This window comes from Hordeum vulgare, chromosome 7H (assembly GCF_904849725.1).
Source record: "Hordeum vulgare subsp. vulgare chromosome 7H, MorexV3_pseudomolecules_assembly, whole genome shotgun sequence".
Classification (NCBI taxonomy): Eukaryota; Viridiplantae; Streptophyta; class Magnoliopsida; order Poales; family Poaceae; genus Hordeum; species Hordeum vulgare.
This window is the reverse complement of record NC_058524.1, coordinates 44,054,521-44,125,324: the sequence shown is the minus strand read 5'-3', so window position 1 is coordinate 44,125,324 and position 70,804 is coordinate 44,054,521. Positions and strand designations below refer to the sequence as shown.

At 46.6% G+C, this 70,804-nt stretch overlaps 5 protein-coding genes across 5 annotated transcripts; 4 read left to right on the top strand and 1 right to left on the bottom strand.

Moving 5' to 3' along the window:
* Positions 1 to 7,103: 7,103 nt before the first annotated feature.
* Positions 7,104 to 8,764, top strand: LOC123413326 (premnaspirodiene oxygenase-like). The gene is made up of 2 exons (XM_045106268.1): positions 7,104 to 8,009; positions 8,098 to 8,764. Exons 1-2 carry the CDS (start codon positions 7,104 to 7,106, stop codon positions 8,719 to 8,721), a joined length of 1,530 nt encoding a protein of 509 aa, XP_044962203.1. The 3' UTR covers positions 8,722 to 8,764.
* Positions 8,765 to 26,390: 17,626 nt separating this feature from the next.
* LOC123407700 (probable pectinesterase 29) lies at positions 26,391 to 28,351 on the top strand. Its single transcript, XM_045100889.1, has 5 exons — positions 26,391 to 26,626; positions 26,773 to 26,944; positions 27,028 to 27,222; positions 27,317 to 27,555; positions 28,192 to 28,351. The coding sequence occupies exons 1-5, from the start codon at positions 26,391 to 26,393 to the stop codon at positions 28,349 to 28,351; spliced, it is 1,002 nt and encodes a 333-aa protein (XP_044956824.1).
* Positions 28,352 to 36,647: 8,296 nt separating this feature from the next.
* On the bottom strand, positions 36,648 to 53,175 carry LOC123408210 (receptor-like protein kinase At3g21340). The gene is made up of 12 exons (XM_045101376.1): positions 53,061 to 53,175; positions 42,247 to 42,352; positions 40,956 to 41,452; positions 40,398 to 40,536; positions 40,195 to 40,266; positions 40,021 to 40,092; positions 39,857 to 39,937; positions 39,619 to 39,773; positions 37,968 to 38,236; positions 37,755 to 37,881; positions 37,603 to 37,671; positions 36,648 to 37,515 (listed from the first exon to the last, which is right to left on the bottom strand). Exons 1-12 carry the CDS (start codon positions 53,173 to 53,175, stop codon positions 36,815 to 36,817), a joined length of 2,403 nt encoding a protein of 800 aa, XP_044957311.1. The 3' UTR covers positions 36,648 to 36,814.
* Positions 53,176 to 57,556: 4,381 nt separating this feature from the next.
* LOC123406939 (starch synthase 1, chloroplastic/amyloplastic) lies at positions 57,557 to 64,928 on the top strand. The gene is made up of 15 exons (XM_045099954.1): positions 57,557 to 58,265; positions 59,314 to 59,669; positions 60,569 to 60,646; positions 60,733 to 60,857; positions 61,878 to 61,959; positions 62,051 to 62,224; positions 62,319 to 62,400; positions 62,502 to 62,593; positions 62,713 to 62,775; positions 62,860 to 62,949; positions 63,438 to 63,562; positions 63,640 to 63,748; positions 63,825 to 63,877; positions 64,007 to 64,046; positions 64,349 to 64,928. Exons 1-15 carry the CDS (start codon positions 57,962 to 57,964, stop codon positions 64,505 to 64,507), a joined length of 1,932 nt encoding a protein of 643 aa, XP_044955889.1. The 5' UTR covers positions 57,557 to 57,961; the 3' UTR covers positions 64,508 to 64,928.
* A 426-nt stretch (positions 64,929 to 65,354) lies between these two features.
* LOC123411218 lies at positions 65,355 to 67,048 on the top strand. The gene is made up of 2 exons (XM_045104158.1): positions 65,355 to 65,755; positions 65,845 to 67,048. Exons 1-2 carry the CDS (start codon positions 65,440 to 65,442, stop codon positions 66,921 to 66,923), a joined length of 1,395 nt encoding a protein of 464 aa, XP_044960093.1. The 5' UTR covers positions 65,355 to 65,439; the 3' UTR covers positions 66,924 to 67,048.
* Positions 67,049 to 70,804: the final 3,756 nt, after the last annotated feature.

The following is a 70,804-nucleotide window of genomic DNA, read 5'->3' as shown; positions in this document are numbered from 1 at the left end:
TCAAGGTGTTAACCGAGAATGTTCCCCCTCCGGTGCAGGGGCAAGCTTTTGAAATAGCAAAGAATTGGGCGGCTGAATGTGGTGTCTCGGTTGAAGATTTTCTGGCTTCCCAAGACGACAGGTTACCCAAGGCTGTGGTAGCCCCTAAGCCACAGTTTGTCATGGGAGAGCCTTTGGTCAGTAAAGATGATCTCCCAACAAATATGCGTTACTTGCATCAATGGTACTTAAGTGAATCAAAGAATGGGAGAACGATGATCGTGCTGAGTGTCCCACGGGAGTACTACGACCGCCCCGAAGATATCCATATCGACTTTGATGAACTATTCCAGATGTACAATGGCGACGCCCTCGACAAATCGCTTATGAGTTGCTATTGTCTGTAAGTTTTTCAATTCGTTGTCTACATATAACTTGTTTAGTTATTTCAATTCATTGTCTATATATAACTTGTACTCTATTATGCAGAAAGAAGATTCTGGATTGTAAAAGTAAGAACATCCTAAATATTGGGTTTATTGACCCAGATAAAATACATAGTGACGCTAACTGATAAACCCAAGGAGACGGAGGAAAACCTTCTAAGGTTTCTAACAGATCAAAATTTCTGTGACCACATACTGTTTCCATACGACTTCAGGTGAGGGTCTTTACTCTGTTGTGTCCATTCACTTATAAGTGTAATTAATAAGTTACTGACACACACACACACACACACACACACACACACACACACACACACACACACATATATATATATATATATATATATATATGTGTGTGTGTGTGTGTGTGTGTGTGTGTGTGTGCAGATTCCATTGGATTCTGTTGGACATTCAAATTGATAAAGGAAGAGTTGATGCCTTCGACCCATTATCGAGACCCTTGGAACAGTTCCAAAGCCTGCGGGACATGCTCCAAGGGTAATTTCAATCATTCTTGCACTCTAGCGGTCTCTTTCGATGATTTTTTGATATATCAATTAATAAAAAACTTAGCAAATCATTATCCTTGTCGGGCAGGGTTTGGAAGCGGTTCAAGTGCGTGACTCCCGGTAACTTTCCTGAGAAGCTGACCTTTAGAGCGGCTCAGGTAAGTAGTAGTATGATATACTTCTATTTTCAATACATTTATGATGCTAGATTATTATTTTGATTATATATATTCTATTCTCGTAAAGTGCGACCAGCAGCCACGGGGAACGCATCTATGCGGATACTATGTTTGCAAGACCATTCGCACGTTTTACCTCTGAGCACAAGGATCACAGATTCGACGTAAGCAATGAACATTCACACCTCTATTTTTACCCGTCATTGTTTGTTATCATGATTGATATTCATATTCATCTCCTCTTCTTATATAGTACACGGCCATGACGACGAAGGTCCTACCAGAGCAACGCGCGATTGCTGTTGCAGAGGAGCTTGCGACCTTTCTGAGGACGGAAGCTATAGATGACAAAGGACGATTTAGAGTAGCTAGGGGCCATTACTGATGTTCGTCCATGTAATCGAATAGACGGGCTCTAGTCCCGATAATTCAGATCTCGATATAATTGTATATATATGCTCGCTTGTAAGATAAGTTAATCTTATATATATATGCATAATTATTTATATTTAAATTATATGAAAACTAATTCCCGAACACCAAACGAGGCATCACGTTAATCTCCCGAACACCTAAACCCTAAAACCCGAAAACCCAAAAATAATTTCATTCAAAAAAACCCAAAAATAAGCAAAATCTGAAACTCTTTAGTCCCGGTCCGTGTAACGAACCGGGACTAAAGTTCCTGCCCCTGGGGCGCTACGAGGCGCCCACGTGGAGCACCTTTAGTCCCGGCCGGCTTGTAACAGGGCCGGGACTAAAGGTTAGGCCTTTAGTCCCGCCCCTTTAGTCCCGGTTGGTGAACCGGGACTAAAGCCCCTTACGGGTCGGGGCTAAAGGCCCCATCCCCACTAGTGAGTACTATCTAACAAAGTTGGTCTTTGTCCCGCAAAGGTGTCGTCCATAACACACTCGTGGGCTCGCCAGTGACATTCGTACTTGCGACCGGTGTCACGCTGGTCTCCTTGCACAAAAGGGGTAAACCTCGGGACTAATCTTTGGGAGGGACAGTTGCTCGATGCCCTTTTACCACAATGGGGGAAAGAACATGGGAAGGGAAGAAAACGAAAGACGAAAAAGAATTGAACCTGTTGCGGATATTATCCCGCCATCAGACCCGCCCTAGGGGGCCGGGTCAAGATGATGGTGGCTCAAGATTCATACTCAAGACGGGCCCTAACCTATGAAGCAGAAGGCACACGGTGTTTTCCAACAAGATCCGGTTCCGGCCCAAGACACGAAGAGGGCGACTCATGGCCCATGCAGGAGAAGGGTCGCCAGGAGTTTCCTTACTTACAGGGCAAGGCGAGTTAGAGATATACCAGGTCACGAATCATAACGTGACCCGGACACTTGTAAACCTAGAGCCTCCACCTGTATATAAAGGCGAGTCTCTAGGGCTGGTAGATTTAAGTTAACATCAATCGAGAGCTAGGTCAGGCGAATCCGCACCCTTCTAATCGATTTCCAGAGCAATATACACATAGGAGGACGTAGGATTTTACCTCAACCTGAGGGGGCGAACCTGGGTAAAATCGTCTCTTTCTCCCTTTTAACCCCTTTGAGTCGTCACATGGTTACGATGCCCCCATCTCAAAGTCCTCTCAGGACGACATCTGACGTGACAAAACTGCGACAGAACCCGTCTGAACTAGCGAATGAATCAAGCGGCTAGACACGACATTAGGGCGGTGGCGCGACAATGAGAGCCAAGAATGAACAGAGCGGGCAAAAAACTATCGGCGTGCGAGCGCATGCTCGTGGTGTCATGAATATCCCAAGATTCATTACGCCAAACTTGCAGATTATGCTCAAATCGAGAAAGGGGAGGAGGGAAAGGGAAGTAAGGAGCATACGTGACTCCTTTATGGTGGCATCGTACTCCACGGCGGTGCGCTGGCGCTGCAACAACTGCTCGTGGCCTCCTTCCATCCAACCGGCTCGGGGAAGGAGGAACATAGCGAGGAGCAGCCATGCTTGCGGTCTTTGGTGCCAGCGCCTGAGGGAGGAAGATGAGGGACAAGAAGTGGATATCCCAAGGCGCTGCACGGTGGAATGCATGTGCGAGGCTGTAGAACCCATAGTAGACTTAGCAGGTGCAACAACTGATTTGGATATCAAAGCATAAACCTATCACGAGTTCAATTCAGATTCAATTTAGCTAAAACACATCTAGACGGGAGATAAGTATAGTACATCTAAGTCCTATACCATTGATCTTGCGTGGAAATTCATGTGGGTACTTTCTTTTCTTTTTTATTTTTCTTTTTATACTTGATTTAGTCATTTAGATGTGTAATAACTATGTCACATCTAGATGTGTCCTAGACACACCTTTTCGGATGAACATATTTTACATTTGCAGCACAAGTCATGTTCTTCCATCATCCTAATGTGCATATTAAAAAACATGATAAGAAGCACCTCAAGATCACGTCATCAGTTGAATAAGAAATCTCGAGCATCAACTACCAATATCAGCTTCATAGAAGAAAACAAAACAATAGTTCATAATTATGCTTGATAAATGCAGAAACAAAATAATAGAAGAAATGACTAAAAAAGTACATGATATTAAATGCAACATCATTACATAGCATATAAACTACAACTGTGACCTTGCAAATACATCTTTCCGGCTGGGAGTGCCTTTGGTGCCAGCAACTTCGGACATGGTAACTATTGTCGAGCTGTGTCACAAATTTTCAGTCAGAATTGCGGGGACGGAATATATTTTCAATACAAATGAGAAACTCATATACTATGTTACAAAATCATTAACTAAGTCTTTGAAAAGATACAGTGAAATGGAACGAGAAGATTAGCACGGATTCTGCACGATGAACTAAGATATTTCGATGTTCTTGGTCATGGGAGAGGAGTATGGTAGGAGTCGTTCGCCGCGACCCCGCCTTGTGGTCGTCCGCATCTAACGATGCCTAGCGGCATTATCAAGAGAATGACTGCCCTGGGACGATGGCGCATCTAGAAGAAGAATGGTAGGAGGGAATGTGTGAATAGGGATGGACGGTTGTGCCCCTCTCGTTGTGGCATTGGGTCCTTTTGTGTGAACCACGCAGAATTGGCAGGAGGGACGAACAAACGAAAAACAATAGAGTTCGGAGAGGGGACGAGAGGATTGGAGAAGAAAAGGAAAGTTACGATTCTGCTCATAAGTATTGATTGAATTATATTTGGAGAAGGAACGTTTAGATACATAGATATCGATTAGTTAATCAAATTTTTCCTTAAGCTATGTTATTTATTTCGTAAAACAAATTGCATTGATAGGAGATCAATGTTAGGAAGGTGTTGGTTTACAAGGAAAGAGTGGGCGTGTGCTTAAAATACTTTATTTGTTTCGTAAAACAAATTGCAGTGATTGGAGATCTTTTATATGCATTTTAGGAAAGTATTGGTTTTAGGAAACGTGCATGAAATTGGATTTTATTATTTGGTAACCCGCTCATCAGTCATAAGCTACCAGCGCCAACCTATGCATCTAATTTTCACATGTTCTAATTTTATTTTTGGCAATGTCGTTTATGTAAGTTCTGCAGCAACGCACGAAGTGTTATGTAGTTATTCTAAAAGAACACGTTTGGGTCTCATTAGTTCTAGAAGCTCCTATGCTATTAATGGGACAGGTCAATCTTTATTAACAGAAACTGAGTATGGTAGGAAACTAGAATCGCATAGTACATTCGTACCTATGAAAGTGAGAAATATTGAACTGAGAAACACCCTCGAAATTTCTTTGGTCCTAGAAGCCCTTTCGTTCTAGAACTAGAAGCTATTGCACCATTATTGGGATTGATCAATCTTGGGTACGTACTAAAATTAATCGCATAGTACATATCGCCCGTATGGAAATGAGAAAGGCACTCAAAATTTCTTTGTTTGTACATGCTATTGCACCAGACTCTGTCACGGCAATACTTTTTCTCTCGAATAACAGGATAGATGTATAGCACTCCCGCCTCTCCATTGGTTGACGGACACAACCATACCATACCATTAGAGCAACTCCAATGGAACGGCTCATTTCATCCGCTGTCGTCCGTGTGAGGTCGCACGGATAAAATGGATGGCCTAACGTGGCGATTCATTTTTAAAATGCGTCCGCTCCGCGTTCATCTCGATCCATTTTCGGCTCAAATTTAGAACTAAAATGCATCGGCATAAACGCAAAGCAGACGCGCGCGCCCTCTCGTTGTCCGCCCCAACCACCGCGGTCGACATAATTTATGACAGCCGCCCTCCTCGGGCCCATGCGTCAGCGATTGCGGTCGGCCTTTTTTAACCCAAACGTGCGGTGGATTCCGTCTCATCTGCTTCCAGAACCCACCCGTCGCCATCTCGCCACCTCGTCGGCGACCAAACCCTAGCACCATGGCCGGCTCCTTCCCAAACAAGGGCAAGACGAACGTCTTACCGCCGACCTCGTCAGCATGTGAACGTCCCGGTGCACCAAGCGTGGTGGCACTGCGAACACCGCGTGCCGCTACCTTACCCCGACGTCACCCTCCCGCACCACTAGCATCTGGATCCGGAGAGGATCCCGGTTCCGGCCTTGTTGCGGTCGACGCGGTTGCACGCGGAGGAGGTGAGCCGTTGTCGGCGTCTACTGACGTTGGAGCAGCGGCAAAACCCTGTATACGCGGCCGACACCCCCCACTGGGAGGTCTGGTTCGCGGTCAAGCACGAGGAGCAGCGCCGGCGTGGTGTGCGCAAGTGCAGCCAGGAGGCCCTCCGGCGCCCCCGCCTATCGTCAGCGACGAGGACCAGGACGCTGAGGTCGCCTACCAGGCGGCGCTGCCAGCTGTGCTCTATGAGAGCGAGGAGGAAGAGCGGCGCAAGGCCGACAAGGAGGCGTCGTACCACCAACAGATCGTGGAGGCCATCACGCTGTCGGTCGCCGGCGACTGCGTCGTGCCACCTCCGTCGAAGTCCGAGCCCACGGAGCCGCGGGAGGTCTACTAATGGACCAGCTGCGTCCGCGAGTTTGTCAATGCGCCGTCCATCTGGCTGGGCGCGACACCGCAACAAGAGCAAGCCTACCTCGAGCACTGGAAGACGGAGCACCTGCGAGCCCAACGCATCGAAGGCCCTCGGCTGATGGAGCTGGAGAAGAAGGCGGAGGAACGATGGGTGATGGACGAGGAGGAGCGCGCCTGTGCTGCTGCGCTGACACCACCACCAGCACAGCCCGCGCCGACGGAACAGACGATGGAGGCGCAGGCAGCTATGCTTTGGAACACGGCGTTTTCCTGGAACGGTCCTGTGCCTACGCTAGTCGACCTCACCCCCACCCCCCCCCCCCCCCCCCCGCCGCCGCCGCCTAGGGCTGTCTCGTAGTTTTAGTTTTTCTATGTTTAATTAATGTAATGCGAACACGTGGACTCTCGTCGGTCTTCGTGGCTGGCTTTTAATGTTAAATTATGTCTGTTTATTATTTTCGTAAATACTTTATATTTTATTCGCACGTCGGTAAAAATGAATCGGGCCAGCGTTTGATGCATGCGCCGACCCAAACGCCGAAGCGAACATTGATGTCCGTTAGGCCGACCCAAACTGACAAAAAACGGACAAAATGACCGTCCGTTTGGGTGGACCGGTTCGAGTTGCTCTTACTACTACGTGTGTGATCAAAGTCTATGAATAGCAATTGAGATGATGATTGGAAACTAGAATCACATACTATAGTACATATGGACCGCCCGTGTGATAGCCACTGATCATAGTACATATCGTTCATACGATTGAGATGATATATGATTGGAAACTAGAATTAATAATTACATAGTACAAAGTACAAGCGTACTGCCCGTACGTATGGGAGTGAGAATCACGCTCGAAATCCTAGACTAACAAGAGCAGCAACCCGGCCTATATATATTCTCCAGACTCTTGCACCTATTGTATAAGCACTTAACGTCCCACACAAAATTAAGTGGAAATCCCATCAGACAACACAGAGTACGTAGCAGATGATGGACAAGGATGCATGCTACTATCTGTTAGCTCTTCTTCCCCTTGTATACTTGATGATGAGGATCTGTAGAGGTTCCCTTACCTCGCGCAATGGCGGTCTTCGGCTCCCTCCCGGCCCCTGGCAGCTTCCTGTCATCGGCAGCCTCCACCATCTCATCGGCGCCCTGCCACACCGTGCCTTGCGGGACCTCTCTCGACGCCATGGGCCTCTCATGCTCCTCAGGTTCGGCGAGGTCCCGGTGATCGTCGCCTCCACGGCCGAAGCTTCCAAGGAGATCACCAAGACGCACGACCACATCTTCTGCACTAGGCCGCTGAGCGCGTCTGCCAAGGTCCTCAGCGAGCGCGGCGCGGGGATCGCGTTCGCCCCCTACGGCGGAGAGTGGCGGCAGCTCCGCAAGATCTGCATCCTGGAGCTGCTCGGCGCCCGGAACATCGCCTCTTTCCGGGCCATCCGCGAGGAGGAGGTGGCCCGGCTCACCCGGTCCATCGTCGACGACTCGTCGGAGTCGTCATCGGAGGTGGTGAATCTGAGTAAGATGCTGGCCACGTACGTGACGCACGCGACGGTGCACTGCATCATGGGCGGCCGGTTCAAGGAGCACGACACGTTGCTACGCTATGTCGATGAGGCGGTGGAGGTCGTCGGCGGCTTCACCTTGCCTGACCTGTTCCCCTCGTCGGGGCTGGTGCGCGCCCTCAGCGGCACGCTGCGCAGGGCCGAGGTGTTTCGAGACTCCGTGCTAGCCTTCATTGGGCGCGTCATCGATGAGCATCTCGACAGGAGATCCGCCGAGGAAGCACACCAGGAACAAGACATCATTGATGTCCTCTTGAGGATCCAGAGAGATGGCAACCTTCAGTTCCCCCTCACCATGGACAACATCAAAGTGGTGATTTTCGTAAGTGATTTTGCTCGCATGCCCCACGTGGTACATCTTCTTTGTCTATCGCAGCAATCCACGTTTCGCCAACAGCCAAAAAACACAGGATCTTTTTGCAGCGGGGAGCGAGGCGCCGGCCACAATTCTACAGTGGGCCATGGCGGAGCTGATGCGAAAGCCGAGCACCATGGCTAAGGCACAAGCTGAGGTCAGGGGAGCCTTCATGGGGCAAGAGAAGGTAACCGAGGAGGGTCTCGGCGAGCTGAGCTACTTGCACTGTATCATCAAGGAGACCTTGCGTCTGCACCCACCCGGGCCATTCTTGCTGCCCAAGGAGTGCCAGGAACGGTGCAAAATACTCGGCTACGACGTGCCCAAAGGCACCACTGTTCTGCTGAATGCTTGGGCTATCGCTAGGGATCCGGAATACTGGGACGAGCCGGATGCGTTCGTCCCGGATAGGTTCGTGGCTAGCGCGACGGACTACAAAGGCAACTGCTTCGAATTCATACCGTTCGGCGCCGGGCGGCGGATCTGCCCCGGGATGCTGTTCGGGGTCGCCATTGCGGAGCTTGCCCTCGCAAGCCTTCTGTTTCATTTCGAGTGGACTCTCCCAGATGGCATCTCTCCTGGTGACCTTGACATGACAGAAACCATGGGAATCACTGCTAGGAAGAAGAAGGATCTGCGGTTGCGTGCAACTCCCCACGTTCAGAATGTGGAAACTTAGTTCCCTTGTTCGCATTCTTGCGTTCTATACATTCTGTTTGTTGACGAAACCATCTACCTGGTTTTGTTAGTACGTACGTATATCCTCTTCTCATATTATTACAGAAACTTTGTGTCATGCATGTATCTTTGAATTCCAATTGTGTTTCCTTTTCTAAACAAAATAAATTATGCTACTTGTCGCCACGCCCAGGTATTTACTATAGGAGCGGTCTACAAATGCATGCCCCAATTTGGTAGACCTTATTAATTACGCCTTGCATGCGAAATGACACACTCTGCAGCCAGCGCTGAGGACCCTCGTTTTACATGCAAAAAATTCCAAAATATTGTTAGCCTAATCAAAAGTAAATACTCCTTCTGTTCGATAATGCAGTTGGTATATTTTACTTTAAATAAAACTTCGTAAATTTTGATCAAGTTAAGAGAGAAAATTATTTGATCTATAATACCAAATATAAAAATATGAAACCACATCTTATGATGAATCTAATGATATATCTCTGGCATTATATATGTATAAATGTTTTTCTCCACAAACTTGGTCAAAGTTTGCGTGGTTTGACTTTTCAACAAATCTATATGTGGACTTCATTATGGAAAGGGGGGTTATGAACTGGGAGAATTTTAAATTGAGAAAATATATACTCCCTTTGGTTGGGTAAATAAGTCCGGCGGAGATTTTTATATCTTAAATTTAATTAATAAAAATGTGTGATATGCCTAAAAATTGATGTTAGAAACTACATTCTATGACGAATCTATTTTTTGGTGATAAATAATGCACATTTCATTAGTCAAATTAAAGATCTAAAAATCCTTGTTCAAGTTATAAACCCAACTGAAGGGAATACTTCAAAGCAACGGGCGGAGCCAACTCAAGTTTAAAGCCTGGGCAAGATCTAAGTGGTGCCAAGTTATTTGGATTTTGCCCAAACAAATTCTTCATTAAACCAATATTCTTTACTAGAGCGATAGGGACATGTATCACCGTGGCTAATTGCTTTCTTTGACTTGTGCCAGGGTGTTTTGTCTAATGTCACTTTGCAAAGATAGGCTTTTGTCGAGTTCTTTCAAAAATACACTTGGCAAAACTATAACACTAGGTATAGGCCCGGTTCCTTTTAGCTTTTGATTCTCCAGAATCAACTTTTGGGAAACTTCCCCCAGAATCAGCTTCCCCCTGAATTAGCCACCAAGTTATTTTTTAAAGATTCTGGTTTGAGATGATGGGACAAGCTGTATTCTTACATGTATGTAATGCTCTTGAATAGAAAGTGGGTCTTGGATTGCCGACACTTTGATGTTTCGAATAATTTACCATCAAATATGAACATGACTACGATTTATGAATATCTTAGATTGATAAATATTACTCCCTCTGTACCTAAGTAATTGTAGTTGGAAAGAACTAGTCTAGTTCTTCGCAACAACAATTATTTATGTATAGAGGAAGTACAATAAAGAAGGTTTCCACGTTTCCTTTACTACAAAAGAAGTTTCACTACAAATAGATAGACTAATCTCATGATACAAGACTGAAAGCAATAGCCTCACGTGTTACGGACATGGTACCATCATCGTCTTCTGGCAGCCATGTTAGTGCCCTTGACCCGCCCCCCTTACATATGTACTCTCAGGATATATAGCCAAAAAGCCGAGTTTTATGGTTTGCTCCAATGTTTATTAAATGCAGTGATGCAGATCCATAAGCTTAGTGTCGTGGGTATAAGCCTGACAGTAGATGTGTAGGGTACGAAGGGGATGGGCAGAGTCCTAGCTACGGCGAGGTTGTATGAGTTCAGGCCCCTCTGCGGTGGAGGTAACAGCCCTACGTCTCAGTGCTCTTGGAGCTTGTTGTCGAGTGTAATATGGTATACAATGATTTTTCTAACCCCTTTATCAGTGGAGGAGGGTGGCTTATATAGAGTGCGCTGCCCTCCACAACGGTTCTGATTCAGGGGCAGAGTAGTGGCGATTGAATGCGTACGTTACAGTAACGTATGCTCTAAATGCTAATAAATGCACCCGGAAACGCACGGGAGTTTCCCTCCAGAGGGGTTACGACGTACCGAGTGTATCCAGTCGGTTAGCCTGGTATCCTCCGAATGCTAGTCTCCGACTGAATGATTCAGGACTTGTTACCGGCTGGATGATGGGGACTCCTTAATTCAGTCGGGGCAGACTTAGGATCTTGTCCTTTGTGTGGGGTAGTCCTTGGGTAGGACCGGGTATAGCAGGCCTATGACCCTACCCTAGGACTATGACCCCATCATTAGTCCCCGAATGGATTGGGGTTGAAACGACGAAGCGGTGCTTGAGGTTCAGATCCGACTGGACTAGATTCGGCTTGGGCGTTGCTTGCCTCTATCCATTTTATCTTTCCTAACCAACGATCCGAGTGGAAGTGCCTGCGAAACAGACTGTCGGGAACCGAGTGTTTTCGCGGCATCTTTTGACGCGACCGGTCAACTGATAGCGGCGGATTTTCCGGGATCTCAAATTTCGGGTTCCGCGTGCTCAGCGGGGATGACGCCAGCGCACTCGAGTAGCGCCTGACGCCTCGATTCTCGCGCCTTCAACTCCTCCACTGATATCGCCGCGGCCGGTCGGGCGGATAAGGCTTCGGGCCCATTCGCCAGTGACCCAGTCGGCACTCTATTTAAATCTGGGCGGCGAGGTTCCTCCGTTACGCTCGCCGGATCTTTCGCTCTCGCCTACTCCGTCTTCCTCGCCACCCTCTGCGCTCTTACGCTCCTTCCTTCTCCTCCCTCTCGAGGGTTCGCCGTCGCCTCCATGACCAAGGGTCAGACCAGCAAGATGGAGGCGAGGAAGAAGAAGAACAAGGCGGCGGCGCCTGCTCAGCGGCGGCAGCGGCCGCTGCCGGCGGGGTGGATCCAAGGAGACTTCCTCCCCTCCACGGTGACGGAGGGCGACCTGCTGGAGCTGGTGGAGCACGGAATGCTTGTGCATAAGTCCTGGAGACTGCCGGCGGACGACGAGGTCGAGCCAGCGCCTCGGGAGGGGGAGCGCGTCCCGCTCCTTAGCCATGTCCACAGAGGTTTTTCTTTGCCCCCGCATCCCTTCTTTAAAGGCATCATGAATCACTTCGGGGCCCAACTTCACCACTTTCCTCCGAATGCCATCGCCCATCTTTATGCCTTTGTTGTTTTGTGCGAGTGTTTCATCGGTTGTCCTCCTCATTGGGGTTTGTTCAAACACATCTTCTCCGCCCGATCCCAAACTATCAAACGTCTTAGTCAGTCGAATGATAAGACGCACCTCCTCCAGCTCTCCGAGGTTTAGGATTCCAGAAGAAGAGTCGGAGTAGCTATCCTGCTCTCCAGTTAAGTGAGTCGGTTAGGAACTGGCAATCGACGTGGTTCTACTGCCAGGATGTCACCTGTCCGAACGCGTCGACTGGGCTGCCTCCTTTTAGTTTAGATCGGCCCGCCCCGCCTAAGCAGCTTGCGCTCTCGAAGGCCGAGAAGAACGACATCCAGCCCTTGGTTGAGGCCCTCGTGGATGTCGTCAGGAGGGGGGTCACCGGTATAGACCTGATGGAAGTCTTCCTTGGTCGGCGGATCCAGCCTCTTCAGGCTCGTGACCACGCCATGTGGCATTACACGGGGCCCGAAGACTCCACTCGGACCAACGTGGTGGGCGTGACCGAGGAGGAGGTGACCTCGTGGGTGCTCCAAATCACAGGTCCCTGTGAGAACCCCAAGGGAGCTCGTCGAGTGAGGCCTTACAGCGCGGACCATCCTCCACCGAATCAGGTGAGTGGCACTTGTCGAGTGCACTGAACTGTCTTAATTCCAGTCGTTTGTCTATATCTCCATGTGATGTCTAATGCTTCCGACTGGACTTTATGCAGGCGTGGACCAACTGGTTCTCCCCCGTATCGAATGGGAATCCGGAGGAGGGAGAGGAGGAAGGCAGCCAGGAAGGCAGCGTGGAGAGCGCCGAATACGTCTCCGACAGCGGGGAGTCGGAGGGGGAGGACACCGAGGAAGAGGAAGGAGATGAGGAGCAAGACTCGCCACCTCCACGACCAGAGCATCGGACCAAGCGTCGACACGAGCTCGCCGTCCCTTCGGCTCCTCCTGCGTCGTCGAGTGCTCCACCTACTGCTCCGGTGGCCCCGAGTGTTCGAGGCACCAAGAGGGTTAGGGACGCCGCCGCTGAGCCTGCGGGCCAGTCTTCTAGGGTGCCCAAGCCGAGTGGGCCTAAGCCTCGAAAGGCTCTGCCGCGAATGAGGGTTGCTATCCCTGTCACCTCCACGTAAGTGAATCTAGCTTTCGGTTCTTTCTGTTATCCGAGTGAACTTCTGTTTACAGGCTGAATGGCTTTCACTCGACAGGGTCGCTACCTCAGCCACCTCTCTGGCCCGCCAAGGGGACGACCCCATGGACACGGACAACGTCGTTTTGTCCCAACCAGGTGCGTTGTAGGAGAGTCGGGTGTTTTATCCCATCGCGTCTCCAATTCTATCATAGGGCTTGTTTCTTTCTTTTTCTGAGATGTCATGTCGTTCGGCCTGTCAGGGAAGATTTGCCTGGGCGAGGACGACCAGGGGAGAGCCGACCCCGCCGTGGAGCCTGTTCTTGAGGCTGCCGCTCCCGCCGCCGACGTCTTGCCGACTGAGGCGCCGCCACCGACTAAACCAGTGCTGGTGGAGGAGGAGCCGACTGGGGCGGACCTTGGGATGCCCCAGGAACCTCCGACGATTCCAAGTTCGTCGAATGCTGGATTCAGCATCCGACGTCTTCCGGAGGAGCAGGTGGGAGCGGCCAAGGGGGCTATGGTGCAGGCGGAGCTGATGGCTGGAGAAGCCAAGAGGGCTTATGACTCCGTTGCGGCCTTGTACCAGCGGAGCTTGGAGCTGCGCGATGATATCCGAGTAAGTGGTCTAGTAAGTATTTACTTTTCCCCTGTAACCCACTGGGTGTTCTTGAATAGCAGCTTTTGTTTGCAATGGGTTCACTCTGAGTGAACCCAGTGGGTGTAGTCCCCGAGACTTCTGTCGAGTGCTTGCACTGACAGTTGTCTTTATACATTTTGTCTTGAGTTTGGTTGTGTGTGTAGATAGGATTACCGAGTGCGAGTATTTGTTGCAGTCGGAGTGCACTTACGGTAAGAGTCCCCGAGAGTAAGTTGTACTCAGTTCGGGTAGTATTTCCCCCGGAGGCGTGGGTGATAACATGCATCTCAATAGGGCAGGCCTGCTTGAGGTGCATGCCAGTGGGGTCACTCTGAGTGAACCCACTGGGTGTAGTCCCCGAGACCGCGGTCGACTGCTTGCGTCGGCAGGGGTCTGAAGAACTTAGACTGTTAATTGTTGAACTTGCTGATTGTCCCTTGTTTCTTGGTGGCAGAAAACTTGTGAAATGGGTACTGCCTATGAGGCTCTAAGAGCGGAGAGGAACCAGTTCGCTGGTGAACTTGATGCTGCTATGCTCGCCATGGCCGGCATGAAGGATGCTCTGGAGGGACGAGAGAAGGCCCTAGAGGAGGCTCGGGAGGCGAACAAGGTGTTGAGGAAGGAGGTGGAAAAAATGGGGAAACAGAGGACTATTCTCATGAATCAGATGGCTGTTCAGAACAGACGATGCATAGCTCAGGAGAAGTATGTCAACGACTGGGCTGGGCAGATGATGACTCGTCTGGCTGGTAAGTCTTATGTTTTGCCGAGTGCTTGTACCGTGTGCGTTACACTCGGTTTTTATTGTATACTTGCCCTTTTGTTGCAGACTTTTGCGTTGATGCTGAAGCTGAAGCAGCGGCTGTGGAGCGGTCCATTCAGGACAACGTACCACTCGGTGAGGACGCCAATCGGGATCTGCTCCGGGTGCATATCCGCGTAAGCAAAGTGGGTCCTTTCATCGGTCGACTGAGAGAGGTCGTTGGCCGAATTGACAAGGAACTTTGGCCAGAAGACGAGTCGCGGCAGGAGATGGAGTCCCTGATGGCGTGACTCGAGGAGATTCCGAGCCGGGTGCAATCGTGGAAGAAATCGGCAGCGCGTTGCGGTGCTGACGTTGCCTTATCCTTGGTCCGAGTCCATTGCAAGGAGGTGCGGGAAGAGAAGCTGAAGACACTGAAGGTCGCCAACACGAAGAAACTTCGATTCGAAGACTTCATGGAGATGTTCCTTGAGACTGCTACCCGCATCGCCGACGGAATCGACTTGGACACTTTTGTGGAACCCTCCAGTCCTGGCGCCGGCCCAGCTGACGCGTAATAAAACTTTATCCTCGGTATGCCGAGTGTTTATCTGTAAGGTACTTTGGCCACTTCTGTTGGCTGTCATACTTTTAAATCGGTGCGAGTAAGCTTGATCCGTACCGAGTTAACTATGTTTTCAAGGATTTTGGAATCCGAATGAAAGCGTTTACTCTTGTGTTTGAATGTTGTTTGGAGTGCAACGTTTAGTGCATACTCGGAGAAGGTTAATACTTAGGTGATTCTTGATCACAGCTAAGTCTCCGAGTGCGACGTTTAGTGCACTCCTGGAGGAAGGTAGAACTTAGGTGATTCTTGATCACAACTAAGTCCCCGAGTGCGACGTGTAGTGCACACTCGGAGGAAGGTAAAACTTTGGTGATTCTTGATCACAACTAAGTCCCCGAGTGCAACGTGTAGTGCACACTCGGAGGAAGTTATTACTTATGTGATTCTTGATCACAGCTAAGTCCCCGAGTGCGACGTTTAGTACACACTCGGAGGAAGGTAGAACTTAGGTGATTCTTGATCACAGCTAAGTCCCCGAGTGCGACGTGTAGTGCACACTCGGAGGAAGTTATTACTTAGGTGATTCTTGATCACAGCTAAGTCCCCGAGTGCGACGTTTAGTGCACACTCGGAGGAAGGTAGAACTTAGGTGATTCTTGATCACAGCTAAGTCCCCGAGTGCGACGTGTAGTGCACACTCGGAGGAAGTTATTACTTAGGTGATTCTTGATCATAGCTAAGTCCCCGAGTGCGACGTGTAGCGCACACTCGGAGGAAGTTGGTACTTAGGCGATTCAGGATCGCAGCTAAGTCTCCGAGTGTGATATTTAGTGCACACTCGGGGGAAGTTAGAACTTAGGCGATTCATGATCGCAGCTAAGTCTCCGAGTGCGACGTGTAGCGCACACTCGGAGGAAGTTGGTACTTAGGCGATTCAGGATCGCAGCTAAGTCTCCGAGTGTGACGTTTAGTGCACACTCGGAGGAAGTTAGAACTTAGGCGATTCATGATTGCAACTAAGTTTTTTTTATGTCCGGAGTCTGTGACCGTGGAAAAAAACTCTGAATCTGCAAAAAACCGAGTCTGCTGTATATTATTTCATCGAAACTTGTTCGTTACACTGCTTCAGTCGACGATCACGTATAAAATCGCTTGAGGTCTCCGTTCCATGCGCGCGGCTCGTCTGTCTCCCTTTGAATGTTGTAGAGTCTGTATGCTCCGTTGTGCAGCACCTTGGAGATGATGAAAGGCCCTTCCCAGGCCGGAGCCAACTTGTGGGGTCTTTGCTGATCCACTCGGAGCACTAAATCGCCTGCTTGGAATGTGCGACTCCTGACATGACGCGCATGAAAGCATCGCAGATCTTGCTGGTAAATTGTTGAGCGAGTGAGTGCCATCTCGCGTTCCTCCCCGAGAAGATCGGCTCCATCTTGCCTTGCTTGTTCTGCTTCAGCTTCGGAGAAGAGTTCGACTCGTGGGGCATTGTGAAGCAGGTCACTCGGAAGGACCGCTTCTGCTCCATAAACGAGGAAGAACGGTGATCGCCCCGTTGATCTGTTCGGAGTGGTGCGAAGGCCCCAAAGCACTGAAGGTAACTCGGTGACCCATGCGCCAGCAACATGTCCCACCTCTCGCAGGAGTCGGGGCTTCAAACCTTGAAGGATAAGCCCATTCGCCCGTTCAGCTTGTCCGTTGGATTGAGGATGTGCCACAGAAGCAAAATCCACTCGGATACCCTGACTCACACAGAAACCTTTGAATCTGTCCGAGTCGAAGTTTGTCCCGTTGTCCGTGATTATGCTGTGAGGTACCCCGAATCTGGAAATGATGTCCCTGACAAATTTGACAGCTGTTGAGGCGTCGAGTTTCTTGATGGGCTTGGCTTCTATCCATTTTGTAAACTTGTCGACTGCTACCAACAGATGTGTGTAGCCTCCTTGGCCTGTCTTGAATGGTCCGACTGTATCTAATCCCCACACTGCAAATGGCCACACAAGAGGGATTGTCTTCAATGCAGATGTTGGCTTGTGGGACTTGTTGGAGTAGAACTGACAGCCTTCACATCGGTCGACCATATCTTTGGCCATCTCGTTTGCCTGCAGCCAAAAGAAACCGGCTCTGAATGCCTTGGCGATGATTGCTCTCGAAGAAGCGTGATGACCGCAGGTTCCCGAGTGAATATCCTCTAGGATCAACTGCCCTTCCTCCGGGGAAATGCATCGTTGAAGAACGCCTGAAACACTCTCCTTGTACAATTGACCATCAATGACAGTGAATGCATTCGATCTGCGAACTATTTGCCTGGCTTGGACTTCATCTTCTGGAAGTTCTTGCCTCAGGATATATGCAATGATCGGCACAGTCCAATCGGGAATGACAGCCAGAATCTCCATGACGAGATCAACCACAGCAGGTACATCGACTTCAGTCGGATCTGTTGCGCTCTTGGGTTGTACCGGCTCTTCTGTGAAGGGATCTTCTTTGACTGAGGGAAGATGGAGGTGCTCGAGGCAGACATCACTCGGGACTGGTCTCCGAGTGGACCCGAGTTTTGCCAACTCATCAGCTGCTTGGCTCTTCAGTCTCGGAACATGGTGGAGCTCTAGACCTTCAAACTTCTTCTCCAGCTTCCTCACTGCATTGCAGTATGTTGTCATGGTGGGGTTCCTTACATCCCACTCTTTCATCACTTGATTGACCACCAAATCCGAATCGCCGTAGACCATCAAGCGACGAACGCCGAGTGAGATGGCCATGCACAGTCCGTAGAGGAGAGCTTCATACTCTGCCTCGTTGTTGGAGGAATCAAAGTGTATCTCCAGCACGTACTTGAGCTTGTCGCCCTTTGGTGATATGATCACCACACCAGCGCCGGAGCCATTCAACATCTTAGACCCATCGAAGAACATTGTCCAATGAGCCGAGTAGATGTGGGTCGGTTGCTGTTGTTCTACCCATTCTGCTATAAAGTCAGCCAGGTCTTGAGACTTAATAGCTTTCTTGGCCTCGAACTTGATGGCACAGTACAGCATCTCCATTGCCCACTTCGCCACTCGGCCTGACGCGTCTCGATTGTGGAGAATTTCCGACAACGGAGCATCAGAAACGACAGATACCGAGTGGTCTTGGAAATAATGAGCCACCTTCTTCGCAGTCATATAGATCCCATAGATAAGTTTTTGATAATGGGGATACCTCTGCTTGGAAGGGGTCAGGACTTCGGAGACGTAGTACACTGGCCGCTGAACTTTGTATGCTTTGCCTTCTTCTTCTCGCTCGACTATAAGAACAGTACTGACGACTTGGTTTGTAGCCGCGATATATAGAAGAAGGGGCTCTTTACTGAACGGAGCGGTAAGAACCGGCTGGGTGGAAAGTAGGACTTTGAGGTCGTCGAATGCGACTTGGGCTTCGTCTGTCCACTCGAAGGTATCTGATTTCTTCATGAGTCGGTACACAGGAAGTGCTTTCTCGCCGAGTCGACTGATGAACCTGCTCAAAGCCGCTAGGCAACCTGTGAGCCGTTGAACATCGTGTATTCTGACCGGCCTCTCCATTCGGACGATGGTCCCGATCTCTTCGGGGTTAACGTCGATCCCTCGTTCGGAAACGAAGAAACCGAGTAACTTTCCGTTGGGAACACCGAATGAACATTTGGCTGGGTTGACCTTGATATCGTACCTCCGAAGGTTGGCGAATGTTTCTGCCAAGTCAGTCAGCAGGTCGGAACCTTTGCGTGACTTGACTACGATATCATCCATATATGCCTCCACATTGCGACCGATCTGGTCGAGGAGACATTTTTGGATCATGCGCATAAAGGTAGCTCCTGCATTCTTTAGACCGAAAGGCATAGTGATGTAGCAGAAGCACCCGAATGGGGTGATGAAGGCTCTTTTTAACTCATCGGGACCATACAGATGGATCTGATGATAGCCTGAGTAGGCATCAAGAAACAACAAGCGCTCGCATCCCGTAGTCGAATCGACAATTTGATCTATGCGGGGGAGCGGAAAATGCTCTTTCGGGCAGACCTTATTGAGATGCTTGAAGTCGATGCACATTCGGAGCGACTTGTCCTTCTTGGGCACCATGACAACATTTGCGAGCCACTCGGAGTGGTGAACCTCGCGAATGAAGTTGGCGGCCAACAGCTTGGCCACCTCTTCTTCGATCGCCTTCCTCTTGTGCGCGGCGGACCGGCACAGGCGCTCTCGGACGGGCCGAGCGACGGGATCGACGTGCAGTCGGTGCTCAGCCAACTCCCTGGGCACACCTGGCATGTCAGAGGGTTTCCATGCGAAGATGTCCCAGTTCTCACGGAGGAATTTGGTGAGCTCGGCTTCCTATTTAGGATCGAGGGTGGTGGAGATGTTCGTTGGGGCGGCAGAGTCGTCCGTCGGGTGGATGCTGACCTTCTTCGTCTCCCCCGCTGACTGGAACGCGGACTCAGAAGCTGGTTTCTTTGAGCGCATCAGGTCGGCAGGGTCGACTGTCTTCTTGTACTCGTCGAGCTCGAGTACGGCCATCTGCTGGTCGGCGATTCTTGATCCCTGTTGCAGACACTCTTCGGCTCGCTGACGGTTGCCCGTGATGGTGATCACACCTTTCGGGCCTGGCATCTTCAACTTCAAGTATATATAACATGGACGTGCCATGAAGCTCACATATGCTGGGCGGCCCAGAATTGCGTGGTAAGCGCTCTGGAAATCTACCACCTCAAATGTGAGCTTCTCCTTGCGAAAGTTCTTGTCGGAGCCAAAAACGACGTCCAACGCGATCTGGCCGAGTGACTTGGCCTTCCGTCCAGGGACGACTTCGTGGAACTGCATACTGCTCTCACTGAGCCGGGACATCGGAATTCCCATTCCCTTTAGAGTGTCGGCGTACATGATGTTCAGCCCGCTACCGCCGTCCATGAGGACTTTGCGCAGTCAAACTCCTTCCACCACCGGGTCGACGACCAGAGCCTGTCTTCCAGGGGTGGGAATATGCGCTGGATGATCCGACTGGTCAAAGGTGATCGCAGTCTGAGACCATTTGAGGAATTTGGGGTTGGTCGGAACGGCCATGTTGACCTCCCTGTTCACCAGCTTCAGTCGACTCTTGCTTTCGATGTCAGCAAAAATCATGAGGGTTGCATGGACTTGGGGGAACGGATCCTCCTTATCCTCCTCATCTTGTTCAGGATCCTTCTCACTTGGTTGTCCCTCGCTGAACCCCTGGATCAAGAGACGACACTGTCGAGTGGTGTGCTTCGCGTATATGGGGTTGCCTTCTTCGTCCATCTTCGTGTGAACCGGACAAGGCTGGTCCAGGATGGGATTGTTGAATGGCTTCTTCTTGGGGGTAAACTGCGCCTTCCCTTTGCCCTTGAACTTGGCACTGGTCACAGCTGCAGCTTCTGCTTGCGGTGTGGGCGGAACCTTCTGTTTCTGCTTCCGAGTGTTACCTCCGTCGGCATCGCCGACTGTCTTGTGTTTGCCGCTCCGGATGCGGTCCTCTTCCTCGCCATTGGCATAGCGAGCCGCTATCTCCATCATCTTGCTCATGGAGATGTCGCCTGTTCGACCGAACTTTAGGTACAGCTCTCTGTACCGTACGCCTGCCTTGAACGCGCAGACTGCTTGATGCTCGGTGACGTTCTCCACCGTATGGTAGAGAGTTGTCCATCGCTGGATGAAGTCGCGCAAGGGCTCGTTCGGCTTTTGAACACAGTGCTGAAGCTCCACAAGGCCTGCAGGGCGTTTGCACGTTCCTTCGAAGGTCCTGATGAACACTCGGGCCAGATCTACCCAACTATAGATGCTGGAGGGGGCCAACTGGTTCAGCCAAGCTCGCGCCGAGCCGTCGAGCATCAGAGGGAGGTGCTTCATAGCGACATGGTCGTCTCCTCCTCCGATCTGGACTGCCACTCGGTAGTCGTCTAGCCATGTTTCAGGCTTGGATTCCCCCGTAAATTTACCGATTCCCGCTGCCAATCGGAAGTTGGGTGGGATGTTAGCCGAGCGGATGGCTCGACTAAAACACTCGGGGCCGGACACGATGGTCCTGCTTCCACCTGGACGGTCCACATCGTGACCATCGCGGTGGGCTCGACCCCTGTCGACCCTTCGCTGGGCGATTCGCCCTCTTGCGTCGGGTCTTGGGTCGTAAGTGTCGCCGACTGAACGCCGATCATCATGATGCCGGGACCCATAAGGCCCACCCCGCGGAGGGGAGCGTGAGCGGCGGCGATCTTCACGGATCATGGAACGGCTGCCTCCCCTGTGGTGCTGATGGGAACCAGGGCTGTGAACCGACCGATGCGTGTTTGCATGGACGGAACTATTATAGATCCGATTGTGCGACTGGGAGACTGCCGAATTCTGCTGCTGCGCCGTGTGTAACAGAGCTCGGATCTGCTCGATTCCCCTTCCTGCCTTTGAATCAGTCGGCTGGAGGGAATCGGCAATCTTGGCAGCCGCAGCCAAGTTGAGGAGGGGTGTGTGGAATAACTCCACGTTGCTCCGCCGAGTGTGCCGACTGGCAGAACGGCGAGGAGGACGGCGTGCACCGGATGCTTCACCGATCTCGCGCTCGCTCTGGCCGGCTTGACGGGGATCTTCATGGGAGTTGGCCATGTGTACTTCTGCTGCAGGCCCGCGACCCGCGTACCTGGAAGGGAACTCAGTCGGAACTGAGCCCGAGCGCTGGGAACGCGGGGCAACCACAACAGACTCCAGAACTGCCACTTGAGAAGACGCGATCTGACGCGCTCGGGCATGCTGCACCCAACGTTGGAGACGCGGACGGCGGGACGCTTGTTGCGGCGAACAACGGAAGTGCAGGTCGACAACGGAGTCGATTGTTGGAGAAGAAGAATGCCGCGGGCGCCGGCACGGAAGTGCGTGGCCCCGCGACGGGGAAGCGCCTTGACGTCGAGAGGCGCCTCCCGAAGCCACGCCGAATCATCGACGGTGAAGGAGAGAGCGCCGAAGAAGATCTGGTGACCCATGCTCGAATCTCCACCGGTCGACATGACGAAAGGAAGTAGTCGCAAACTCGCTGGAAGTCGCTTAGACGCCTGCCCCACGGTGGGCGCCAACTGTCGTGGGTATAAGCCTGACAGTAGATGTGTAGGGTACGAAGGGGATGGGCAGAGTCCTAGCTACGACGAGGTTGTATGAGTTCAGGCCCCTCTGCGGTGGAGGTAACAGCCCTACGTCTCAGTGCTCTTGGAGCTTGTTGTCGAGTGTAATATGGTATACAATGATTTTTCTAACCCCTTTATCAGTGGAGGAGGGTGGCTTATATAGAGTGCGCTGCCCTCCACAACGGTTCTGATTCAGGGGCAGAGTAGTGGCGATTGAATGCGTACGTTACAGTAACGTATGCTCTAAATGCTAATAAATGCACCCGGAAACGCACGGGAGTTTCCCTCCAGAGGGGTTACGACGTACCGAGTGTATCCAGTCGGTTAGCCTGGTATCCTCCGAATGCTAGTCTCCGACTGAATGATTCAGGACTTGTTACCGGCTGGATGATGGGGACTCCTTAATTCAGTCGGGGCAGACTTAGGATCTTGTCCTTTGTGTGGGGTAGTCCTTGGGTAGGACCGGGTATAGCAGGCCTATGACCCTACCCTAGGACTATGACCCCATCACTTAGTAATTGTTCATATAATATGATCATATGGTGGTACAAGCCATAATGCTGCTCTGGGAGTACATAACCTTGTTGAAGTCCAAAGCAAGATAGCACAAAACTAGTCTATCATATACTTCTAAATAATCAATAATCACGATACTCAACATTCTTGTCGATACAATTTTCTGAGGGGAAAGCCACATGATGCACTTTATTAACTCAGATCAAAATTACATTCTCCACAATGTGTGATAGTAAAAAACTACGAGATCACCATCCCAAACAAAAGTAGAGTTCAAAGCAAAACTATGTAGTCTAGCTAGATTATGCGCCAATCTACTCCCTCCCAAACAAAAGTAGAGTTCAAAGCAAAACTATGTAGTCTAGCTAGATTATGCGCCAATCTACTCCCTCCCAAACAAAAGTAGAGTTCAAAGCAAAACTATGTAGTCTAGCTAGATTATGCGCCAATCTACTCCCTCCGTTCCTAAATATAAGTCTTTTAAGCGATTTTACTAAAGGACAACATACGAAGGAAAATGAATGAATCTACACTCTAAAGTATGTCTATATACATCCGTATGTAGTCCTCTAGTAAAATCTCTAAAAAGATTTATATTATGGAACGGACGGACTACATACGGAGTATTAGCTTCCTTCGGACCATGCATGAAAGAAACATCACCTATGTCGCCGTGCAACGCTTTATAGCCGCGTCAAGCTTTCTGGTTACTAGTATTACACGGGGAGCCTTTCGAAATAAATCCCACGGCCGGCGACGTTTGTAGCATTCCCCCCCATAGCTGCCATAACCTTTCGAGTTTTTGAGAGGTTTTATTCAAAAGAATGTGTTTCTCTTTGCACCACCCCTCCATCCAGATCGTCTCCGGCGAGTCGTCGCCCCATGTCGACATGCACAAGGCCCTATACCTCTGCTTCCAGAGCTCGCTGTCGTGGTCGGCCACGAGGCGTCTCAGCTCCGTGCAAGTGCTCGCGGCCCGCAAGAGGTCCATGTCATCGGTGAGCCACGCCAGGATTGCCAGCATGACATCGTCGGGGAGCGACACAAAGGAATTCTCACGACGGCAAAGGTCGACGAGGACACCTCGGCACAGCTTTGCGCTGAACTCCCTCCAGATGGCAGCTAGATAGCAGGCGCCAACGTCCGTCAGAGCACGCACAGTGTCATCCAGGCCGCAGGATTTCTACAAGCTGTGCCAGCGCCTGTGCGCGTGGGATCTAGCCAAGTAACGGCGCGCTGGATGGATGGAACTTCGAGCGGCGGTTAGCTTGGTTAGCTAGGGCAAAAGCAGAAATGCACAACCAAGACGAACGGCCTGGTGTGTCTTTCTTTCGGGGGCAAACAAACGGGAGCCTCCACGTCGCCAATTCTTGGTTGATGTGGCCCAAGTAAAACTAACCGCATCCTGGTCATTATCTCGTGCTTGTGTATACTGTTTTTTCCCATTTAGAAAGGAGGTTAAACCTCCTATACGGCCTCTGCATCAATTAATACATGCAGCCATCTTTATTAACTATTTTACAAAGGTCTTACAGGAACATATATCAATCCACCCAAAGTCATCACTCACACCTACAAACTCGATAATATGCAGTGCTCTCATTCGTCATATCTAAAACCGGTGTTGTCGTCAACCCAACCACATAACGTATCGGAACCAATAATTGATGCAGCAGAACTAAAGCATACACCACATGCACACGTTTTAAAAGACACCATCATCATCGGACCACTGAGCCGTCTTGAGGAGAGACATCTGCATCATCCTTGTTGGTCTGGACATCCGTCAACGCCACCACGACACACACAACGGCGCCACCGCCCCACGCTCTTCCGTCCAGACGCGAAGACTCTGAAAGATCTGTCGTGCGTAGCACCTGCCAACCAGCCATGACTCAGCATAGCACCTGTCAGCCAAACATGACTTCACAGCTCCACCGGAGCTCTGTACAAGACGAAACCGCTCCACCTCCTGCGTCTGTCTTCTGGCGTTGCTCCACAAATGATGCTCCCAATAGAGAAACAACACTGTGGTGTCGTCATCGTCCGATCTGGAAGACCAGATCCTAGGGTTTCCCCTGAAGCAGCACGAGTGGATCAACAATAGTTACATACGATGATGCCTTCAACAAGGTAACGACGCAAAACGCCGCCATTGCCCGCCAACGGCTCGATTTTCACCGGCAACTATGTCTCCCCGACTCGCAACCAGAACTAGATGACGGATCTTGAGATCCGACCACCCAGCCCCAGGCCGACCACCTCCGACGAAGGAGGTGGCCACCATCGCTACGCCCAAGGCCAGAGCCCCTGACTTTCTCGTGTTGCAGGTCGAGCCTAGTGGCAGCAAGCCGTTGACGGAACAGGGATGGTACACGACAACAACTTGTGCGTCCCGCAAAAGCCCATCTAGGATCAGATCGGGCAACCAAGCCGTCGTCACAGGACACATTGTTGTAGTCCGTCGCGTGCATGTCGAAGCTGGTCGCCACCACTCCTCATCACGGCCGTATGTCCGGCCGGCGAGGACTGCTGCCCCTGACCGGATCTGGCCGAGAAGAAGCGTCGCCGCCATCACTGCAGCGCAAAGGCTTTGCCCTGCGAGCCCCCGGCAGCGGCGACGGTAGGGGAGATGACGTTGGAGATGACCAGAGGAAGGGCGCACGGGCACTCCGGTGCGGTGGGCGATGTCGCACGGGAGCAGGAGCGGGGGTATGATGTCTACTACGCAACTTTATTTTTATAGACGTTGTTGGGCCTTCAAATGCAGAGTTTTGTAGGACAGCGAAAAATTACCCTTAAATGAATGACCTAAGGTTTATTAGTCCATGACATGTGTAGGATAAAGCCCTGCAATTATAAATATAAAAAATCTCTTGTATCCACAACATCCATAGCACAGGCTGAATTGTAATGGTTTTTTAAATACTCTCCATAGCGCACAGGCTGATAAGCCGCCCAACATTACTTGCATGCTCTCTGCATGGTTCGAGCGCACGTACAAGACTTGAAATGGAAAGATATCACCGTTGACCACGCATGGAAAGATGTGATTCGCATATCAGTCACTTACCATGCCCGGAGCAGCCATTAGTGATTGCTGATTTCCAAACCGGGCTTGTTTCTTTCCCAGTCGATTCGAATTGTCGAGCTTCTCAATGTGAGCTTCATTACAAATCACCATCATCTCTTTCTTTTTCATTTCTTTAGACTAGACTAATAGGTACAAGACAAAGAGCCATGAAGAAACTCACACTACCGCAACGGCTAGCCACGGGGCCATTAGTGTTGGAGCTGTGCTAGGCTACTGCCATGCCTGGCGACGGCCGCAAAAGGTTCAGATGCGAAAATTGTTTGAAATGCAGTTAAATCCGGCTAAACTTTGTTAGAAAGGTCGAAGCACAAAATTTTGCTGCCAGACGACCATCTAAATAGTTTTTACCACACACATTTGTACACACAACTCATGCACCATGCATCCCATCACATAGCACAAGCCGAGGGGAGAAGCCGCCCAATATTACTTGCATGGTTCGCGCGCACGTACAAGAATTGAAATGGAAACGTATCACCGTACGTTCATCACGCATGGAAAGAAATGTGATTCGCAATCAGTCGCTTACCATAACTCGGGGCACCCATCAGCGATTGCTCATTTCCAAACGGGGCTTATTTCTTTCCCAGTTGGTTCGAATTTTTGTGGAGCTTCATTATATGTCGGTATCATCAGCTCTTTCATTTTTCATCTGGCCAGACTAGACTAATAGGGTACAAGACGAAGAACCATGAAGAAGCTCACACGACGGCGACTGCTGTCCGTAGCCATTACTGTTGTGGCACTCTTGATAGCCTCTACACCGGAGACATCTCACCGCTGCGACGCTGCACAGGCGGTGGCTAAAAGCATCTTCGTCGACCACACGGGCCGTGGTGACTTCAAGTCCATCCAAGCAGCCATCGACGCCGTCCCTTTCGGCAACAACCAATGGATCCGAGTCCACGTCGCCGCCGGCACTTACACGTGATTCGTACATCCTTCATTTGCTTCACATACTCTAAAAAAAAGATCTTTCATACATACACCATGTGCGTAGTCGATTGGTATGATAACGAAGCAGATTTTGACTATGTTCTTTTTTGTATTCTGGTAATGGATACACGATGAAGTGAGAAGGTGGTTGTGCCATTTAACAAGAGTTTCGTCCTGCTGGAAGGCGAGGGGAGGCTGCAGACGTCCATCGAGTGGGCCGACCACGCCGGCGGGTCGTCCACCACCGCCGACACCCCAACCTTCGCCTCTCATGCCGACGATTTTGTCGCCCGCCACATCACGTTCAAGGTTTAGTATGTCACCCAATGGGTTCTCTCACCATCGATGTGATCTCAAGAAGATTTCAGCCTTGACGTGAGTTACCATTGTAGAACACATACGACGGCGTCAGCCAGGCGCAAGCGGTGGCTGCCCTGGTCGACGGGGACCGATCGTCATTCTATGGGTGCGGCTTCTTCAGTGTTCAGGACACGTTGTGTGATATGTCTGGGAGGCACTACTATGAGAATTGTGTCATCGGCGGCGCCGTGGACTTCATCTTCGGCAACGCCCGGTCCATCTTCCAGGTGCAAATTATTTGAATCAGACGTGTCTATCAGCTGGTCTCTCAACATGTGTGTTGTCGATGACGGAAATGTTTGTGTACGTGCGTGCATGTAGGGATGCTATTTGTGGACGGGGAAGTTGACGAAGACGCTGGGATCCATCACGGCGCACGGGCGAGACAGTGACAAAGATGACACCGCATTTGTGTTCAAGGAGTGCAAGGTGGGCGGGTTGATGCCGATATACCTGGGACGCCCATGGCGAGACTATGCTAGGGTCATCTTCTACCAGACCTACATGTCTATCGTTGTGGACCGCCAAGGTTGGGACATCTGGAACTCCAAGGGAAAAGAGTGAGTTTAAAACTAGCTAATCATCCAGAATGGATTAATTTCGTGCATCCTAGCTAGTGTTCTTGCACATTTTACTTTCAAAAAATCAAAATAGTTCCCTAATTCTAAAAAAGTGATAGTGTATATGCATGGTGGTATATTATGCCCTTCCTATTTTTTCGAGAAAAATGGCAATTTTTATACTTTAAACACCTGAAAATGGATGCATAGAGTAGTACTCCATCTGATCCATAATAAGTATCGTGGTTCAATTCAAATTTGAACTAAAACCATGACACTCATGATTCATCCGAGGGGACATTTTTTTTAATCATAGATAGAAGAGTACAATTTTGTATACTCGCATTACTTCTTCCAAGCGGCATACAGAACATGATTTTTTTTTCATCAAGTTAAATATCTACATGTACTTTCTCTATACATAAACTAATTCCCCTTAACTACAAGTATTTAGGTACAGAGGGAGTAGTAGTTAGTCACGTGTATGCATGATTGTTCTCAAAAAAAGAAAGAGAGGAAAATGTTTTCCTTAGCCAGGATTGTGTGCTTCTGTGCTCGCATAATAGTTTCCCGCCGATCGCCTAGTTAAACTATTGCGCACATATATGATTTTCTTGGTGTTGGGTTTACTTGCAGGGCATCGCTAACGATGGTGGAATCAGAGTGCAAAGGGGCGGGGTCCAACACGACGGAGCGAGTACCGTGGGCCAAGCAGCTGAGCGGCAAAGAAATCGCTAGGTTCGTCAACTTGTCCTACATCTCTCCCGATGGCTGGCTCGACGCGCAGCCACGCTAGCAAATCCTGCAGGCTAGTTACCACTGCACCGCATAGGAAGTTTACCACGACCATCAGATCATGTGCCCGCATGCACTAGGCCCATCAAAACTGATGCACTCTCTGCGTGTATGGAGCTGTTTAATAAAAGGTTAAGGGGATGTTTAATTATCTTATGCAATGGATCGATTACCTTTCTCCCGCCACTAGCTAGCTAGAGATCCTCATCTTCCATGCCAGGAAGAATGTCAAGGAACAACCTGAAAATGGTACTGATAGAACAATTCGTCCGGTGATTGAAAGAGAAGGCGAGAGTGGAATAAGGAATGTCGATTGGAAAACGGGGAAGAAATCCTATCTTGTGCCTACAAACGTAGGTTGTGTTTGATTGCATTCCCTATCTAGCCTTGGTCGTTTTCATCTAAGACATGGTCAGTGTAAACATCCTGAGTAGATGCATTTGTTGTTGTTTGGTAGTAATGTATGTGTTGATACATGCTGAGGTGAGACTTTGTTTTGGTACGTTGTACCTTTTTTTTTTAAGATACAGCCCTCAGGCATTTTATTTATTCAAAGACCATACATAATCTGAGTGCACAGCCACACTCAGAAAGGCAGGGATAACATCCATAGTTACACTTTGCATCTCAGTGAAGAGCCCTCTTGTTGCAAGCATATGAGCTACTTTATTTGCGTCTCTTTCACTAAATTTTAATTCGAAACCCTGGAAACACGAGAGATATGAGGACATCTCTCTAAAAATGGGACCACAATATGATCGGTCCCTGCCTTCATTCCAGTCTTCTATCACTGTCTTGCAGTCTGATGAGATTTGAATGATCAGCCACCGTCTCTCCTTAGCGAGTAACATAGCATCTCTGCAACCCAAAGCTTCACTAACATAGGGGTCAGTAATACCACCATATGGGCAGAACCGTCCCACAATGAATCTTCCTTCACGATCCTGGCAACAACTCCCGTACCTGCTCGTCCATCCATTGCATCAATTGCCGCATCGGAGTTAATCTTAATCACCCCCACATCCGGTTTCATCCAAACCTCACTCATCTTTGGAATAGAATGCTGTTTGGCTGGGATATACAGTGATCTGATATGCTCCTGGATGATCTCCATCGATCTAAGGGGTTGAAACATTGTCTCGCCGTGTGTGTATTTGTTGCGACTACTCCAAATAGTCCACATAACAGAGATGATCACCGCTGCCTCCTCCTTGGCGATAAACTTTGGATCCAATAGGTCCCGTGTCCATGTCGCTTGGTATAACCTTGGGAGTTTTACCCCAAAGAACCGAAGTGTTTCCGTCCAGAATTGTGTCGCCTGGTTGCAAGTAACAAAGGTATGGAACAATGTTTCATCAGCATTGCCACACAATGCGCATGTAGCAACGTCGCCTACATGTCTCGTGACAAGCTCAGCCCTTGCAGGCAAAAAACCCTTGATCACCCTCCACCAGAAAACCCGAATTTTTGGTTGAACATTAAGCTTCCACAAGCTTTTCCATGTTTCCTCATCACCAGCCGAGCTGCTTGGCCCACCTTGCATCTCGCTCTGTTGCTGTTTCAGCTCTCTGTAAGCCGTCTTGACCGAGAAAATACCCGACCGATCCCATGCCCATGCCCAGAAATCAGCTGTGACAGTCCTTGGTCTAGGCATATTCAGGATTGCCTCCACATCCGAGCGCAGGAACAAGCGTTGGAGTAACTCTAAGTTCCAATCCCCACTGTCTTCCTGTAGCAGATCTGACACGAACTACACAGGTTCATCCGACAACCTGCAGACTGGCCTCATCGAAGGTGATCCAGCTATCCATTGATCATGCCAAATCTCAGTAGTGCGGCCATCTCCCACCCTGCGGATCAGCCCCTTCTTCAAAACCTCCTGCCCCTGTATGATTGCCCGCCAAGTACGAGACAAATTGGCAGGGCACCCGGCCTGTAAGAAGTTACCTTCCGCATAATATCTCCCTCTCATCACCCGTGAACACAATGTCTCTGGGAAGTTCAGTAGTCTCCATGCTTGCTTTGCCAACAAGGCATCATTGAACAGCTCAAGATCTCTGAATCCGATTCCTCCCTGCGATTTTGGGGTCGCCATGTTTGACCATGCTTGCCAGTGCACACCTTTCTTATCTAGCGCACCACCCCACCAGTATTTGGACATAACTGTCGTCAACTTTCGGCACAAACCTTTTGTGAGTTTAAAACAACTCATAGAGAAAGCAGGCAGAGCTTGGACTACAGATTTGAGATGCACTTCTCTCCCTGGGCATGATGCTTTCCTAAAACTCCACCCCTGAACATTTGATCTTGCTGATTCCACTATGTGTTCGAAGTTCTGCTCTGTGATCTTCCCTGCAGCAGTCGGCAGCCCAAGATACTTCTCTGTTAGTGCTTCTCTCTGTATCTACAGAACATTCTGAACCCCACGTTTTGTTGAAGCCCCACACTTTGGACTAAAAAACACCGAGCTCTTATGCTTATTTGCACTTTGGCCTGAACCAATACTGTATGCACTTAAGATTTCATTCAGCCGAGTTGCACTCCTACTATCCGCTCTCATAAAAACCAAGCAATCATCTGCAAAAAGCAAATGTGATACCCAAGGAGATCTCTGGCCTGCCCGGATACCTCTATCAATCCATCCGCCATCATAATTCTTTAACATGCATGACAGGCCTTCTCCACATAGGAGAAACAAATAAGGAGAGATTGGGTCCCCTTGTCTCAACCCCCGGGTTGGACTGAAACTTTGTAGTAGCTCTCCATTCACCTTCACCTGGAATGAGACTGTCTTGACACATTTCATCACGGTAGATATCCATCTCTCACAGAAACCCAATTGGCTCATGATCCCTTGTAGATAGTCCCACTCCACCCGGTCATATGCTTTCATCATGTCAATTTTAACAGCACACCACCCCTGCTTTCCTTTCTTCCTCTTCATCGCATGTATGCATTCATAAGCTGTAAGAATATTAACTGTTATGAGCCTTCCTGGTACAAAGGCACTTTGTTCTTCGGAAATGATCTCATCAAGAATCTCACGAAGACGATTAGCCAAAACCTTAGAGCAAAGTTTATAAATAACATTACACAAGGATATAGGTCTGTATTGAGTGATGTTTTGAGGATTTTTAACCTTTGGGATAAGGACAATCACTGTCCTATTTACCGCCTCTGGCATGTGGCCCCCATTTAAGAAATTGAGTACTGCCTTTGTCACATCATCACCGATCAACCCCCAATGCCTCTGGTAGAAGCCAGCATTAAATCCATCTTCCCCAGGTGCTTTCGACGGAGCCATACCAAACAAAGCATTACGAATCTCATCGGCTTCATCTGCACTGTTGCCTTAGCCGACACATGGTGCAACACCTCCTCCGTTACCAGAACTTCCTGTGCAGCGTAGAGGTTAGTGTAAAACTGATGTATCTCCTCGTGTATTGCCTCCTTGCTTTCACACAGTTGGCCTTGCGCATCCACCAAGGCTGTGATTCTATTGCGCACCCGTCGAGCTTTCGACTGTGCATGAAACATACATGTTGGAATGAGACTGTGTTTGATAGGCTGCACCTGAAACATACTACTCCTGTTTATCTGTTCTTATCTTCATAGCTAGGGTTTCTATAGAAATTCCCCATTCATAGCAGGTGCTCCACATCAGGAGTAAAATTCGGCGATTCGTGGCTCCGGGCTCCTTCGTGGTAGATGATTCCTGGGATCCTAGAGTGGTTTACGTGGAGGCGGCGCGGCCGGTGGCGAGCAGGGAGGCGGCGACCAGGGGAGAGCAGGGAGGCGGCGGCTGGGGGCGAGCAGGGGAGGCGGCGACCGGGGGAGAGTGGGGCAGTGGCGCGCCGCGGGAGCAGAGAGAGGAACGAGAGGTTGGGGTTAGGTTTTGCGACGGATTGGAGAGGTCGTTCGGGCCTGCTGGATCGAGGAGGAAACAAGTGGGATGGGCCTCAAAAGCCACGCTGAGCAGCGAAAGGCTGATCGTTTGTTCGCTCGGGAGCCATACTACGGGCCTTTTTTGCATAAGATGAACCATGCTGAATACAGCTCATACATCCTATCAAACAGACAAAAATAGGTTGAGAAGGAAACTGTTGCCCTCATACACCCTTGGTACAAGCTACCAAACACACGCATAAGAAATGCTTTGATCCCAACAATTAAAATAACATCCCCTACAGCTTCTCTTGTTGGGCTGACAATATTTTAAGAGAAAGGTTGAGTATAAGTAAAGATCATAGTAATATCTATCTATACTTATATTAATTAAGCACTCTTTAAAAATTTCCATGTTAATTAAAATTGATGATCCGTTTATCTAATCGGGTCGAGTTATAACGGTGTAAATTAATACAAATCTATCTTCATGTTGAACTGTTCTACCAATAAATAATTAGAGCGGTCCCTAGTTAAATTGTTCCTGAAGAAAAAAAATATCCCCATTTATTAAAAAAATGGCAGAAATAACAAGCCGCTCGGCTGACAAGCCGGGTGCTTCCCAGCCATGTACTCAGGTCACGGTAGGTACTGACTTTTTTTTTCTAACCGGGTGGATGTTACAGAGAAACAAAAGTATTTAACGAAGCACGCGTTCTACCTAAACTAGTCGAATGCCAGTGCGTTGTCATGGATTAATAAAAAATCATGATGGTTGACAACCTTGCACGTGTTACGTACGAGTGTGTTGGGACAAATATCATCTTATACTTACTAATGCATCAAAACCCATGTAACTCGCATTCAAATCATCATGACTCAACTTAGAAAGTCTAGCTTCTTGCCATTGCTTTGTGCTACGCAATGAATGAGGACGAAGATAGGGCCTCTTCTCCATCCAACTTTGACATATATCTTCTCCACCCAAATTGGATAAATAAAAAATATAATCTCCATCCTAATTTAAAAAGCTCACACTCATTTCAAAACTACAAAAAACTTCCACAAAATTCAATTTCATCAGCTAGACGTGGATTGTTCCCAAAAAAACTTCTACATCTGTATTCAGATATGTTTCATATGGTATAATTGTATGCCACATAGCACATATATTACTAAATAAATTGGTAGCCAGACCATACGCTCTACTTTTTCTTTTACAAAATTCAATTTGAGGAAACATCTTCTCTTCCTCCTTGCAATCCTTCTCAGCTTTGGTAAGAGTTTCGGTGTTGTAATTTCCATGCAATAAAAGCCTCCCTCCAATATGAGGAACCATAAACTTCTGGTTTTTTCTCTATGTACAAGAAGGCATGAATAAATCAATATAATTAGTTCTTAAGCACAAATATCCATCTTACAAAAGGAAAACTCATAGAAAATCGACATACCTGATCCAGAACACAACGATGCCTACAACCCGCTCCCATGGTTAAATGTAATTAATATGTAATAATGAAAACTCAGAGAAGGAAAAAAATTGATGTGCTCCTCTACTGATAACGATAGAGTGCATGGACGATAAAACTACAAAGAGATAATAATATCATTCGTGGGAAAAATGCATAAAATGAAGTTTCAACAAAAGGATAATTCTTTAAAAAAGGATAATTTATAACTTTCACTCGGACACAAAAAAAAGTTATTAATACTTGCAGCGCGTCAATGATGAAAATATAGGAGGTAAATTATAACTTGATGAAAGCAAGATCACAACCTGAAATAGTTGACACCATAATCAATAAAAAATATTTAGTTTGAGGTTCAACACTTCGATGACACATTAACTAAATAAATGGTGCTGAAAGCAGACCATACCTCAAGGTAAAGATGAATGTTTCGGCACATGGATTCAAGAAGTTGCATACTTAAACTAGAAGCACTTGCAAAACCTCCTTCAGTATCTTCCTTGTATCGTTATGTAGCATGCCTCTCTTCTTTATTAGCCAAACAGAACTGTTGGAATTGGCTACATAACATTCACATAAATCACAAAAGGGATAATTATTATCAGGGGATGAGAAATGTGTCCTAAAAACAATAAGATGGATTGACATGAGTGAATGGAGAACAACCCTATGTTATCCCTCCAAGCATTGTAGGAAGGATCGCAAGATTATATATAAGTTGAATGCACAACTTTCAAAACTCATAAAAGCTGCTAGGTAGAACCATTTTTTTTAAGCGTGGGGTACATCATTTCAATTTTCTAGAGCAGAGGCAAACTGAAATAGAAAATCTGCTATGTAAGTCTAACCCCTCTAGATCTGCCCAGAATTTCATGTACAACCTAGGGTGTACATCAACAGTTCTATGCATATATTTTTCTAGCTCCAGACAATGAACCTTGAACTATTTGGGATGATACCCAATGCAGTTGCATACAGATGCCAAATAAGCATATCAAGCGACTCAGAAACTGCAAACTATTCACGATGAACTGGAACATCACAAGACATGGACTGAATACCTTTCCGCAAGGGCAAGAGACCAAAAAACTGTAGAATACATAGTACCATCTATGAGATGAATACTAAATTCCTAAAGTGCAATATTTTTTGGTCATCAACATCAAATCGCCTACCTAGTAACATTGCATAAAGATGTTATAAAACATGGAATCAAGAGCCCCCAAAACTGTAAAATATCCACAACGAACCAAAAGATCACTACACATAGACTGAATGCCTTCCCGTAAGGCCAAGAGATCAACAAATTGTAAGATACATAGAACTATCTATGAGATGAACAACACCTTCGTAGATTACATTATCTTTTGGTCATTAACAGTAATCCCCTATTCCATGCCAATTATGAAAAATAATACAGATATATGGTGGCGTATAGAGAACAACTAAAATATATAGCTCCTGAGCGGACGTCTCATTTTCGTTCACTCCAAATAGTTGCACACCATATATCTAAACAAACTGGAAAACTTCGGGTGAGACTGCTTTATTCTGAAATTATGACATTTTAGTCTATTTATTCCAGAAAATTTGTTTTGGCGGGCAAAATATTTACAAGAAGATGAGCTAGTTCTTGTGCTGGAATGAAATTAACTCCTCTAAATTTTAATTTGCTGATTGAAACATAATTGGATCAGTGTTGATCCCCCCATAGAGTTGGCGACCGGGGCACATCTAGGGCACATACAATTGTTTACACACCTATGAGCACTCTTCAACTCCCTCAACTTCTTCTAATGAATAGAAGTATTGTTAACCATGATTTTTTTTGTATAGTTTCCGACTCAATCGAGAAAGAGTTGATGTGTCTTTTTCTTATTTTTGAAACACAAGTCCGACGATGCAATGGTAGAATTCAGCAGGCAATAGTTCGGTTCAGGCACGTGATGTTTCTTTTTCAAATAATAGAAAAACTCAAGGGGCTTCAGTTTGTTACTGTACCTTAATGTGGATGTATTCAGCATATTACTGATGTTGAACGCAACCTTCACAACCCAGAATTCTGCCACAACCTACCCAAAATTCGTCATGGTACTGCTGGACACTGCCAACAAAAATTGCAACCAAAGACCCATCCAAAAAAGAAATCAAAGGGAAAACGCTAGTACAATCGTACAGACCGGGATATATAGATGAAGCTGCACTCCTCGTTGTCGCGGGAGCCGCGGAGGTGAAGCCCGACGTCGTCGGTGGTCCATCCCGCTTCGAGAGGGTCACCCAAAAGCTTCGTGTCCGCCTTCACAAGGAAGATGGAGGTCGTCGTGCAAAATAAATTATTCTTCACCCAGGTAATCTTATGACCATTTCATAAATAAATTACATTTGAAATACCAGTAGTTACATTAATATTGATCCATTACTTAAAATTTGATGTAAAAAATTAAAAATATATGTCATAAGACCAGAAAAATCATATTTCATGTATATTTTACACTATGTTTTTATGTTTATAATTTTACATGACATCAAATATTTTTTATGGTGACTATATTTTCTTACGGTCTCTTTTTATGTATGAAATAACAAAAAAAATGAAACATAAAATTACGGTGCGTTGATGTGAAAATAGAGAGGGGTAAAGAATAACTATTATTTACCCAGGGTGACGAATAGCCAATCCCATAGGTATATACAATTTCTCCTACAACTCGGAGATCGTTACATACAGGCATTAGGTGTAGTAGTATTCTCAATCGGGAGATACTGACCCAAACAGACAAAAGACGGACAAAGCGCTCATCCGTTTGGGTCACGGGGTTGAAGTTGCTCTAAAACGATAGAGGAAAGTTCAGTCATCTGTCATCCATGACATGCTGCAGAAAGTTCTCTTCGACTATAATTATTTATGTAGAGAGTAAGTAATGAAAAGCAGATGCAGGCCAATGAACTGTTCCAAAATCTATGCTCAAGAAGAATACAACCCACAATACCACAAGCATCACCAGATCCCGAGACACTGCAAAAGTGCCGATAGTGGGACCATATGAGCGTATAACCCATATCGAATTTCCCTTTGTATTTACGCTACTGTTACAAAACATATAACCGTGTTAACGTGCAACAGGACCCATGGGCATTGCAAATACCCTCTCAGCATTTTGCTCGATGTCAAATGCGGTGCTGCTCTGGCTCTTATCAGTGGACTGACAATCACCTCCATAAGAACCATAACTCAGCGTCGGGTTGTCCCCGCTACCGGTTGTGTGGAAGCCGACATTCACGTCTCCAGTGGCATGGCCCTCCTCGAGCTCGACGCACTCCTCTAGCTGCGCCACAACATCTGTCATTGCTGGCCGTTGCGTCGACGCATACGAGGTGCATTTTAGTGCGATATCTGCCACCTTCCACACGCTGTTAACATCGTATATTCCCTGCATGCTTCTTGCGTCAACCACACTTTCAATGTTGCCTCGCGCCATCCGTTTCCTTGCCCACTGAATGATGCTAGTTGGCTCTGCCCCCCGCAGTATGGCTGGCTTCCCTGTAATCAACTCCAAAAGTACAACACCAAAGCTGTACACATCACTCTTGGCTGTTGGCTGCATCGTTGCTTGGTACTCAGGATCGACATATCCCGGCGTGCCGACGAGCGTGTTTGTGGACACATAGGTGTCACTTTCACTGCTAAAGGCCTTGGATAGTCCGAAGTCGGCAATCCTAGCCTCCAACTTTGCATTCAAGAGGATGTTTGTGGCCTTCACATCCCTATGAATCAAGGGCGGGTTGCACCCCTTGTGCAGATACTCCAATCCTGCACATCAACATACCAGCTAATGCCCAAGTTTCTGGAAACATGAAAATTTCAGGAACAACAAACTCAAAATATTGAAGTGTGCACCTTGTGCAGATTCAAGTGCAATTCGGAGTCTCTGTCTCCAGGGTAAAGATCCCTTGATGCTTTTTCTTCCTACAATTAGATTGCGATATTTCTCCGTTTAAGCTATACCTAAGACATTAAAATGTAAAACATATGACTGAGAACCTCTGTACCTTCAATATGTTCTTGCAGGGTCCCTTCTGACATGTACTCGTAGACAAGTGCCATGTACTCCCCGTCATTGCAGTAACCAATCATGGAGACAAGATTCTTGTGGTGAATCCGGGTCAAAATATGAGCCTGGATAAATGTTTCTGAGTATAAATTTGTTGACAAAACATTTCTACTCATAAATATCAGATGTAGTCAAAGGAAGAAGTTTTTACCTCAGCAAGGAATTCCTTAACGCCTTGATTGGAAGACTGAGAGCGCAGCTTCACTGCCACCTGAGTACCAACTTTCAGGAAACCATCGTAGACATACCCAAACCCTCCTCGACCGAGTACTCGCTCGAAGTTATTCGTTATCATCTTGAGCTCTTCATATGTGAACCGACGGCTCTCAAGTCGCACCGAGCCGTCCCCATAGACACCGCTTCCTGACGCATAGCTGGCCGTTGGGTCATTTTGTGGCTTCACTGAGTTGTTCATCGAACCTTATATATATATATATATATATATATATATATATATATATATATATATATATATATATGTGTGTGTGTGTGTGTGTGTGTGTGTGTAGAATAGCACAACAAACATTACTAGTGTACATGGATCCATTGGAAAAATATTACTCCTCCTGAGCCCCCCACCCCTACCCCAAAACAAAATAACAAAAATAGACCCCCTAAATTTTGTTTGAAGTCGGCATCTCTTAAGTTTGATTAAGCTTTCAGGAAAAAGTGTCAAATCTAGAATAGTTAGTCAATATTAATAGATTTATAATGAAAAATCTAATAATAACACTTTTATTTGGTAAAGTAAATATTCATATTCTATTAATTTGGTTAAACCTAAGAAAGTTTAAGAGTGAATTTCGGTTTTTGCCCCCTATTTTGACATTTTTGACACTAGTTATCCCATTTAACGGGATTTCATCCGTTTTACCCCATTTAGCAAAGGTGTTGCAATAATTTACCCTGTTTAAAATTTTGTGAGCGTTTTCACCGATGGGTCTTAATTGTAAGGTCCAACTGGCATGTCACATCAGTGTGTTTTTTTCATGGTTTTTCTGCACGCCGAACCACATCGTCTACCTTCTCCTGACCGGTCAGGCTCGATATGATTGCAACATAGCAGCTCGCTGGATGGCCAAGTTGTCAAGGTCAGGCCGCACCACACTATCCTCCATTGTTCACTACACGCATCGCTTGCATTCCAATCACACGCACGATCCTGCCATAGTTTGGCCAAAAATCACTACCTCATTTGTTAGGAGGGGAAGGACGAGGTAGGGGACGAGCGGCAGGCAAAGCCTCAAGGCATGGCTATTGGCAATCGTCGGAGCCAGTACAACAATCTTCTCCCCTCCCATGCATGGCTCCATCCTCTGCTGCTCAACCCAGGTGGTTAGGTTTTTATGGCTAGATTTTCTCTCAGTCCGAAATGCATATTTGATAGGTTTAGGCTTCTTGTTTCCGTTTCGAAGAAGTATGACTGTACTTCATAAGCATGGCATAATCCCATTGAATAAATTATAGGAGAAATTGTTACTGATATAAACATGTATGTTTTTCTACAACATTATCATGTACAACCCTAATTATGCATGATTATGTGAATCATATTAAAACCGGTGTGTAAATATACTACTTCAATAACTTTGATACACGTACATATCTAAATACCTAGTCAAGTGCGAATATGTTGACCGGTAGAGAGTCATTATATATTTCCCGCTAAATGGGGTAATTAGTGTCAAAAATGTCAAAACAGGGGATAAAAATCGGAGTTCACTCAAAGTTTAACTTAAGATAAAACCTAGGGTTTTTTTGAAGAAAATTAGACAATAGGTGTTCTGATGCCAAACCCTCACCTTGTCTTTTTCGCCTCAGGAAGAAAAAGATTAGTGCCATTGCTACCACCACAACAACAATTACAGGGACAACAATTTTGATGATCAGCTTGCTCTTTATTTTGGCTGGCTGACATGAATCACCATTGGTGCAGAGGTCTGCATTGTTGTCGTATCTAGGAAGGCATGAAACGAAGAAGCATACATAAATTGATCAAGTGGCATGTTAGATATGCGAATTAAAATGAATAAAATATACCTTAGATTCAGGGAGCCATCTTGAATTCTTTTGAGAAGTCCAGAGGGGATTGATCCACTGAGTTGGTTACCTGACAAATCTCTATAGGAAGAAAAGGCTATTTACATTGCTCAAAGCAGTCACAGGAATGGGCAAATTTTGATAAAGTTGTCTGATCAACTTACAGAACTGTCAATGATTTTAACTCTGAAAGAGCATCTGGGATGGAGCCTGTCAAGTTATTATTCGACAGATTCCTGCAAGATATGAAACATGGTCCTTTTTGTTAGCATTTTTGTGTCATCAGTCCATCGACTACAAAAGAGGCCAAAATAGATCCAAAATTACTCTAGACGTACAAGTATTGGACGTTCTCGAGGCTTGCAAAAGAAGACGATATATCACCACTGAGCCGAGTGGAGGACATGTTTCTACATAGAGAAAACATTAAGTGATCAACTTTACTGCATGGTAGGAATGAAACCGTCTTGTTATTTTGACAGTTCTAATGATAATTGTCCCTAACATAAATATGTATTCCATGTGGATAGGAACTACTTACATGCTTCTAACCCTTGGAGGGCTTGCAGTGGCATAGTCGCAAGTCAATGTATCCCATACCATATTATTTGGAACACATGGATCACCCATCCAGTTCTTCAGCACCTTATACTTTGCCTTGATTGCCACCATGGCAGACACTGCAGTTAGTAGCACCAATTGTTTGGTGACATTTGCTAATTCTCATTTTCCTAAAAACATATGAAAACTGACATACTACTAAGCCAACAAATTGCACTTTTTAGTACACCTTCTGTCCCAAAATAAGTGTCGCAAACTTAACACTAAATTAGTACAAATTTTGTACTAGACCAACAACACTTATTTTGAGACGGAGGGAGTATAATAAAATGTAACTGCGATTTTAAGTTAGAACTAGGTTACAATGTTATATATGTAGTGACTTGAGAGGAGGCTGGTTGGATGTCCATGAAAATGCTTTCAAACGATACTGTTCAGGTTTGAGAAAAAACAGAAAATTTGTGAGTTGATTTCCATTTTAGGCGCACAGTACTGTGGTCATGTACATATTTTATACATGTCTACATAATGCACATACCATCCCTGGAGTATGTGCCGATGATAGTAGTAGGGATGACGGAGAACACCTCGAGAGCGTTGATTATCGGTGGCAGCGTTGAGTTGGGTGCGACGATAATGGAAACGTTGTAGTGGCTCTTCCGAGAGGGCAAGCTATTGTAGGTGGCGCCACCATAGAGGTACTTGGGCGTGAAGACATTTGGGTGCCATGGCTCGCCGTTGACGCTGACATAGAACTCGCGCACGTTGTTGCTGGAGAGGAGCTGCAGCTCGGAGAAGTGCATGATGGCGATGTATCCTGGCGATGGGTCGCTGAGCTGCGCCAAGGGGTCCCAGGAGAACTCTATGCTGTTGGACGTGTTCCGCCGTGGCATGATTGCTGTCTGCATCACCGCCGTTGGTACTTCGAACAAGTCGCTTTCTTCGTGATGCACCGTGTTCGTCGTTGTTATCTCGGTCCAGGTTGCTGAGTTAACCCTAGGGAACCATATTCTGTCATGTGGGTCGTCGGGATACCTAATCAATTATGTCTCATGGTTAGTGCCATGGAAAATATAGAGGAAAACAAGATATTCAAAATGGGGACTCACATGCTAGAGCTCATGGATCAACAAGAGATTCAAGAAAATATAAAAGAAAATCAAGAAAATTATGTTTTTTTTATAACAAAGGCCTCTTTGATTCGCAGGATTGTAAAAACACGTGAATAGACAAAAAGATGGGAATATTGTGTCATGCACATTTGAATCCTACAAATGTATATTAGCCTTTCTATGGAATATATATATTAGCCTTTTTATAGACAAAAACACATGAATAGACAAAAACACATGAATAGACAAAAACAAAGGAACTTTTCCAAGAGGTTGGAGTGTATATTAGCCTTTCTATGGAATGTAGTAAAAATGAGGAATAATTTCTATATGATTCAAACCTACAAATCAAACGACCAATGGACGAAAATTTCCTAAGAATTCCAATCCAACAAAAATCCTATGCATCAAAGGGGCTGAAAATTTGCTCGTGTTTTCTAACTGCGTGCAAATTTTTATTTTGAAAAAATAACATATGTTTTGGTCTTTGCATAAAAGAAAAAGTCAGTGCTCTACTAGAAAAGGAAAGGATACGGCTTATTTGTTTGGCCCAGATAACATAATGTGTCAATTCTCCACAAAACTTGTAAGCAATTAGAAGACACGAATATGCCAACGCAACCAAATTTCTTTTTTGTTATGTAATAATTTACTGTTTGCCTGGGAGCATAAATACCTACGCAGAGGAAAACATTTTTCATCTTTAATTTGATTCACCTGATGACGTTGTTTTCACTGGTCGGGCCGAAGTTGAGCCTGGACGAGAGGACAAGGCCCTGCGTCAGGGTTGCCTGTGGGTGGGTAGAGCGCCCTGTGCAGCAGCCTCATCTCGAATCTGTTCATTGCTTACGTCGAATTTGTGATCCTTGTACTCAGAGGTAAACGTGTGAATGGTCTCGCAAACATATTACAAGTGATTGTCGAACTTCATATGTATACCTCGTCGGACTTTATTATTTCTTCACCGGCTTCTCCATCAGTGGAGCTATCACCTTCTTCGTCATTGGACCTATCTCCTGCCCTATCGGCTTCATCTTCGTGTCGCTCGACCTCCATTCCATATTCAGAAGGGTTTAGATATGACGACGGAGATTCAGCTGGTTCAACGTCGGGGCCGTCTTTGATTATATCTTCGAGAAGTTCTTCCTCTTCGAGGTTCCTGATATGTGGATCCATAGTTCTGCAAAAAACGGACATTTGATTAATTAATAAACTAACAGACTATATAAGAGGGGTTGGAAACTTCGAAGTGTCGTTTTATATAGGAGGACCTTTAGTCCCGGGTCTTTGCTAGAAACACTATTAACACTTATGCATATACACTATACAATAGAAAAAATTAAATGACAAAAAAATATTTCTTCTTCTTGTAACGAGAACTCATCTCTTACAAAGGTTTATTAAAATTCTTTTTGCGTATTTGAGAATTTGACAAAACTATGAAAATGAAAAGTGTTTGAAATTTAGTACATTCCATACATGCATTACATAAAAAGTTTAATACATTATTACATTATTGCACCAATATTCCTATCTATTATTTCTGTTTTCTTCTAGGTCGTAGCCATGGAGAATCTTCATCATTCAGTAGGATGCTTGGGTCAGTTTTCACTTTGAAGGGCGGAATTTCATGAAACTTATTATAATCTTTTGACATGCCTGTCTTGTCATCTACTTCCACGATGTTTCTTTTCCCTGAAAGAACTATGTGGCGTTTTGGCTCATCGGACGATATCTTCTTTTCCTGATTTCTTTTTCTCGTTTTTGTAGACATGTCCTTCACATAGAAAACCTGGGCGACATCATTGGCTAGGACAAATGGTTCGTCCATGTACGCAAGATTGTTGAGATCCACTGTTGTCATGCCGTACTTTTGGTCTACAACTACCCCGCCTCCTGTCAGCTTCACCCATTTGCACCGAAACAAAGGGATCTTAAAAGTAGGTCCATAGTCAAGTTCTCATATATCATCTATGTACCCGTAATATGTTTCCAAACAGTGCCATTCTCGTCTGTTGCATCAAAGCGGACACCACTATTTTGGTTGGTGCTCTTTTTATCTTGGGCAACCGTGTAAAATGTATTCTCATTTATCTCATACCCTTGGAAAGTACATATAGTCGAAGATGGTGGCCTCGCCAAACAGTACAGCTCATCTCCAACGGTGTCATCATTCATGAAATGTGTCTGCAACCAACTGCCGAAAGTCTTTCCACTTTAATCCAAGAGTCAGCCTTCCCCGGGTTTTCGGAGCGTAGAATATTCTTGTGTCTCACAATATACGGAGCCACCACGGTGGAATTGTGTAGAACTGTGTAGTGTGCTTGAAAGAAAGAATGTTCGTCCATACATACTTTTGCTTTCCTTCCTAGTGTGCTTTTTCCTGTCAGCCTACCCTCATACCGAGATTCAGGAACACCAATCGGTTTAAGGTCAGGAAGAAAGTCCACACAAAACTCAATGACCTCCTTTGTTCCATAGCCCTTGGAGATGCTTCCTTCTGGCCTAGCACGGTTACGAACATATTTCTTTAAGACTCCCATGAACCTCTCGAAGGGGAACATATTGTGTAGAAATACAGGACCGAGAATTCTAATCTCTTCGACTAGGTGAACTAGGAGGTGTGTCATTATATTGAAGAAGGATGGCGGGAACAACAACTCAAAGCTGACCAGACATTTGACCACATCAATCTGTAACCCTGATAGACTTTCTCGATCGATTACCTTCTGAGAAATTGCATTGAGGAATGCACATACCTTCACAATTGCCAGGCGAACATTTTTCGGTAGAATTCCCCTCAATGCAACCGGAAGCAATTGCGTCATAAGCACGTGGCAGTCATGAGACTTTAGGTTTTGGAATTTTTTGCCTTTCATATTTATGATTCCCTTTATATTCGACGAGAAGCCAGTCGGGACATTGATACTGAAAAGGACTTCAAAGAAGATTTCCTTCTCTTCCTTAGTAAGAGCGTAGCTGGCACGCCCTTGAAACTGCCCTGGATGCATGTCATCTCTTCCTTTATGACGTTCCTGGTCCTCCCGTGCTTCCGGTGTATCTTTTGACTTCCCATACAAGCTCAGGAAGCCTAGAATATTCACGCAGAGATTCTTCGTCAGGTGCATCACGTCGATTGCCGAGCGGACCTCATGGACTTCCCAGTAGGGTAGCTCCCAAAATATAGATTTGTTCTTCCACATGGGTACGCGCTTATCAGGGCCGTTAGGAACAGGTTGGCTGCCAGGACCCTTTCCAAAGATTACTTTTAAATCTTTAACCATATCAAATACTTCAGCACCAGTACGGATGACAGGCTTCCCCCGGGGTTCTGCCTTGTCATTGAAATGCTTGCCTTTTTTCTTTAAGGGATGCTTGGGCGGAAGAAAACGATGATTGTACGGGTACACATTCTTCCTACATTTGTCCAGATATATACTTTCTGTTTGATCCAAACAGTGCGTGCATGCATTGTATCCCTTGTTTGACTGTCCTGAAATGTTACTAAGAGCAGGCCAATCATTGATGGTTACAAAAAGCAACGCTCGAAGGTCAAATTCCTCTTGTTTGTGCTCGTCCCACACACGTACACCTGGTTCGGCCCACAGCTGTAAAAGTTCATCAACTAATGGCCTTAGGTACATATCAATATCGTTGCCGGGTTGCTTTGGACCTTGGATAAGCACTGGCATCATAATGAACTTCCGCTTCATGCACAACCAAGGGGGAAGGTTGTAGATACATAGAGTAACGGGCCAGGTGCTGTGACTGCAACTCTGCTCCCCAAAAGGATTCATGCCATCTGTACTCAGACCTAACCATAAGTTCCTTGCGTCAGCTGCAAATCTCGGGAACTCTCTCTCGATTTTTCTCCACTGCCGACCATCAGCGGTGTGCCTCAACTTATCGTCTTTCATACGATCTTCCATGTGCCATCGCAACAACTTCGCATGATCTTTATTTCTGAACAGACGTTACAACCGTGGTATTATAGGAGCATACCACATCACCTTGGCAGGAACCCTCTTCCTGGGTGGCTCGCCCTCAATATCACCAGGGTCATCTTTTCTGATCTTATACTGCAATGCAGTGCAATACCGGGCATTTATCCATATTCTCGTACTTCTCACCGCGGTAGAGGATGCAGTCATTAGGGCATGCATGTATCTTCTGCACGTCTAATCCTAGAGGGCAGACAAGCTTCTTTGCTTCGTACGTGCTGGCGGGCAATTCGTTCTTTCTTGGAAGCATCTTCTTCATCAGTACCAACAACTTTTCGAATGACGAGTCAGTCACACCGGTCTCTGCCTTCCACTTCAGCAATTCTAGTGTGCTATCCAGCTTCTTCTCGCCATCTTCACAAGTTGGGTACAACAATTTGTTGTGGTCCTGTAACATATGCTCGAACTGCAACCTCTCCTTTTCTGTGTCGCAACCTCGCCGTGCATCAGAAATGACCCGGCCAAGATCATCAGCGGGCTCATCTAGTTCCCGTTCTTCATCCTGATCTTCTTCTTCATTGTCTTCTATTGCGGTATCAGCATACTCAGAGAACATAGATCGGTAGTTGTCATCATCGTTCTCTTCTTCGTCGTCGTCGTCTTCCATCATAACCCCTCTTTCTCCGTGCTTGGTCCAAACATTATAGCCCGACATAAAACCGGACCGAAGCAGATAGCTCTGAATGACTCTTGAGAAAGTGTAATCCTTCTCATTCCGACATTCAACACATGGACAAAACATATAGCCACCACCATGCTTGTTCGCATCGGCTGCATCTCGAAAAGAATGCACGCCTTCTCTGTAAGCGGCTGTGCGTCGATCACCGTACATCCATGGATGGCTCATCTGTGTTATACAACAGTATATCAAATACAATCACGATCCTAAAAATTAGTATCGCATGGTCTAAACGAGGAAATATAGTTGCTAACCTTTTAGAATAAGTAGAAATAAAGAGGAAGAGGTTTAAGCGTGGCTCAGGCATCTCATATCGTAGTTGTGTTCGGTGAACTGAAGCGGCATCGCTCTAACACACATTTCAACAAACACCTCTAGTGCATCAAAAAAAGTGGAGAGCTAGCACACAACCACAATCCTCCACCAAGAAAAATGCAAGGAAGAGGAGAGAGGGGGGTTGTGCTATATATAGGCAGAGGACTTTAGTTCCGGTTTGAGACATGCGGCGCACACCGCGTAGCCTTTTAGTCTCGGTTTGGGACACGAACCGGGACTAAAGGCTCCTTACGGACCGGGACTAAAGCCTCGAGGGAGGCATTGCGATTTGGGGCTACGTGGCCGGGCCTAGGACTAAAGGGTCCCGGCCAAAGGCCCGTTTTCCACTAGTGAACATACCGTTGCTGTCAGGCTGGGCGCGAGCTTGGAGTACGCCCCCGGCCGCAGCGGCGAGGCAGAGAAGCAGCAGCCACCGTATCGTTGGCGTCATTGTTCGGGGCGTTGATCGCTCCATTGCAGAAGCACCGGCAATGTAGCCCAATATATATGTTCAATAGCAGTTCGTGTACAGGTAGGATAGATATTACTCATATACTGTATATACTATATTATTAAGTTTCTTAGAATTGGAGGCCTTTCATTCAAGGGTCACCGATTTTGACTGGATCAACAATCTTTCATTTAGTTATTTTAGGTCACTATACTCTTTTATTCCATTGAGAAATTAAATATTTGATTTTGTCCATGATTTTGTCTCGGCAATAATTTTTCAAACCAATTGAAAGCAACCGGCCTATAAAAACTTATCTATTGTATGCACCCTTTCATCACCTAGAAAAAAGCATCAACATGTCGTAATGTAGCATCATACATGCATCCACGGAAAAAAATTCCACATATGTATGAGATACTTTTTTTTAGGGCAAGGTATGAGTTACTTAGGATATCACGAAATTACACCGCGAAAGCCCACCAGAATACTGCATTATATGAATAAAAAAAACACTCCATCATCTTTCCACTAACCAAACATAATAATCACTCCGTTCCCAAATAAAAAGGTGCATTAGGTTATTGAAAGGTCAATCTTTTTTAACTTTAACCAAGTTGAGAGGAAAAAGTATCAACATCCACAATACTAAATAATAAAATATGAAAAATTATTTTATGGTGAATCTAAGAATTCGATTTGATATTATGGATACTAATATGATTCTACAAAAATGGGTCAAATTTAAAGAGGTTTGACTTTAAAAAAAACTACACATTATATTTGGAGATAGGTTGAGTACAAAAAATATAAAAATTCAAAAACATCAACAGCGCAGCAAAACGCGCCTAACACTTCTACTCCCTCCGTTTCAAAATGACTCAAAAATGACTCAACTTTATACTAACTTTATTACAAAGTTGAGTCATTTTTGAATCATTTATTTTAAAACGGAAGGAGTTCTATGTTTGATTCTAGGTGCTCCATCCATGTCTCCGTCCATTGGGCCTGCTTGTCGTACCGTCATATGGTTGTTAGGCAGGGAGTTGACTTGCCTTTGAATTTGTCAATATCCTTGTTTTTCTCACTATTGTAAGCACGAGTTGGGGGGTTGGTTTGGTGGCTCTTCTGACTTTACAACTCTTGAACTGGCCGTGGGAGGTTGTGAATGTACCTTATTTGGAAGCTCAAATTCCATTGGTTACCCTCGCCTAAACTAAGGTGAGTTGATAGAAAGATACCAACCGACTACCAGAACTTCCTTCACCCTTAGTCTAAAACCTCAGCAAGTTGAAATGGGTGAAATACAAGTTGTCTATACCAAACTTTAGAAACCGATCAAGTAGACACTTAAAAAGTCGAATTCATAATTATAAACTTCAGCAACTCGTTATGGGTTTGTTCAATGCAATAATGCTAGACCTGCAAAGACTTACAAAGGTTTACTTAACCTTCCAAATTAATTCTTCTCTCCCCTCTGATTTTCAGTGAGGGTGGGACCCCTCATCCCTCAATTATCAATTACAATCCTACACATCAGTTTGTACGTAAAATCTTTAAGTAAGTCTTTGTAGATGTAGCATTACTCTTGTTCAATGTTAGAACAAACGGGTAGAAATAAGTTGGGAGTTATTACTACATAACAATGGACTTTGTAATACCACTTTTATCTTTTATTTCCATTGTAAGACTTGACATGTTCCCTAACAGTTGAGCCTTTTAAACCGTTATAAAGAGACCTTTATTTATTTATTTTAACTCCAGAGCAACTGTTCAAAGTCAGATTACATAAAACTACATATCATTTTTCTTCTCTTATTTGTCTTGTGTGTCTGCATAATATGGCTTCCCCTCCATCACTTGGCTGATAGCCTTTTCCAAAGACAGGACACGTCGTCGTGAAAAGAGCAGGGGTGGGGCCCCTGCTCGCCCCCCCCCCCCCCCCCCCCCCCGCGCGACGGACGAACCGCGAGAGATACACCCTCTTTCCAACCCCCTCCCATCGATCTCCCCTCCCGCCGCCGCTGGCATGGACCATCGGGCCCTGCCCGAGCGGCGCTCTCGACGGCGGGCCGTTCTTTCCCCGCACGCGTACACTACACCACGACACCACAATGCTGACATGCATCTGTTGGCAAAGCTATACGTTACCGCTGACCGTAGCCGACCAACGACGGGGCGGGGCGGCATAATGACGGCACGCCTCCGCCAACATTACCTCCTCCCGCGTGGCTACAATGCGGTTGGTCGTACCGCTGACCGCGGCTGGCTACCACAAGACGACGCCGCGCTGTACAGCCCATGTTGCGGCATGACAAGACCCCCTGGCCAACGGACCCACCCCTCCGGCTCCCGATGGGACCCAGTGGCCGGTGGGCCCTACAATCAACAAGACCCCTCGGCCGATGGGACTCCTGGCTGGCTAAGGAGGCTGCCAGTCGGGTCCCCCCAGCGACATATATGCATATTATGAGCCACGGGATTGGCCTATAAAACCCCTGGAGCCGCCCCATCCAAGGGACGACCAACTCCACCTTGCATCACGCACACACACACACACACACACACACACACACACAAGAGAGGTAGAGAGAGCAAGCTAGCTCCTTCTCCCTACTCCGTCGGATAGCTCAAGGAGCAACATTGTAGCCCGCTCGGTTCATTAATTAGACTAGTAGGACTAGGGGTGTTACCTCCCGCGGTGGGCTCCGAACCTGGGTACATCGTGTGTCTTGCACCACTTGTCCCCTATCCTGTTTCCGGAGCACGACGACGTTCTCTCGGCCCAACCACTCTCGATAAGCCACCACATAACATTTGTTGTGACAAAACCACGACAATCAACTACTTCATCAATTCCCTTCATCCCTTCTAATAGAAACCAAGGGAAAAAATAATAACACACCATAGCAAAATTGCGCTGCCCTCAAAATATGCTATTAGGGCGGTGTTTGTACAGGAGCTCCTACCTGCCGCTCGTTGCGGCAAAGAAGAGCTGCAACGCACGGGGGCTCGCCGTAACTGGGCCGGCCCAGCTTTTCTTTTGTTTCAAAAAATCTAATATTTTTTAAACATTTTTGAAAGCGCAAACTAATTTTTAAAGCACAAACATTTTTTGAATTTTGAGAACCAATTCTGAAACTGAGATTTTTTTTTAGAAATCGTGAATAAATTTGGAAGCACGAACAATTTTTTGAAGCATAAATTTTTTTTGAATCTTGAGAACAATATTTTGAAAAAGAGAACAATTTTGGAAAACCATGAACAAATTTGAAAGCACGAATAAATTTTTAAAGCACTAACATTTTTTGAAAGCGAGAACAAATTTTGAAACCGAGAATAATTTTTAAAAATCATGAACAAATTTGCAAGTGCCAACAATTTTTTAAAGCCCGAACAGTTTTTAAATCTTGAGAACAAAATTTTGAAACAGATAACAATTTTGAGAAACCCCAAACAAATTTGGAAGCACGCACAATTTCAAACATTGTTTAAAACAGAGAACAAATTTGAAAGCTTAAAAAAATTAAGCATGAACATTTTTTGATTCTTGAAAACAAAATTTAAAAATGAGAACAATTTTGACAAATTGTAAAGAAATTTGAAGCCCAAACAACTTTTTAAACATGTACTCCCTCCGTCCCAAAATAAATGACTCTTTTTTCTATTAACGTTACTACAAAACTAAGTTATTTTTAAGTCATTTTTTTCAAAACGGAGAGAGTATAAATCAAGAACATAATTTTAAATTGGTAACAAATTTCAACATTTTTCGAATTTGAAGAACAATTTTTGAAAATTCAGAACTTTTTTTGAAAACATAAAATATTTTTGAAAATCCAGAATATTTTTTGAAATATCTAGAACATTTTTTGAAGAATAAAAAATATTTTTCTAATTTTAAGAACAATTTTGAAAATGCGAAACATTTTCCAAATTTATGGATGAATTTTGAAAAATGATAAAGTTTTAAATTTGAAACATTTTTTAAAAGCAAGATTTTTTTGAAATTTAGAATCATTTTTCGTATTTAAATTTAAAAATATATATATATAACATTTAAAAAAAAAACAGAAAAGGACCCGACTATAAACCGGCGTCGCACCCAGGCTTTGTCGTGCGGCAGCTCGTCCATGCGTGTCGCTATCAGCTTGCGGTCGATAGGAAAAAGGCAGTGGCAGAGCATGCAGCGGTTGCTGGCAGCCCATGCATCCATGCACGGATGGGAAAAATAAGCAGTGCTGCAGTAAAAAGGTAGGCACACATGGTTTTTTTTTAAATCGTTTCCATACGGCGCGCTGACCGAACCGATGCGGCGGTCGGCCCCTCGCGTGCGGGCCCATGCAACATTTTCCTGACGCGCGCCCTTTGCTAGTCAGTGGATGCAACATTTTTCGTCTAAATTTGTTGCAACCAGCGTCATATTTGTTCTAAGCGTTTTTTTATTACATTTGTCCCAGTAAAAAAGTTGCATATACGTTTGGTTGCAACTCCAGTTCATCGGATTTTTCATTACAATCGATGTTTTTTACTTTTGTTACAACCGTGTTAATTTTTGCTACAGGCATCATGTTTTGCTGCAACCGTTCACTAAAAAAGTTACATACACGTTCACGTAGATATTTGTTACAACTGGCGTTTGACTTTTGCTATCACGCACCATCAGATTTTTTTTTGCTACGATCACGTAGATATTTTTTTTGCTATAAATTTTGTTTTTTGTTGCAACCGTTGAAAAAATTGCTGCATCGAAAGAAAAAATGTTACATGAAGATCCAACGGTGCGGACGCGCTTTCGGCCAGGCGCGCCGACGTATATCACTCCCCTTCTTTTTTCGAGGAATAAGCACACTAGCTAGCTATAGTAAAAAGAACAGACCGACACTATTCACAAAAGGAGCCTTTATATTGTTTGATATTTTTATGCAACACCTGCGTGTGCTTATAAAATCTAGTTGCTACAAAAATAATTTGCAGTGCTTGTCATTTTAAATGTATCTAATTGTCATGTTGTCTCGTAAAACTTGTCAGTGTTTTTTTTTTGGAAAAGAAGGTTTAGACCACCGGCCTCTGCATCAATCGATGCATACAACCATCTTTATTACTTATTCAACAAAGGTCTCATAAGAACATACATCAAGTCATTTGAAGCCCCACTCACACCTACAAAACGCGATAATGTGAATGCTCTCACTCTCCATATCTCAAACCGGTATCGTCGCCGATCCACCCACATAACGTATCGTAACTAACAGTCGGTGCAGCAGACCTAAAGCGTACACCACACGCACACGCTTTAGAAGCCGCCATCATCATCGAACCGCTGACCCATCTTCAGGAGAGAAATCCGCATCATCCATGCCAGTCCGGCCACCCGCCGACGCCACCACGGCGCGCAACGGTGCCACCTCCCCTGCGCTCATCCATCCAGACGCGAAGACTCTGTAAGATCTGTCGTGCGTAGCACCTGCCAAACAAGCATGACAAAGCGTAACACATGTTGCCCAGGCATGACCTGACATCACCACCGAAGCTCCGTGCAGGACGAAGACGCTCCACCTCCTTCCTCTGTCTTCTAGTGCTTCTCCACAAACGATGTTCCCTAGAGAGGAACGACACCGCAATGCCGCCATCGTCCGATCTGGAAAACCAGATCCTAGGGTTTCCCCTGGAGCAGCACGAGTGGATCGACCTGCCTGCGCTCATCCATCCAGATGCGAAGACTCGTAAGATCCGTCGTGCGTAGCACCTGCCGAACATGCATGACAAAGCGTAGCACCTGTCGGCCAGGCATGACCTGACATCACCACCGAAGCTCCGTGCAGGACGAAGACGCTCCACCTCCTGCCTCTGTCTTCCAGCGCTGCTCCACAAACAATGCTCCCTAGAGAGGAACGACACCGCAATGTCGTCATCGTCCGATCTGGAAAACCAGATCCTAGGGTTTCCCCTGGAGCAGCACGAGTGGATCGATAGTAGTTACAGGACGAAGCCTTCATCAAGGTAACGGCGCATAACGCCGCCATCGTCCGCCGTCGGCTCGGTTTTCACCGACAACTATGTCTCCCTGACTCGCAGCCAGTACCGAATCCTGCGACGAGCCCGGTCACGGGATCCCAAGATCCGCCATCACCGGTGCCGCCACAAAGACCCACCACCTGGCCCGTCATCCCCGGTGGAGGGGACGCCGCCACCACCATGGTCGGATCCGGGTTAGCCGTCGCCGTCGCCACCGCCAAGACCGGATCCGGGCCGAATGTCGCCGCTGCCACCGCCACCGGCCACGCCCAGGTCCACCTTCATCTTCTAGCCACGTCCAGCCGACCGGCACGCCACGCCCAGCCAATCTCCACCCACGTCTCCACGTGCCGCCACCGGAAACTGCTGTGCCGCCGTGCCTTGGATCCGCATGACGTCGTCACCGAAGCCGCCGTCCCACGCCGCACGACATTGAACGGGAAGAAGGGAAATCCCCGCCGTCGCCTACGTCGACCGGATCGGCGGCGCCGGCCAGGCTTTGCCCGGCCGCGTCCTTAGGTGTCGGTGAGGAAGACGGGAGGGAGAGGTGGCGGCTGGGGAGCCCTCCCCGTCGCCCACGGGAGCGACATGGGAGGGTCAGATCTTATCGAGTGGTCAAAACTTGTTAGTGTTAGCTTGTTATTTTAAATGTTTTGATATGCCTGCCATTTAATTCTACCTAGTTGTCATGTTCTCTCACAAAGCTTGTAAGTTATTGTAAAAAAGCTAATTGTCATGGTGTTTTGCTGTACTTATCAATTTAGTTCTGCTTAGTTGCCATGTTGTCTCATAAATCTTATCGATTGTTCTAAAAACCTAGTTGCCACAATGTTTCACTGTGCTTCTTAGTTTAATTCTCCCCAGTTATCTCACAAAAGCTTGTTAGTTGTTGTAAAGGCACTTGTCATTTTATTTCTACCTAGTTGCTATGTTGTCTCATAAATCTTGTCAATTGTTTTAAAAAGTAGTTGCCATAGTGTTTTATTGTGCTTCTCAGTTTAGTTATACTCTGTTGTCTTACAAAAATTTGTCAGCTATTGTAGAAACTAGTTGTCGCATTATTTTCCCGCACTTGCCATTTTATTTCTACCGAGTGGCCAGTTATTTCATAAAGATTGTCCGTTCTTGTAAAAATTTAACAAGGTGTTTTCTCAGTGCTTGTCTAGTTGGTTGCCGGTTTAATTTTATCAACATCGCCATATTTATGTTGGAAGGTAAAAACACAACATAAAAGCTTATTTGTTAAGCGGCATGAAAATTTCTGGAGATTAAGAGATTAAAAAGGAGACGCATCGCTCAACAAATTTTACAGTACATGGATATTGTAATTAATTCCATCTTTTTATACAATTGCCAATTTTTCTGACGAAGGTAGTAGATTTTCCAAAAGTAAAATGACAATTTTTATGCAACTGCCGAGTTGTTTTGGTACAGTGAGGGCTATCAAATTTCTTCCATGTTGTTAGCTCGATATAGCATCTACATCTGTTAAACATCATAAAAGAGACGGGAGGGGTATCCATAGCAAAAAAAATGATAGTACATTACTGCTTTAGAGCAACTCTAGCAGATCCCGTATCCCGCCGGCCCGCAAAACACGTTTGCAGTTCGTGCAAAACTGCTTTTGTGGGCCAGCGCAGGCTGGCACAGATGCAGACCCCGCATAATGGATCCGTAAAAAAATATATTTGCGGAATATGTTTTTTAGTGGTCGGCTTCTGTGGGTTCTGATCTGACGCAGCTCCTCCCGACCCGTAAAACTTAGATTTACAACTTAAATTGATCTAGCACAATGCTTTTCTTTACTTTTGCAACAACATTATAGATACAAAATATATCACCAATTCTTGGCTAGAATAGCAAAACCAAAGAAAACAAAAACCACAAGTATGCATTTCAGAAGATTCCCAACTTCCATAACTGCTCCCACTAGTTGAATCAATATCTTCTCCATGCACTCATTGCTGATCTGCGGATTCTTGATCTTGCTTTCTTCATCCTTCATCTTTGGTTCCAAAGAAGTAGAAGTTGCTTCCCCTCTAGTTGCACATGCAGCCGCATCATTGCATTCCATTGTACTAAGGAGTGCACTAACATCTATTAAGTTTTTTTCTATCAACAAATCAATATATTGGCCGTCCCAAAACCAAAATGAGCATCCATCGTCCTACACAAAAGAATGAGAAAGCTCGAAGTGAGCTACCGCAATTGAACTAACGAATGAGCTATGGAACGAGCTACCGCAAGTGCGCGTACCCCGTCGTTTTCGCATTTGTAGAACACCCATCCGGGGTGCGTCGGCGTGCCCGAAGTGAGCCGCAGCACTTGGCATCGGTAGTCGTCGCACTGTATGAGCGACATCGGCAGGCCACAAAGACGCTGCGCGAGCACCGAGCCCGGTGGACGGCCGGACGAATCCATGCCCGCAAACCTTTGGCGGCGGCGGGCGGACGAAGCCGTGCCTGCATGCGGCGATGCGCCCTTGCCTGGGCTGCGGCAGAGGCGCCCGACCACTCCATCGCCTCGGGCAGCAACCGGCAGCCGGAAAAAGACAAATCCGGCGGCCCGCGATGAAGTGCCGCAGATCTACAAATCCGGCGGCCCGCCGACGCAGGGGGAAGGGAGGGGAGGCCTCATGCGCGTGGCGGCCTTCCGGCGTGCCCCTGCCGGCTGCTGTCGCCGGAATCTTGGGCGGCGGCCAGCGGCGGTGCGAGGGGGAGAGGAGATGTGGTTGGTGGAAGAAAGCGAGGGATGAAATGTCCCCCACCAACCGCTTCCGCATATATGCAGGTCACCGCAGCCGCGAGGGAACCCGCGTTTTCCCGGGTTGGGGTCGGGATTTTGCCGCGTCCCCTAAAATTTTTTGCGGACCGGGGCGGGCTGCGGGGTCTGATCGGGCTGGTTTTCCGGCCCCGACCCGCATTTTAGCGATTATTTTACGGGTCGGGACGGGATGCGGGGTCTGATCGGGCTGGTTTTCCGGCTCCGACCCGCATTTTAGCGATTATTTTACGAGGCGGGCGGGATGCGGGGTCTGATCGGGCTGGTTTTCCGGCTCCGACCCGCATTTTAGCGATTATTTTACGGGTCGGGACGGGATGCGGGGTCTGATCGGGCTGGTTTTCCGGCTCCGACCCGCATTTTAGCGATTATTTTACGAGGCGGGGCGGGATGCGGGGTCTGATCGGGCTGGTTTTCCGGCTCCGACCCGCATTTTAGCGATTATTTTACGGGTCGGGACGGGATGCGGGGTCTGATCGGGCTGGTTTTCCGGCTCCGACCCGCATTTTAGCGATTATTTTACGAGGCGGGGCGGGATGCGGGGTCTGATCGGGCTGGTTTTCCGGCTCCGACCCGCATTTTAGCGATTATTTTACGGGTCGGGACGGGATGCGGGGTCTGATCGGGCTGGTTTTCCGGCTCCGACCCGCATTTTAGCGATTATTTTACGAGGCGGGGCGGGATGCGGGGTCTGCTAGAGTTGCTCTTAGCGCGCCCCAATACAAAAGTCTGCGCTTCTGTGGTGACATCTTCCAACCCATCATTGTACGGTTACATGTAGCCACACAATATACTACTCTGCATCGCTTTGTGAAAGGAAGCAAAAACATAATACTTTAATCACCAGGATCGGACGTGCGGAGACGCCGCCGCACGAGAACTCAATGATGCGGCGCGGTTAATTAGATTTTTCCAACAAAAAATAAAAAAGAGGAACATAAAAGTAAAAAGAAAAACACGAAAAAACGGTTTAGGAACCTTCTAAATTTTTTTCAAAACCGAAAAAAACCGATTGAAACCTGAAGGTTTCCGAAACCGGGATCACTAAAGCGTTAAATGGGCCTGCCAAACATAATCTTTTGCCACCTAGTTCTCTACGTTTGCTGGACTATTTGCCGCAAAGAGCCGCAAATAGGGGATTCCATGTTGTATACCGATGTATTCAGCGAGGCAAGTCTCGGCACACAATTTTTTTTAGTTGTAGACATGAAAGAGTTTTACTCCCTCCGTTCATATTCTTTTTCTTAAGATTCAATTACCAACTATATACGGAGCAAAATAAGTTAACTTACACTTTAAATTATGTCTATATACTCCCTCCGTTTCTAAATATAAGTCTTTTAAGAGATTTCACCAAGAGTCTACATACGAAGCAAAATGAATGAATCTGCACTTTAAAGTATGTCTATATATATATCCGTATGTAGTCTACTAGTGGAATCTCTAGAAAGACTTATATTTAGGAACGGAGGGAGTACATTCGTATGCAGTCTGTAGTGAAATCCTAAAAAAAAAAAATATTTAGGAACGGTGGGATTATATTCTACAGTAGTAAAAAGAATCGTTCCACTTGCAAAACGACGCAATTTTCCGGATCCGTTTTCGTGCGCGAGGCGCCGTCTGGAGATTATGGACGGTCCAGCTCTCTTCCCGCGGGCACACATGTCGGCACTCCACCACGCAAGGCCCAACCGAAAGCACATGCACGCGCCTTCCGCCACCGCTCACGAGCAAACCGTGACAGCCAAGGGACCGGCGGCCACACCCACCCCCACCCGAGCCTCGGACGGTCGGACCGCACACAGCCACTGAAAACCGCTGCTGCATTTCCGTCCGTCCGTCCGTCCGCCCGCGCCACTCCACACTCCCCTCCCCGTGCAGCGCAAGCGCAGACCCAGCTGCACTGCACAGCTCGTGCCACCGGCCCGGCTCATCACCCATCCCATCACCACCCTCGGCCTCGCCGAGGCTGCCGCACCGCACCGCACCGCGGGCAAGCCCCCCCCCCGATCCGCTTTCTCCGGCACCGTACTAAAACCCCGCGCCCCGCGCCAGCAGCAGCAGCAGCAGCAGCGTCCCACCGCAGGGGGGGAGAGAGAGGCTTCGAGACGCGAGGCGAGGCGCGCCCCGGCCCGCACCGAGCGGGGCGATCGATCCAGCGTCCGCACCACCTCCGCCCGCCTCCAGATGGCGGCGACGGGCGTCGGCGCCGGGTGCCTGGCCCCCAGCGTGCGCCTGCGCGCCGATCCGGCGGCGCGGGCGACCGCCTGCGTCGTCCGCGCGCGGCTCCGGCGCGTGGCGCGGGGCCGCTACGTCGCCGAGCTCAGCAGGGAGGGCCCGGCGGCGCGCCCCGCGCAGCAGCTGGCCCCGCCCGTCGTGCCAGGCTTCCTCGCGCCGCCGCCGCCCGCGCCCGCACAGTCGCCGGCCCCGACGCAGCCGCCCCTGCCGGACGCCGGCGTGGGGGAACTTGCCCCCGACCTCCTGCTCGAAGGTACCGCCGTCCATCCCCAAATCACCAAGCAGAGTTGTACTGTACCGTATATGTGAAGTTTCTGTCGATTTCTTCCCGACGGATGTTCAGTCGATTCAGTTGTACTGTATACGTGATATACGTTCGTTGTTCATCGATCGTACAGATTTGCCAGCACCCTAGATAGAAATCGACACCGATGCGAGTGAATACATTTTTCTAGGCATTTTATTGGATCGTGAGATGATGATTCGGGTGGCGTGTCGATACGATAGCGGTGCACCGCCGAGGTATCGGGGCCTGCGCACGTGGTTGGGTCTCACTCTCAGCAGACACATCACTGGGCTAGCATCGTAATTTATTACTGCTACTGGAAAGAAGACTGAAGAGGCTAGGCCTGGTGCGCGCATGTTGGGAGCGAAGTTAATTGACGAGTTTGTCTTTTGCTTGGCCTGGTATTATTACCAAAAATGGCGCGAGTCGCTGTAATTAATGGGAAAAATCTTAACACTACATTCGGGTTTATCAGTCATCCAATAGTATATTCTCGCTTTCTCAGCACTGATCTGATTTTACTGATATCATAGTGGACATGGCACATGACCACCCCCCTTCAAGGAATGCAATGCTTCTTTCTGTTTTATATTGCAGGGACTAGAAGGAGCTTCCACCTTTGAGTACAGAAGTAGTATCTAAATTGAAGACCCTCGTGTTATTGTCTTGTTTTTCAATGAAATCGGAGGCCCATGCAGTAAGTCACATGGGCACCTGGGAGGCTGGGATCATGTGTGCTTTGCAGAGCACTAGACCCAGCTCACTCTATGTTAGATTCCTTGTTGCGCTACTATACTTTGTGTTTGCTGTGTAGTATATTAGACATCCTAAATTTGGCATCTAGCTGAGAACAGAATGCAGGTTGCACCATTCTTATTAGAGATTGCTAAACAGTTCACACAATTTTTAAAGACTGCAGTCTTATGAGGATTAATTAATCGTGTTCTGCTAATACATATCATCACTCTGGTCTTGACAAATACTACCATATGAATGTTTTCCGTTTTGCAACCAGGGATTGCTGAGGATTCCATCGACACCATAGTTGTGGCTGCAAGTGAGCAGGATTCTGAGATCATGGATGCCAACGACCAACCTCTAGCTAAAGTTACACGTAGCATCGTGTTTGTGACTGGTGAAGCTGCTCCTTATGCAAAGTCAGGGGGGCTGGGAGATGTTTGTGGTTCGTTGCCAATTGCTCTTGCTGCTCGTGGTCACCGTGTGATGGTTGTAATGCCGAGATACTTAAATGGGACCTCTGATAAAAACTATGCAAAGGCATTATACACCGGGAAGCACATTAAGATTCCATGCTTCGGGGGATCACATGAAGTCACCTTTTTTCATGAGTATAGAGACAACGTCGATTGGGTGGGTATACAATCACCTTATTATTTTCTGTTGAATCGTAGTGACTATTTATCCTTGTTTACACTTCCTTTTAGCCTTGCAAAGACATATGTGATCTCCATACTTTCTTTGTTATTTCCCTTGTAATCTTGCGCATGACGGTCAAAATATGATATATCCATGGAAGTCATGCATGTGCCTAGTATATTTTGGTGTCGGTGCCTTTCACTTCCAGGGATTAATGTGTGGAATTTGAAAACTAAAGTTTATTTTATTGGAGAAGCAGTAGATTGGCTGAGCCCACAGCAACGTAACGCCGCCACTGCTTGCACATTTGTGGTTAGGATTTTGCATTTCTGTTTGAAGCAAGCACTTCATGTGAATAAGGTATAAAATCTTGAGCGCCAATTTTATTTTGCCAATTGCACTTATAGTATACAATTTGTCTTGGCCTCGATCATGGAGTACTGCACGTTCAGTGCACCATCATTGTTGGAAGGAGAAAATGTGAGTGCAAGGAAGACACTTTGCTCCCTTAATAAAAGGCTGACACTCTCCCGTCGTATAGATAGAAAGCAACCAAGTTATTTTTCAAAGAGCTAACAATGGCAGAAGAACCAGAAAAAGCAGGTGGTGACACCAAAAAGTGAGGGGCGCCTTGTGACTGACGGCAACCCCAACTATTGTCATTGTTTTACTACCAGGAACTTCTAAAACAGTTATTTTCGGTCCACATATCATCTGGTGATGTTTTTGTCCAGTGATGCCTTTTTTGCTCTTTACAACAATGCCGATGTTGAAATATATGTTGTTAAGTTGGCCAAATGTTTATTTGTTACTCTTAAGCGGTGATTGCCTCATGCTTGCATTTATTTTGGTTATTTACTATTATTCTAATGTCCATTAATACTTTTGTTCAGGTGTTTGTTGATCATCCATCATATCATAGACCAGGAAGTTTGTATGGAGATAATTTTGGTGCTTTTGGTGATAATCAGGTACATTACGATGCTATACTAAACTCCTAGTTGATCAAGTTGTAGGTTGTATCACCTAAACTGATTGGCTGATCTATGTCGTGCAGTTCAGATACACACTACTTTGCTATGCTGCTTGTGAGGCCCCACTAATCCTTGAATTGGGAGGATATATTTATGGACAGAGTTGCATGTTTGTTGTGAACGATTGGCATGCCAGCCTTGTGCCAGTGTATGTTTGTGGATCTGAAAGTCCAATCCTCTACTCGTTCTCCCCTTTGCAGTGTGCCCATGTTATACTACATCTCTTCTATGCTTCTTTTCACGTCTGTTCTTAAATTGCATATATGCTTATGGAGTCTAAAAGTTACCGGAGTGAATAATTCTAAAGATTTACTTGATCAATCATCTTTACATTAGGTAACAATTTATTGTGGCAAACATAATATTTATGTACTCCTAAAGCTTTGCGTCTCGATGCATTGATAGAAAAGGAGTTTATGTACAAGGCCAAAGAGGGGCCATACCTGAAATTACAACAGCACACCCCTGAGAACTAGGCGCTGCCGGAAGAAGCGATGCAAGCCCCACTGCCCCTGCTTTCGCTCACAGCCGGGTCTCAGCCTTAATTGTGTCTAGCAATGCTAAACTGCAACTTTGATTCGTTGAGGATGACCGTGTTGCTCTGCTTCCAAATCCACCAAGCTATGAGCATGATCACCGGAGATGTACCTTCTCTCACGGCTGAGGGGGTGGATTGGTGGTCTGCTGCCACGAATTTTCAGATAATCTGAAAAATGCATTCCTATGTTTTGATGATTTTAGTATCTTGCGGACCCTGGGTACCACCTAAGCTTTCACACCGTAATTTGCAGTTATACCTGTAAAAGTAACGGTCAAGACTCTACTAGCATGATATGCATATGTTTTGCGGAGATCATGGTGCATGTGTTTTAGGAACAACGTGAGGCTTATGGAAGCGATTCGTTTGTTCCATTATACGAGTCACAGATATCGTTCAGCATGTTTGGACACTACTTGTTCCTCTTAACAATGTTCAGATGGTGAGTTGTAGCTGCTGATGTGAGCTAACTGGCTTATCTTGTGCAAGTGTCAATGTTAGATGCATATTTCCTTTTGCTCTTGTGCTATTTGCCATGTCGCGTTCCCCATTCTGTCACCAGTATTGCGTGTTAAATTGGTTTTCATTACACAATCAACTTTGTTGCTGACTTCAGTCATTTTTATTCAGCCTTCTTGCTGCAAAGTATAGACCATATGGAGTTTACAGAGATTCTCGCAGCACTCTTGTTATACATAATTTAGCACATCAGGTTTGGATCTATCACTTTTCAATATCTCTAAATGGCTTTAAAAGTCAGTTCACTTGTATCGTCATAATGTATGTTATTTCAATGTCAATAGGGTGTGGAGCCTGCAAGTACATATCCTGATCTGGGATTGCCACCTGAATGGTATGGAGCTTTAGAATGGGTATTTCCAGAATGGGCAAGAAGGCATGCCCTTGACAAGGGTGAGGCGGTTAACTTTTTGAAAGGTGCAGTTGTGACAGCAGATCGAATTGTGACCGTCAGTCAGGTGAAATACTCGTACTTTTTTCTGTGAGTTGTTCTTCAGTTCGATTGTGCTGTCTTTCACCCAATTAATAAACCATTTAATCTTTTGTTTCTAGGGTTATTCATGGGAGGTCACAACTGCTGAAGGTGGACAGGGCCTCAATGAGCTCTTAAGCTCCCGAAAAAGTGTCTTGAATGGTAACTATATTTGGATCCACTTATCTTCTTCTTAAACAATCTTTATGGAAATAGATGGATGGACTGCAAGAATTAATTCAGTTTGCTCTTTGGGTATGCAGGAATTGTAAATGGAATTGACATTAATGATTGGAACCCCACCACGGACAAGTGTCTCCCTCATCATTATTCTGTCGACGACCTCTCTGGAAAGGTTTGTGGATAGTACCCTATATATAACATGTATATGTGATCTACTTCTTTTTTTCTTTGCTAGTTTGCTTCCCATGATGTTATCACTAACTAATATATGTGGTTTGGCATACTTGTCAGGCCAAATGTAAAGCTGAATTGCAGAGGGAGCTGGGTTTACCTGTAAGGGAGGATGTTCCACTGGTTAGATACCAACCATTAAGATTTTTTTTAAATCCGTCAAAAATAAAATAAAATGGCCAATCATCTCATTACCTTGATTCACAGATTGGCTTTATTGGAAGACTGGATTACCAGAAAGGCATTGATCTCATTAAAATGGCCATTCCAGATCTCATGAGGGAAGACGTACAGTTTGTAAGTCCATATTCTTTTGCTTGAGACTAGAGTGTGAATCAAACATGTAGGTGTGTGGTAGTATAATACAGACATAAGTTCCAGTTATTGCTTTCCATGAGAATGTTAACGCTTTTCAGTAAAATGCGGCTGCTAGTTTTGAAACAAAGTTGGAAGCAGTAAATATATGTAGCACTGACCATGCAGTGCCACCATAGCTGGACTATCCTGTAGTCTATGTGATGTAACACACTCAACAACATGTTTTTGCATTCAAACACATGCATGCATGCAACAAACATATACTCTACAATAAAATTGGCTTGGTGAACTGTAGCCATGCCAACAAACTTACTCTACAATAATGTTCTTATCTCCATTCCAACATTTCTTGTTTCAACATTCAGACTAAGAGAAGGGGGGGGGGGGGGGGTCTAGGGTGGTCTTCGCAGTTTGTAGCCAACTAGATCCAGTTGATCACTGGTGTCTTTTTACTCTTATTCTTACAGGTCATGCTTGGATCGGGGGATCCAGTTTTTGAAGGCTGGATGAGATCTACCGAGTCGAGCTACAAGGATAAATTCCGTGGATGGGTTGGATTTAGTGTTCCAGTTTCCCACAGAATAACTGCAGGGTATGCAGAGAACTTATTAATAAGAACTTTGTTGTCAGCTTGGATATATCGGTTTTTATGTCTCTCTTTTTGTGCAGTTGCGATATATTGTTAATGCCATCCAGATTTGAACCTTGCGGTCTTAATCAGCTATATGCTATGCAATATGGTACAGTTCCTGTTGTTCATGGAACTGGGGGCCTTCGAGTAAGACAACTGTCCTAAAAATTATACTTACGTTGTATCCAATGCAAATGTTCTAATTGCCTTGTGTATTCAACAGGACACGGTGGAGACCTTCAACCCTTTTGGTGCAAAAGGAGAGGAGGGTACAGGGTATGTACTGCTCGATTTTAGCTAACTTTCAGTGTTCCTTTTTCTGGAACCAGTTCAACAATTGCGATGTCTTCAGGGTTCGTTCCACCATAAATCGACATGTAACGTGTTACTGTTTTATATTTGCAGGTGGGCGTTCTCACCACTAACCGTGGAAAAAATGTTGTGGGTAAGTTTTTGCTGAACTCTTGTCCGGTTATCGGATCGATCTTAGCTGTAGCTTATTCTGGTACCATGTATATGACCTCACCATGATAGACTCACTTTGTCACTACGAGTCATTTACTTGATTTCCCTAAGGCGTTTGGGCAGGAGTCTGCTAACTTTTGTACCGATGAATTCATTCCATGGTTTGATTCTCTGATGGTATCCTGAATGACATATGTTGCCTATCATGTTTGGAATCAGAAATGCCGGGCTATTCTGTCAGTCGATTATTGTTTTTGACCCTTGATTCCTACTGTCTTGCAGGCATTGCGAACCGCGATTTCGACGTTTAGGGAGCACAAGCCCTCCTGGGAGGGGCTCATGAAGCGAGGCATGACGAAAGACCATACGTGGGACCATGCCGCCGAGCAGTACGAGCAGATCTTCGAGTGGGCCTTCGTGGACCAACCCTACGTCATGTAGACTGGGACTGGGGAGGTCGAAGCGCCAGTCTCCTTGAGCTCTGAAGACATGTTCCTCATCCTTCCGCGGCCCGGAAGGAGGATACCCCTGTACATTGCGTTGTCCTGCTACAGTAGAGTCGCAATGCGCTTGCTTGCTTGGTTCGCCGGTTCGAGAGTAGACGACGGTCGCAACGCTGCCGCGGCAGCTTCGGGTGGATGACAGTTACAGTTTTGGGGAATAAGGAAGGGAGGTGCTGCAGGATGGTTGACAGCAAAGCACCACTCAGTCGGCAGCCTCTCTCGGTGGGTGTTACAGCTGAAATCAGAAACCAACTGGTGTCTCTTTAGCCTTAGTGATGATGAAGTTTGTTGCCTTCTGTGTATGTTATCTTGTCCTTAGCTGATGATAATTTTTTGATCTGTTGGAGGATCCTATCTTCTGTTGTTGTTGTCGTCGTCGTTGTGGTGCCAATGGTGACTTGGTGAGTATCGATGGTCAAGGTGTTGCAGTGATGTCGTCGATGAATCTTCCGAGACAGGAAGAGGAGATGGGCCATGTCAGGTGTGCCTTGTGCTCCCGGGCTTGTATTGGCACAGCCTTCCTCCCCTGCGAACCAACCTACTACTGGCTTTATGCTTGCGTGAGCACCTCGTATAAGCCCTGACCCAACAAGAAAACCAGGACGGGTCATATCAACTAGGTATCGATCCTTCCCCGTTGGACGTACCTCGTGGCCAACCTCGATTCCTTGTCCCCGCGATCACATGCTAAATTACGTGTGCAGTGCACCACCAGGTCCTAGAAAAACCAGCCTATAAATCTCTCTTGCCGCCTCATCTCTATCCATCTCATTCTAATTGCCTCGACTATCTAAACAACAAGGTAGCCAGGCAGCACCGGCAGCTTGAAGCTTAGCTCGATCGTGTTTGTGTGTGTGTGTCTGTCCGTCCATGGCGCCGTCGGAGACGATGCTGGAGTCGGCGGCGTACAGGCGGATGAAGGCGGAGAACCCGTCCGAGTTCGTGCCGCGGAGCGTCTTCTTCGCGCGCGACGGCGGCAGCGGCATCGACCGCCGCAACAGCCTCTGGGTCAAGGCTGCGCTCGTCTACGAGTCCGTCACCGGCCGCCACGTCGACGACGGCGCCAAGCCCCTCGCCACCAGCCTCCTCCTCGCCCTCGCCCGCGCCTGCGGCTCCTCCCACCTCCACCCGCCTCCGCAGCAGGCCGAAGGCGCGACGGACGTCCTCAACTCGCCCACGTCTGACGGTACGTACGCGAGCACCATTAGTGTAGAGGAATGTGCACGGTTTCTTTCTTCGTACTAACGGTGCATGCACGTACGCTCTGGTTTTTAGCCGGCGCGGGCGGCGGAGATGTTGAGTCGGAGGAGAAGAAGACGGCGGCGGAGCTGCCCCACGACGACGACGATGACGAAGGGACGGACGAGGAAAAGCGGGTGATCGACGCCGTCTTCCTCGTCGTAGGCTTCCTCACGAGGCTGGTAAAGGCCGCCGAGGGCGTCAGCCGCGACGCCGTCGACGAGGGGTTCAAGTCGACGCACATGCAGGACATCGTCACGGACGTGATCAAGCTGGAGAACCAGCTCCCCCTCGACCGCATCCTCGGCGTCGTCGGCCGCGTCCAGAGCGCGGTGCGCCACGTCGCCGCCACCGACGCCAGGTTCGAGGGGCTCCGGGAACGCCTCCAGGGCTACCAGCTGGGCTTCACCGCCGCCACCTTCTTCGACGACGTCGTCAGGCCCTTCTGCTGGTACTACTCGCCCTTCTCCAACAAGCAGCTTCCGGCCGTGGACCGCGCGGCCCAGCACGACGACGACCGCGAGCGCACGCTCCTGGACTTCCTGCACGCCACCGTGGTGCCGGCGCCGCCCGGCGCGGAGAAGGGGGCGGCCGGCGGCGGCAAGACGTCCCGCATGCCGACGGCCAGGGAGCTGAGCCGCTCCGGCGTGCGGATCGCGCCGGGGGAGGACGGCCGCGCGGCGGTGGAGTTCGACGAGGCGTCCGCCAGGCTGCAGCTGCCGGCGCTGGTGTACGACTTCAAGCTGGCCACGGTGGCCAGGAACCTGCTGGCGCGGGAGTACCAGGAGCAGAACAAGCCGGTGACGCGCTACTTCCAGATGATGAAGGAGCTCGTCGACGAGGCGGCCGACGCCAAGATCCTCCACCGCGCCGGCGCCGTGCGCGGTGGCGGGGCGTCGGGCGCCGAGGTGCACGAGCTGGTCAAGCGGATCCACAGCTACGCGACGTACCCGTCGGTGTTCATGGCCATGGACGTGCAGATTGAGAAGGTGAGGCGGTTCCACGACAAGAGGATGCAGAACTTCCTCGTGCGCTACCGCCCCGGCGTCATCTGGGCCTCGTCGGTGGCCGCCGTCTCCTTGGTCGCCATTGTTGCCGCCAGGAGACGGGGTTGAAGAAGCCAACAACGGCTATAAAACGGCTCGTGTATGATCGAAGAATATACAGTAATACGTAGGTACAACTAACAAATATGTCTCTGCGTTGCAATGAAAATAAAAAATATTATGTTCTAACCAAATAAGTATGGCTCGATACGATGAAGATCCTTTATTTATCCATTTTAACATGGTAGCCCATCATATTGTCACATTATCTTTTTTCCATCCTTGTTAATAATGACGCGGTGTTCATGTGATCAAATTTTATGGATTGATGTCCAAACTTATCTTTTTTGTGAAATGCGTAAACATTTTTGGATCGATGAACCTTTTTTTCAAACTCACGATTTATTTGAGTTTTGAGAACATTTTAAAAAATTTAATAGACACATGTTTTGAATAAATGGTCATTTACGAAATCATGAAATGTTTACATTTGCTGAATATATTTTCGAAATCTTATAATATGCAAACAGTTTTTTAAAATCATGAACATATTTTTAATTCATGAACATTTTATGATTTCCTAAACCTTTTTTTGAATTGCCTTTCAGATTTCATGAACATTTTTTTCGAAACCCACAACTTTTTAAATTTGGAAAATCCCGAAATGATTTCATAAAAAAAAATCAAATTAATAAAATATCAACAAATGGGCCGGCCCATGAAAGTGATGGGGGGAGGAGAAGGTGCATGCTTGCTGCTATAACAGAGAAAATGGGGAAGAAAAAGATGTGAGTACCAAAAATCGAATCCTGGTCAGCTTTGCAGCGTTGCCCATTGCACTATTTTGCTTGTCCACGTTCTTTTAATGTATCATTTTATAAAAACATAACATGGCGGTGATTTTTAAAATTCAAAAAATGAATCGTATTTTTTGATTTATGGATGCTATTGGTGGATAACTCTTGCCAATTTCAGGGACAATTTGAATGACGTATGGGCAGAAAAGATCCGTTCTTTAATAGTCGGTATAGATCTGAAGTGTATAATGTTGGATCTTATGGTAATGTGACGTGGAATCTATATTTAGCCGATCCCGTAAAAGGCTTTATAACTCCTTAAAAAATTAAGCGCAGCTCGGTAGGCAAAATCACTAATAATACAAGAGTATTCCTTTTAGGGCGGCGCCGGTGCGACGGCCCGAAAACTCGGCCCGGTCGCAGCCTAGCCCTATGATTGGAGGTTCCCGCATCGTTGGATCTCTCCCTGCTCCTTTGACCTGCTCTAGCAGCTCAGCCAACGTCCCGATCCCCGCCTCCCCTACATCTCGTACGCGTCGTCGCCTGCGGGTAGCCCCATGGGCTCCCGCGCACTCATCTTCATCCTCATCGTCAGTCTAGACACCTCCTCGCCGCCGACGTCGTGGTTCGCAGCAACCCACCATCAACATCTCGCCTTCCGTGAAGCAAAACAAAATTGTCGGTGGTAGCAAAAAAACAATACAGTTGCAACAAAACATAATGATGGATGTAGCAAATTTGTACAATAATTGTAGCATTTTTTCATCATGGTTGCGGCTCGTCCATGCCAACACTTGTAGCAAAAATTTCCGTCAATGGTTGTAGCAAAAATCGCTGGATGACCGCGGCTACAACTCCGACGAACTTTGGTTGCAACTTTGATGGACATGGTTGTAGCTTTTTTTTATCAACGGTTGTAGATTTTCTTGTGAATGCTTGTAGCTTTTGTGGTACGTGGTTGTAGCATTCGCGACACCATCCTTCCTCATGCAGCAACCTCACCTGCCAGCCATGTGATCACCCCCTCCCCCCCTCCCTCCCCCGCCGCCTTGCTCTTTGCAGCTCCTCCGTGTGCCAGTTGCAATTCCCGTGTTGCCGGATGTAGCTTTTCCGTCCACCATGGATCTGACAGAAAACGAGATGGATTCAACGGAGGCGAAAAAAAGGAAAAAAACGAGGGTCATTGCCAGCCTGTCTCTGCCTGAATAAGGGATCGAGCGATAGGGACCGGCGGAACGCTTCGGCCGTTGTGTATACGCGAAACGTTTTTCTTCCTTTTAATAATCACACCCTCCTTAGGTTAGGACATGTCACTCGTCGCAACCTGATAGTATTTGTTTAAAACGTCTTATCTTTTAAATCGTACGTTCAAATCTCGAACCCTTTCATCGTTGGATTTTTCGCGTTGAGATCTTCAAAACTAGACCCCATGTTGATATATTTTGACGAATATTTTTTTGATGAAAAAACCGTGCCTCTCAGAAGGCAAAAACGCGTTTTTTCCGTTTCCGAGAGGCACGGCCGTGCCACTCACGAAGGCAAAACCATGTCTCTCGCGGAAGTAAAATCGTGCCTCTCACAGAAAAAACAACAACAGAAAAAACATTTTGTTTTTCGTTTTTGAGAGGCACGGCTTGCGAAATCGAAACCTGCCTCTCACGAAATCAAAACTGTTCCTTAAAAAAACTCATTTTTTTCATTTCTGAAAGGTATGGTCATGCCTCGCATGAAAGAAAAATCGTGCCTCTCGGGCAAGCAAAATCGTGCCTCTCGTAAAAAAAACATGTTTTTCTTATTTCCAATAGGCACGGCCGTGCCTCTCGCAAAAGCAAAACCGTGCCCCTCGCTAAAGCAAAATCATGCCTCTCGTCAAAAAAACAAAAACATGTTTTTCTGCGTATTTTTTTTCTTTGTCAAAAAGCTAAAGAAAGACAGATGAAAAACCAAAACACAACAAAATAAAAAAGCAATCTAAAAAACTAAAAACGCGTGCGGAAAAAAACCCCAGAGAAAACACTTAAAACACGAGACGTCACGACGGCTAAGAACGCGTCAATTAACGACGCTTGGGAGTACTTGCTGAAAGGGTTCGAAAGAAATGCTCACTGACTAGTTGCTCCTCAAAATATACCCGACCAGCGCCAATTCTCAAAATATACCCGACCAGCGCCAATTCTCAGGATAATTTCGTCCCTCCTCCCATGCTGTCCCTTTCCCCTGCTTGCATCAACCCAGGGAGCTTCTATGTAACGCTTTGTGCGTCAAATATGTGGGGTTTCCCACAGGGTGGCTAATCTGCACCGGCTATTCAATTTCGACTTCTCTTGCATGTTGTTTATTTTTTATATTTTTTCTATTTTCTTTTATTTGCTTTGCTCTTTTCTTTTTTCTTTTTTATGTTTATTCTATTTGAAATTTGAAATATATATTTGGAACTTCATAAGGTACATTTGTTCAATTTTTTTTAAAAAGTTTGTGTTTCAAAACGTCTTTCAGGAATAATAATTTTCGTTTGCAAGTTCAAAATATCTTCATGTTCTAAAAAATATTGAGTAATTTCAAAACATATTCTTGTTTTCAAATTTTGTTATGCTCATATTTTTAAAACTAGCTAAGGAACTTTTCATAATGTTCCAAACTATTTTTTATGAGATTGTGAATAAATCTTGGGAAAATAGGAACATTTTATAAAGTTGCGAATAAGTTTTGACAAAAGAAGAACATTAGTTTTGAATTTTCAAACTATTTTCAAACTAAATCAATAAGAATAAGAAGATACTATAAAAAATAAAAATGAAATAAGTAAATAAATAAGAAAAAAGAAAAAGGTGAAAAAGAGACGGAACAATTTTTCAATGCGAGGACAAATTTTGAAAATTTGTTCAATTTTTTAAATACGAGATTTTTTTTGGAAGACGAACATTTCTGGAAATATGAACACATTTTGAAAGCAGGAATATTTTTTCCAATCCCTGATTATTTTTTGAAGCATGAACATTTAAATAAAAATCGTGAATAAAATTATGAACATGAGAATTTATTTTGAAATTAAAAACAAAATAAGAAAATGTCAAACAAAAGGAATAGGGAAAGGAAAAAATGGGAAGGAAAAAAATAAAAACGGAAATAATAACATTTTTTTAAAACAAGAAT

Bases quoted from the DNA above. Each gene is read 5' to 3' on its own strand.
- LOC123408210 (XM_045101376.1), bottom strand. From the start codon at position 53,175: ATGGTGGTGGCGGCGTCCCCTCCACCGGGGATGACGGGCCAGGTGGTG. The intron at 41,453-42,246 runs GTGAATCAAATT...ATAATTGATTAG, and splicing joins AGTGAAAACAACGTCATCAG to GTATCCCGACGACCCACATG. The intron at 40,267-40,397 runs GTAAGTAGTTCC...TTCTCTATGTAG, and splicing joins CCTCCAAGGGTTAGAAGCAT to AAACATGTCCTCCACTCGGC.
- LOC123411218 (XM_045104158.1), top strand. From the start codon at position 65,440: ATGGCGCCGTCGGAGACGATGCTGGAGTCGGCGGCGTACAGGCGGATG. The intron at 65,756-65,844 runs GTACGTACGCGA...TCTGGTTTTTAG, and splicing joins CAACTCGCCCACGTCTGACG to CCGGCGCGGGCGGCGGAGAT.
- LOC123407700 (XM_045100889.1), top strand. From the start codon at position 26,391: ATGAAGAAGCTCACACGACGGCGACTGCTGTCCGTAGCCATTACTGTT. The intron at 26,945-27,027 runs GTTTAGTATGTC...TTACCATTGTAG, and splicing joins CCCGCCACATCACGTTCAAG to AACACATACGACGGCGTCAG. The intron at 27,556-28,191 runs GTGAGTTTAAAA...GTTTACTTGCAG, and splicing joins TGGAACTCCAAGGGAAAAGA to GGCATCGCTAACGATGGTGG.
- LOC123413326 (XM_045106268.1), top strand. From the start codon at position 7,104: ATGATGGACAAGGATGCATGCTACTATCTGTTAGCTCTTCTTCCCCTT. The intron at 8,010-8,097 runs GTAAGTGATTTT...CAAAAAACACAG, and splicing joins ACATCAAAGTGGTGATTTTC to GATCTTTTTGCAGCGGGGAG.
- LOC123406939 (XM_045099954.1), top strand. From the start codon at position 57,962: ATGGCGGCGACGGGCGTCGGCGCCGGGTGCCTGGCCCCCAGCGTGCGC. The intron at 60,647-60,732 runs GTACATTACGAT...TATGTCGTGCAG, and splicing joins GTGCTTTTGGTGATAATCAG to TTCAGATACACACTACTTTG. The intron at 63,749-63,824 runs GTAAGACAACTG...TGTATTCAACAG, and splicing joins ATGGAACTGGGGGCCTTCGA to GACACGGTGGAGACCTTCAA.